At 46.0% G+C, this 71,718-nt stretch overlaps 3 long non-coding RNA genes across 4 annotated transcripts; 2 read left to right on the forward strand and 1 right to left on the reverse strand.

Moving 5' to 3' along the window:
• Window positions 1-9,322: 9,322 nt before the first annotated feature.
• Window positions 9,323-17,757, reverse strand: LOC123382834. Of its 2 annotated transcripts, XR_006591876.1 has the most exons (4): window positions 17,720-17,757; window positions 14,336-14,376; window positions 12,833-13,084; window positions 9,326-9,766 (listed from the first exon to the last, which is right to left on the reverse strand). It is a non-coding gene; the product is annotated as an uncharacterized LOC123382834 (long non-coding RNA). The 2 variants fall into 2 exon arrangements; XR_006591875.1 differs by having other exon boundaries at window positions 9,323-9,766; window positions 12,833-14,376; window positions 17,720-17,748.
• Window positions 17,758-17,790: 33 nt separating this feature from the next.
• On the forward strand, window positions 17,791-27,050 carry LOC102902603. The gene is made up of 4 exons (XR_442254.4): window positions 17,791-17,995; window positions 18,593-18,697; window positions 20,805-20,968; window positions 26,905-27,050. It is a non-coding gene; the product is annotated as an uncharacterized LOC102902603 (long non-coding RNA).
• An 817-nt stretch (window positions 27,051-27,867) lies between these two features.
• LOC123382821 lies at window positions 27,868-33,718 on the forward strand. Its single transcript, XR_006591842.1, has 3 exons — window positions 27,868-28,333; window positions 31,552-31,632; window positions 33,506-33,718. It is a non-coding gene; the product is annotated as an uncharacterized LOC123382821 (long non-coding RNA).
• Window positions 33,719-71,718: the final 38,000 nt, after the last annotated feature.

Genomic DNA, 71,718 nt, shown 5'->3' on the forward strand with positions numbered 1-71,718 from the left:
TTACCTCTCTCGGAAGGGACCTCTTGCCACTGTTGGTAATGACCCCTCGTCTCTGCCTGCTCAGCTGCCCAGCCTCCCGGCTGCTCCGCTTTGCCGGTATATTCCCCATAGCAGCCTGAGTGATGGTCTTGAACCTGAAATAATATCTTCCCACTTTCTTAAAACCTCCTGCTTGTTTCCCAAGACACTTAAAATCCAAAGTCCTAGTTCCAATTTGGCTTGTCTTTTTTTTTTATGTTTATTTTTGAGAGGGAGAGAGAAACAGAGGACACGAGCAGGGGAGGGGCAGAGAGAGAAGGAGACACAGAATCCGAGGCAGGCTCCAGGTTCTGAGCTGTCAGCACACAGCCGGACGCGGGGCTCCAACTCACGAGCTGTGAGATCATGACCTGGGCAGAAGTCAGCCGCTTAACCGACTGAGCCACCCAGGCGCCCCTAATTTGGTCTTGTCTTATGCCAGTTCCTCAGGCTTTCTCCTCCTCGGTCCCCCCAGCCACCTCTCTCTTCTCAAACACATCGCATGAGTTCCCATCGAAGGGCCTTTGCAACCGATGCTCCTGTCTTCCTGAAATGTTGTTCCTGTCAGTCTCTATATGGTTCACTTTTTCTTAGCTTGGTCTCAATTCAAATGTCTCAGTTCAAATGTCAGATCTTTCCAAACTACCCAAGATAAAGGAGTCTCACACTTGACCCCATGGCTGTTTTTACCATTACATTGCCAAGTTTTGTCGTTTTTATAGCATTTACCACTATCTGAAATAATCCTATTTATTTGGTTATCATCTGTCTCTCTTCAATTGATTTGCGTTCCATTAGAATAGGAAATATGGCAATCTTGATTTACCATGTAGCCTCAGAAGAGTGTCAGGCACGTAGTAGTTGCTTACGAAATATTGATTGAACATATTGACCACACGAAAGAATAAAATCCATGATGCGATGCGATCCCAAACTTCACCAGTACGTGTTGTAATCCAACAGCTGAGAGTTTCAACCGCCCGTATGCGAGGTTGGACGGCTGCTACGACCAATATGTCAGACTCTTTGTTAATAATTGATTTTTTTTCCATTTTTTAAGTTTAAAATTCCATCTAGCGAGCCACACCAAATAGACAGCATCTAGTAAATCTGTTGCAACACGAAAACCGCATGTCCTTTGCTCTAATGGACCTAAACTCACCATCAAATGCCACGCCTTGATGCTCTGTCAAGGTCGCATGAACTCAGCCTGGCCCCGGGGTTCGGGCAGGCACCGTTGAGCGACACCTTCCCTTATTTCCCACTTATTCTCCCTTTGAGACTTTCTTCTGTGACGATCTGTTTACGAAATAATCCCAACGTAAATCCTGAACTAGTTGAGTAGTCACAACTACTTCTGAGTATCACAAATCACTTGCTTCTTTGGTGCTATTCTGAGGAGAGATCTTCATAGCCCCGTCTTTGGGTTACCGAACCTGCCAATTCTCCCTTGTGGCTGCCAAGAATTAGCAGCATCAGCGAAAGCTCAGAAACCCGAGTTTCTACCCATTATAATTAAAAAATAAATTACGGTGGTGCTGGACAGCAACCCCTCCTAATGAGGGTGACTGCTTATGGGTTTTCTAGAACCCAGGTTTGAGGTGGCTCTTTGGTGGTGGGCAAGATGCTGGAAAGAACCTAGATCATAAAGTTGGTGGGGCCAGAGATAAGTAGACTGACCTATCTTTGGATTATGTGGCATTTCTTGAAAAATCCTTCTTTATGAGGGCCGTTTCCTAGCTGCAGAGAACCAGAAAGGAAACAAAAGAACCTTCTTCTTTTTTTTTTTTTTTGAAAACAACAACAACGACATGACGACGACAACAAACTATTCCTCACTTCTTTGTAGATGGGTGCTGTTGAGAACGCAAAGAAGACACGACCCAAACAAGGAAGCAACCCCCTCTGCCCACGGGCAGTCAGGCATTTGCGAAAAGAACCAAGCCAAAGCAAAGCCACTGAGCAAGCACAGTGGTCTGTCTTTGACCTTCCTTGAGGCACAAAGCGGAACCCGATGGCCCTGTTCTCCCCACCTCCGCCCCCACCGAACCCCTCCTCCCTGGCTGCCTGGTCTTGTTTCACCCTTCCTCCCGAGACCCGGTGCTGACCGGCAGCTTTAGAGTCTGAATTATACCTTGAACCCACCAACTAGTATTGTAGCCTCAAAGACAGGCTTGTAATCTATGAAACAGTGAGCGGGGGCTGGTGTTGGGGGGGTGGTGGGGAATGCCCTTGTTTGCAGATAATGAAATCTAAGAGCGCTGCTCCCAGGGAGAGGTGAAGGGGGACACTAGGGGATCTTAAGGAGGTGATGGTACCATCCAGTCCTGGAATCTCCTTACTCAGGGGTCTTGAAGACCCTTTAAGCTACTTCCTCATAGCCCTTGGTAGAGCACTCCTTGAGCAGTAACTTGGAAAGGTTTTATGAGGTCTTGGCTGGAACAAAGGCCCACTAGAGGTGGAAACAGAACAGTAGCACATGTGTGGACAAATAGGCAGGTGTGTAGGAGTGTGTGTGTGTGTGTTCATGCACACACACACACACACACACACACACACACAACTGGCATGAAACCATGAAGTGAAAATGGATTCTAAAAGTATTTGTTGAATAAGTGGATAAATAATATATGTTGTAGTCTCTAGTTACCAATCATAGTAGACTTCTTAGGATCATTGATCTCTAAGGCATACTCATATTTAGTTCAATAAATCCAGGCAAAATGATCATCAGTCTCTCCTAAAGTCCATATTTCTTTATCACAGCATTTCTATACCGTGGAAATTCCATTTACTCACCGCCCCCCGCTCCAACCTCCACCCCCACGGAGGCAACTATGGGCTTAAATTCCGAATTCATCGTTCAATAACTAGGAAACCTTGAAAAAATGAGTTAAACTCTCCGGGCCCTGGTTTCCTCCCCACACAAAGGAGATCGTCTGTATACCCTTACAGGGTGGGAATAACACCTCCCAAAGACAAGCCCCGTGAAAGTACTTTGCAAATTGTAGAGTGTGCTGCAGATGGGAGTTGCCAGATTGTTCCTCTTTGCTCTTTTTGGCCCTTGGACAAATACTGGAGCCGAGAATGATGGGCTTTGTGTTCAGACAAGTAGGCCCCGGATGAGTTGTTGTCCCTTCCCGTCCCCGGATGGCAATGGTCGTTCGTGGTTTCTGGGCTCCGAGGGAGAGGAGAGCATTGTCCCAGATGCTGAAGGCAGAGGCAAGGCTACTTTCTGGATGCACCTTGGAGCTGGGTTCCTGGTTCCGGCTCAAGCCAACTATTGGTTTTTAGTTGTGGGTTTACATTGGCACTTAAAATAAACACAATGTGAATTGCTCGATGTTTGTGTATATGTGTGTTTTATATAAAACGTAAACAAGCTACAGTCACAAAGCAGCACTGGCTTGGAAACCCAGAACATTGTGCAATGAGACCCGGATTGCAGGCTGGATGACAACTAGATAATCGAGTGAGCAGAACTCCATTTAGATTCAATTCCATGGAACACAGGAAGCTGAGAATTTGAAGAAAAGAGAGGTGGAAGATGCGTGGAGTGAAAAGGAGATGAGTTGGAATGGATACATGATACAGGCATCCTTTGGATGCACTTATGGGGGTGAAAGTAGCAGATGGGGGAAGGTATTTGGAAGGGCAATGGCCAGTTTTCTAAACATGGCAAAAAAAAATAATGACAGCTTACGGATCATGCGACATTTTGACGTATGGCTCCTATTTGACCCCTGGGTTTCAGGGTATCAGCGCAAAGTTAAGGCCACTCAACATCACTGACTGGCTACATGCCTAGCAGATAAAACATTTCTCTGTATAAAAAAAATTCATATGGAGCTTCACCTCAGCCTGGGTCAAGGGGCAGCAGAGTCCTTCTCTGTGGCCCAGAATATCTAGAGCCTGTGGGTTCTCCATGAATCACCAGGGGCCCAGGTTCCCTGGATGAAACACGTACACTATGAGGGTTTTAACGTTGCCTGCAGTCGTTATGACCTTGTAAGCCTAGGAGTATGTAGTTAGGAATCACAGAAATACCAAGTAAAATGCCTGGAAGGGATTTGAGGGATCGTTCGGTCCAGTGCCTTCACTTTATAGGTAAAGAGGATGAGGTCCAGGGAGGAGAAGCGACACGCTCAGCCAAGGGCTACGTCTGAGCAGTTAGAATCGAATTTGACTTCTAATCCTGTGGACTTTCTAAAATAAGGAGGGCTGTCACCCAGTTCTTTGTAGGAGAGCACAAGATTGTTATTTTCCATATTAACGTTTTACTTAGCAATCATTTTCTGTGGTCTTTCATCAGGTCTGTCTATCGGCACGTCCATCCATCCAGCAAAGACACAGATATACGCCACCAAGAGCCAAATACATCATGGAAAGTGCTAGCGTAAACGAGGCACACTTTGAGAGGCCAAACTGAGTTTTCAATTTGGACACCCCGTAGCCTACTTCCCCAATTCTGAGCTGGCTCCCACACGAACTTTCTTATAAGTGGATGCAGACATAAATTGACTGGGCCACTAATTCATCCAGTTGAGGCCATGGCACTGCCTCACAAATATGGGAGCCATGCATTTTAGGAAGGGAGAGAGGAGAAGAGGAGAGACAGAAGGAAAACAAAGGAGACAATGACAAATGTAAAAAGAAAGGAGGCACACGAACTCTCTGGTCTACCCAGAATAAAAGGATCCACTAGCCAAAAGTTTCTCAGTACCCACACCCCAGCGCCTCTCTTATATTTCAAGCTCTGGAATAAGAAGTTTTGCTTTCTCGTTTTTCCACCCAAAATAAAACTCAAACCTCTCACATCCTCATTTTTTCATGTCCAGCTCAGATCGTAGAAGCAGCATCTTCCACACCCACCCTTGTGTCATGTCTGGCCCACTCCCCTGCAGCCCGGAGAGTCACAAGAAGTTCTGAAATCCGCTCAGTTGCAAATATATTTTACCGCTTTCTTTGCAGCTCCCACACCTTCTTGAATTTTGAAAGCCACAGTAGCATGAACCAGGAGAGGAGCTGCTCCTCTCCCCAGGCAGCTGTTGTAAGGTGATGTCATAGCACCCAAGGCCTGTTGAGCAGAACGTGGCAATGAGCGACGCTTCTATTCGCCCACCATCTTACCTGTTAGGTATGCATCAGAGCGACCATTCCTGATTTCCAAGTCAGGCCCTCTTGCCTACATTATTAAGGTGCAAAGACATTATTGGAGATGAGCTGTAAGTTTATATGTATGGATTTATCTCTGTGCTTCTTATTTTTTCGGCCTCAGAGTTCCCTCATCCTCAGCTGTCCACTTGGACCCAACGTGGTGCCATCAGCCTACAATATTGTGATTTATAAGAAATGTGTGTGTATGTGTGTGTGTGTGTGTGTGTGTGTGTGTGTGTGTGTATTTGGTCACTCAGATAACCAAAATACCTTTATCAGATATATTTGGTCTTCTTCCACAGTTTCTGGATCCCAGTTCCTTGGAATTTCATGAGGAGCAATGGGGGCTGGTTGCATTATGATAGTTGGTCTCTTGTCCTCAGATCCTGAAACCACTCCATAGCCAACAAGGTGAACGGGGTGTCTTGATGTTCATACCGCGCTCCTTTCCACAAACAACCCGGTTTATGTTAATGAAGGTGACTTTTGCAAAACACCTAAGGATGGGACTGGTTGCCAGAGAACCAGCCATTAACAGAATGTTGGACATTTCAGCCCCACCCCCTGATTTCTAGGGAGGGGAGAGGGGGTGATGGTTGGATCAATCACCAATGGACAGTGAGTTCATCAATCATGCCTATAGAATTAAGCCTTTATAAAAACCCCAAAATAGGGGACTCAGAGGGCTTCCAGGTTGGTGAACACATAAAGATTTGGGGAGAATGGCATGCTTTGAGAGTATGACAGCTGCGTGCCTCCCCCACATACCTTGCCCTGTGCTGCTCTTCCATCTGGCTGTTCCTGAATAATAGCCTTTTATAATAAACAGGTCATCCAGTAAGTAAATTGTTTCTCTGAGTCCTGTGAGCCGCTCTAGAAAATTAATTGAACCTGAAGAGGAAGTCCTGGGAACCTCTGATTTATAGCCAGTTGATCAGAAGCACAGGTGACAACCTGGGCTTGTGACAGGCATCCGAAGTGAGGTGAAGGTGATGCAGTCTCAAGGGACTAAACCCTTAGCCTATGGAGTCTGCAACTCTCTCCAGGTAGCGTTTTTCAGTGTTGAGTTGAATTGTAGGATGTCCTGTTGGTGTGGAGAATTGCTTGTTGCTGTGGGAAAGCCTACACATAAGCCTAAGTGCGCGTGCACACACACACACACACACACAAACACACACACACAGTGAAATTGGGTCCAGAAACCCTTTCACAGCTCTACCCTAAGGTGCCACGTGACACGGCCTTCTTTTTATTATTTTTTTTTAATTTTATTTATTTACTTTGAGAGAAAGGGAGAGAGAAGAGAGAGCCAGCAGGGGAGGGGTTGAGAAACAAGGAGAGAATCCCAAACAGCCTCTGCACTATCAGCACGGAGCATGATGTGGGACTTGAACTCATGAACTATGAGATCATGACCTGAGCCAAAATCTAGAGTCAGACGCTTAACCAAGTGTGTCACCCAGGTGCCATTCAACATGGCTTTCTAAACATGACAAGTCCCCATGCCCTGATCTCCGAGGTTCTCAGGCCTTACGCCTCTGCTTAGATGGGTCTCCCTTTAAGTTCGTATTTCACCATTCTGCAGCTTTTCCTCCACTTATATCTCACTTCTCCCAGGTCCCTCTTCCATCCCATTTAATTTCTGGAGCATCTACTGGGGTCAGACACTGGAAAAGCACTTCGGGGGTTGCAAAAAAAAAGTATAAGACGTTGTCTCTATCCTCAGAGAGCTTCCAATCTAGCAGTAGGATGCAGATCGGCACAGAAATCATTGCAAAGCAAGAATGTGACCATTGCCTTCTATAAAAGGGTGTGAAATCAGATAGGAAGGAGAATCATACTGGTTTGCATGGAGGGAGGTGACATTTGAGGTGGGTCCGATGGAATGTGTAGGACGTGGAGTTGGTAGGGAGGCATCTACGGTGGCAAAGACAGTGAGGTAAGAGTGTGTGTGCGTGTGTGTGTGTGTGTGTGTGTGTGTGTGTGTCGGAAGTGTCCTATGGAGTGATTTCTCACACCTGCTCCGTCAAGTAGGGCTCTACAGGCTGCAAGTAACCGAAAAACCAATTAAAACTTGTCGACTAATAAGGACATTTATTATCCCCCATATCAAATAAATGGTGCCAAAGTTGGTTAATTTAGCAGCTCAGTGATGTCTGGGCTTTGTGTCAGCTTCTCTGCAATTTTCTTGGAATCCCCTCTCAGGTCTGAAAAATGGCTCCAGAAGCTCCTAGCATCATATCCTCACGCAATAAAGTTCAAAGGCTAAGGGGGCTTGTCACTGTCTGCAATTCTTTTTACAAGTGTGAAAAACATCCCCAGAAGCCACAGTAGACTTCTCATCATTGACCAGGACATCGTCCCTTATCCATACCTTCCTTGACTGACCACTAGCAGTGGAAAAGGGGATTGACTTAAACAAATCAAAATTCGCCCCTATGACCTCGGAAAGAAGTGTTAGGCTGCCAGAGACTAGAAGAAAATGAGCATTTAAAATAGCAAAAAATAGGGACTTTCTGCCCCTTTGTGTTTGTTTTCTCTCATTTTTGTAAGTCTTTACACAGATAATTCTTTTTAAAAATTTTCCTTTAATGTTTATTTATTTTTGAAAGAAGCTGAGAGAGACAGAGTGAAGTGGGGGAGGGGGAGAGAGAGACACAGACAGACAGACAGACAGAATCCAAAGCAGGCTCCAAGATCCAAGCTGTCAGCACAGAGCCCACCACGGGGCTCGAACTCAGGAACCATGAGATCACGACCTGAACAGAAGTTGGACGCTTAACCAACTGAGCCACCCAGGCACTCCTGCATCGCCCATTCTCTCTACCTAGGATGCCGTGCTGACACTTCACCTTCCTGCCAGGAGCTCCCAGAGTGTTCTATATGGCCCTAACCACATTGAATTATAACAGTTTTTTGATTGCTTGTCAACTCCACTCAACTGTGAGCATGTTGAGCGTAGGGACCGTTTCTTATCTACTTTGTATGCCTAGCAAAGAGCCCGGCCTACAGGAGATGTTCAGTGTATGTTGAACTGAATAAAAGTTTGGTGGGTAAATGAATGGATGCATGGAGTAAATGAGGCTAAGTGATTTAGGTGGAAGGAGGTACCATTTGAGGTTGGTCATGTAGGTGGTTTGGCACCTCTTCCTTCCCTTGTCTCGGCGATTAACCATTGTCCGAGCGCCACAGCAGATGATTGGGCAGCGAGTGCCTGGCCGTTCAACACTACCTTTAATAAGCTTGTGTGACAGAGACAGGTAAGCAATGTCCAGGCTGTAACTTGCTAGAATGTGAGTAAGCGAAGCCACGAGGGGGAAGTGGGGGGAAAGAGGAAGTCCTCCCTGGAGAAATTGATGGGATATTCTTGGCTATTTAATGGAATCTCAGAGGTACTATCCTATATCTTCGTCCTCACCCTTGCTTTGATAACTCACAGCTTTTAATTTCAGGTGAGAGCACATAATGAATTGATCACAGCTACAGACCTAATGAGGTTGAGTGTCTTTGTGTTGATAAAAGCTTCCTGTTCCTCTCCATAAGCCATCGCCAAGTATGTATAGCCAATAGAGCCAGTTGAAGAGTTTATCAAATTCACATTTTCATCCTAACCAGACAGATTGCAGGCAGTGGGGCTATCACGAGCCCCCCCCGGCTCCCCCCACCAAATAAGACCCCAGCTGGAGGCATCACGGGGTCTTCAGGGAGGGAGCCTCAGTAGCTTCATCCTGAGCTGTGTGGTGTGTCCTTGTCCCCATGCCCAATCGCAATTCCCTCTGTTACGAATTCTGAGGCAAAGCGTAATGTAAGGAGACCATAGGCACAACTCCCCCTCTGTCCCCTTTTGTGTTAGATGCCTTCCGTGTCCAAGGAGTAAAGCTAAGGTTATATCTGGAGGACTAGTGTCCGAAGGAGGTTAGGAGTGCAGGCTTGGGAGGCAGAAGGACTCGAGTTTGAATCCTGAGTCTGCCATTTATGAACTTATGATCTTGGGCAAGGTACTTCCTAGATCTCTCTGGGTCTGCCTTTGTTGCTTTGTATGATGAGGATAATATGAGCACTGTCCTGATAGGGCTGCTGTGATGAACAAAAGCCATTATGTGTCGAGAGCCAAACGGAAGTTGCCTGTTACAGAGTTGCGTTCAATAAATATCACCTTTTATTTATTTACTTTTGTTATTCTCATAATAAAAAAAAAAAGAAGAAGGCCTGGGTTATTTGTGGAAGCAAGGGGAATGAACAAAGAGGCTTCTTGGGAAAAAAAAAAAATGAATGATTTTATTCCACACAGAGCTACATGAATTCTGTCCTCAAGGAACGTCCTCCCAGGAAGAGGAACAAAACAAAGGTACCACCAGAGAGTGAGGCTGATTTGTTTTGAAAGAATCTTGCGATCGGAAAAGAAAACCAAATCTGCTCCATGAAATTGAGCTACAGATAATAAAAGTGTCAACGTGGGACAGTGGTCAGAATACTGGCTCCGCGGGAAAAAAAAATTCATCATAGTTCAGAAAAATATATATTCGGGCACCTTGTCAGTCCACATCTCGTCCCTCTCTGTGTCACCCTGGCAGCGGATCTGCTTCGTTTACTGATAACAGAAAGAGAAAAGAAAAGAAGAAAGTTCGTATCATCCCCAGCTGATCGCCATGGGGCCAATATCGCCCGTCCATGGAAAACCACAGCAGCGCCCTGTTCCCAGCCTGGCGTGTCATCAGCTGAATCGACGGCTGCGTGCAGACTTCATCGTCCCTTCCGGCCCCTTGCATGAGGGGCAGGGTGAGGCAGAGGGGACTCTTCCCGTTTGGAGGGGGAGCTCGCCGGTCTCCCTAAACCATCCCTCTTCCCTAGAATTACAGGCGTCCCTGTGAGCCTGGCCGCAGGAGAGGTGACAGATCTCCGGAGAGGGGCAGCATGATGGAGCAGCCCAACCAGTTGAGAGCCCATCTGGGTGAATGTGGGTTTAAAAAGTTGACCTTGGTGCTTGTGTGACCTAGCACAGGGCCTGACTTCTAGTAAGTTCTCAAGGCACCCTCAATGCACTAATGGAATAGAACCGAAGCAGAGGATAGAGGAACGAAAGGGGCAGGGTATGTTTCTTCTGGACCTTTCTGACACCTCTAAGGAAAACAGTTCTCAGTCTTCGAATATGCAAATGACCGGTAGCCATGGAGGAGAACCAGAATCTCCTATGAGTGAGGCCTAGGCATCTGTATTTTTTTAAAGCTCCACCCCTCAGCCCACCCACCCCCCAAAAAAATGTGCTGCATAGCCAGGATTGAGACCCGCAGGAGTCAGTCACTGAATTGCACTCAGCAACCAAAGGCTCATTTGGAGTTAGATAGGGACGAGGCAGACATAAGGAGGAAAATGGTATTCTTGTAATGATTAGCTGTTTTCCTTGTGGGTTTTGTTTGACTTATAAGAGCAAATGGGTCCTGAATATTTCACAGTAATCAGGAATGAACTAATCACTAACAGAGTCTTAATCCAGACACGCCGCATTGCCATTGGCCGTAGAAGCCTCTTTGACAACCTGACCTAACAGAGGAGACATGGGGTACAACCACAGTCCCGTGAATTAAAGACCCTGGACTGGGGAGGGAGAGGGTTGCATCTCTCATGCGCCCACCAACACTGCATTTCTAGAACTTATGTGCAGAAATCCCTATCCCATTTCAGGCTGATCTCCTACCCCAGGCTCCAGTGGGATTCTTATTCCTGGTTTATTGCTTTCCGAGGGCTGACCGAGCCTAGAAAAAAAGCCCGGTAGGGTTCTCCCTCCATGACCCAGAGCTCAGTTAGTTGGCTCAGGGTTGGCAAACTTTTCTCCAGAAAAGGCCAGAGAGTAAATAATTGGGGCTTTGTGAGCCATGCCATTGCTGTTGTGATTGCTTTACCCTGCCAGTGAAATTTGAATTGTATACAATTTTTTTTTTAATTTTAGAGAGATTGAGAGAGTGCGTGAGTGGGGGGAAAGGGGCAGAGAGAAAGACAGAGAGAGAGGGAAACAGGCAGCAGTCCAGACTCAGCCCAGAGACTGTAGTTTGTTGAATCCACATTAGCTAAGGGGATGTTGCCAGAGCTGGAGAAGGGCCCTGACTGGCCTGTGTCCTCGGGTGGGTAGGGACAGAAGAAATACAAAGAGAACTCATCCCAGGCGATGACACAGGCTAAGTCAGCTCAAAAAGGCACTGAGGAACGTTCAGGAGGGACTCCCCAGATCCAGTTTCCATACTAAGACTTGCATTCCCACAGACGAAGGGAGGCGTGCAGATGGGTGGAGGTTGAGGGAGATGCACAACAGCTTTAAATTTTTAACTGGTGCTCGCGAGTATGGGATTAGCATCTGGCAAACCCCAGAAAGGGCTCCCGATTACGCTGGCTGAAACCTACTCACATGGTAATGCTTTTTTAGGATATTAAAGGAGAGGCAACATGCAGGAAGGAAAAATGCTTAGGAAGAGGAGAACAATTAGTTTCTATTCTGCAATAAATTCACCATTTGAGAGACAGATGGACAGACAGAGACAGAGAGAGAGACAGAGAGAAGCATTTGCTCTCTCCCTCTCTGTCTCCAAATAAATAAACTTTTTTAGAAAAGTAAAGGACACTTCCTCCTTCACTTGTAGCCCTGGTGCCTTGTCTTGGGGCATCCTATTCTGCTCTCTTGCTTCCCGGGTTGTCATGAGGGCCGCCCCTTAGGGTTATGTCGATTGTTCCCTCCCCCAGGACACCCAACTGAGGCAGGAAGGGACGGCTGGAATCCAGCTGGCCTTCTGCTTACCAAAGAGTGCTCCGTCAGGGTTGTGTCTGATCCCCCCCACCCCCATCGTCACTCTCATGAAGGGCCACTGTTCTCTCTGCACAAACATGGTCAACAAACAGTATGGACAAGCAACTATGTCCACCTAGATGGGCACCTTTTCTGGTTGACTCAGAGATACTATATAGGCTTGTGTTGGCACAGGGGGTCCTCTCCAGGACTCTCGCCCCAAGACAGGGTAATGAAAGCAAGCTAGAGGCCTTCTCCAGAAACGAGAGAGATGTGGGAAGGCCTGAAGCCAGTGAGAAGACAAATGTGGTTGGGTGCTCATCGCTCGCCAGAGGTACCTAATGTCTAAAGACTTAATGTCGTAAGTCTTTTAGCGATAGGCTGAAACTACCTGTCCTGAAGGACACCCTAACTTCTGTCTCCGGTTCTGGTGGTCACTAGGGTTTGAAACAAGTCCATTTCGGACCACAGGCTAGCAGAGTTTGGCTTCTAGTACTGAGCCTCAGGTACCCAGCTTGCTGAGCCTGGGCATCAAAGGCGCACACAGCACTCTGACACCTGAAACGGCATGATTATTGGAGTCCGGAGCCCCTAGAGTGTGTGGTTTCTGTTCAGCTTTCCTTCCCCTGAGGTCTTGGGTTTCCTTCATTTTAATCCAATTAAAGAAAAGAAAAATCAGTAAGTTTTTAGCACTAGTGGAAAAGGGCTCCGTTGACAGCAGCTTAATCATCGCGCTAAGTGAGGTTAATTTCCACCCTTGGTCTTTAATAGGCCGGATACTGGAGATGAATTTTTCAGCTGACGCCACACTCAGGTCACCTGGCCGCCCATTTTAATCAGAAGGCTTCCCCAGCTCTGATTTTTATGTTTCTAACCACTCACCCAGTGTTCTTCTCTAGAGGCCGACATCACGTGAATTGCGGGACAGATTCCTCCTGCGTTGAGTTGGCGTAAGAAGATCCAGCCTGCTCTCAGTCTGCTTCTTCCTCACCCCCACCTCTAAACACATATCGTTTCTTCTTCGTAGACTCTGCCATCCACTTGTAGAAGATGGTGTTTGAAAAGTCATGTGTCCTTCCTTCCCTCCAGACCGTCTAGGACTGGGGGGAGGTGGTCGCTGCAGCATCCTCTAATCTGAAGATGTTGGGAGATCAAAGAAGCAAGGGGAGATCAACACAAATTAAAACCAAATTAAAAATGATACCAAAGGCCAGAGCATGTAGACGAAAATCCATTAACTGCCGATTTATGGTTTGGTGACCCATGATTGCTTGCTGGGTGATAGAAGTGAGCATGAAATCTGTTAGTTTCTAGGTATGTTTGGAGAAGCCCACACAGCTCTGAGAAGTATTTCTCATTTAGGCCAGATTAAAATCTTTCCGAGCGGCCTTTCTGGATTGAAGAACATTCTGCCAATCTTCTCCAAGGGAGGTAGCACCGTGAAAGGCAGGGCTGATGCAACCTGGCTTCTTGAAACATCATGTGCCACTCCTGGATGACGTCCCTAGGCATAGCGGGGAGACTGACCATATGTCAGGCCCACGTTTATTCTAGTGGATTCCCAAGCTGTATTACAGAACCAGGGTTTAGTCTGGTTCTGGACACTGTTAGCCTCTCTGGGTTCATTGCCGCCGTAGAGCAGCCACAGGCAGAAATTCCTGGATTTGCCCAAACTAGAGGCCATAGTTCATCCGTTCATGTTTCCGGTGCTGTCTCGGGAAGACATCACACTAGAGTGGAAGAAATATTTGGCCTGGGTCCAAATAGACAACACGGGCAATAATCTAGCCCAGAAGCCAGAAGGAATTTGGTACTCTTCCATTCTCCTGATCTTTTTCCTTCCAGTTATTTCAAAGTGGAGTAGGCTCTGGACCCAAGTGGATTTCTAGGCTGACAGACAGATACGGCAGACATTCATGCTGCCTTATCTCTGTAAGGGGCAGGCATCTCCTAGCCTCTGCTTCACGCTCCCCACCCGGATCGAAGGAGAGATTATCCTTCATATGGGGGTGTCAGAGCAAACGAGGCCACGTCTGGGGAGCCTCAGGCTTCGTTGGCACTCCTGTCACGGATTCTGCTATTTCACAGCAACAGGGACACTTGTAGGCTGCCTTCTTCCAACCCTAACTTCCTCCCAAGCTATCGTAACCTGTCTCTCATCGTCTGCCCTGCTGCGCAGGTCCTTCTTTTGATCAAATTCCACCTCCTTTCCCTCCCTACCGTCATCAAAATGGATCATTCGTTACTTTCCTCAGCTTATTTTTTCTTTGCACGGATCATAGATCTTGCTTATGTCATACATCCTTTAATTACAGATTTGTTTATAAACAGAGCTCGTCTTAAGAGCCCCATAAAGCGAGGACTGCCTCTGACGGATCCTTATACCTTTATAAACGTCGAGGCTGTGGCTTGATCGTAGGAAGAGTCTGTAAAAGTAAGTCGTGTCGAAATTAATAAATTGGATTACATTCACTTAAGGCCCTCAGACGCCTGTGTCGGAGAAGGTGTGTTATTGCCTTTAGTCAAACCACAGGCATTTATTAAGGCCTTCCCTCCTAGACCCCGTGGGAATTACAAAGAAAGGCTCCACTCATACAGCCTCTCCAGTGCTTTGACTATTTATGTATTTACAGTTTTCTCTAAACTATTTGGTGGTAACTCTCTGAAGAATGAGAAATTATATTTTGCTGAGGGCCCACTGAGTACTCATCACAGGGACTGCGTATACATCCTTTCAGTCAAGCTCACCACAATAAGATTGATGGTTTTAACCCATTTGTACAGCTGAAAAGATCAAGGTTGGGGTATGTTATGTATTTTGTGTGCAGTCAGGCAGCTAAAAAGTAGCAGATCTGGGATTCAAGCCTAGTTCTCTCCGACTCCGAGAGCTAAGCCCTTCTCACCATACTCTCCTGCCCCTCAGTGACCCTACCTTATTTATCTTTGTGTATCAAGACCCTAGCCTTACACATGGTAGGTACAAACCAAATGATTGATGAATGAATGAAAATCCAGTCCCTCAACTCAAAGAATTTATTTACAATCTAGCTGCAGAGTCAATACACAGAGGGGCTGAAAAATAAATAACAATTCAAAAGATATATAACAGTCCAGTACAACAATACAAAAACTGTCATAAGACTGTATAAGATTAATTGCCAAATGAATGACGCAGATAGTAAGTGCTGTAGGGCTAGAATGATCTGGCAAAGCCTCACGGAGAAAGATGTTTTAAGTACAACTTTAATATTTATGAAGTGCCTATTCTGGAGAAAGCCTTAGATGCAATGATCAACAAAACTCAACCCGCGATTTCCAAGTGCTTTGAGCATAGACGGGGAAGGCCAGGAGGGAGGGAAGGATAAAATACTTTCAAAATGGTTTGGAAACCAGACAGGGCCACTGATAGACGGGGAAGAAGAGGAAAGAGCTGTTCCCTTGTTTTTCTTTGCCTGTGCTCTCCTAAAAGACTGTAGTAGAGCCTTGCTACCCAATGTTTGGCTTAGGGACCAGCAGCATCAGCCTCATTTGGAAAATGCCTAGAAGTGCAAAATCTTCAGACCAAACCAGGCCTAAGGAACTAGAATCTGCATTTTAACAAGAGCCAGAGGGGGTCACGTGTTCATCGAAGTTTGAGAAGTGCTCATCTAGGGTGCAGAGCGTTTAAACAGCTGGCACAGCCATGACTCTCCCCAGCTGTGCCCCCTGCCCCACTCCACGTTTGCGCGGTTCTCCTGGAGGCGACTTAGTGCAGCATTTAAGTCTTGCTGTCTGTTCTTCCACCAGTGTTGATGGATAACTTCTCCCTCTTCACCTGCGCTAGATCCCCTCCCCCAAATCCCTGACTTTCTCACCCCTGCATTTCACTTGCTGCTCCATTCCCTTCTATTCCAGTAGCCCGATTAGAAGAATTGCCCTTGCCACTCAGTCCCCTCAAATGTCAAATTCTCTCTGGCACTGCTGGACGTGTTAAGGAGAAGGAATTATCTTTGTGGTTAAATATAGACGGTGACCCTCTCCCCCCCACACACACACCCACCCCAATCCCCTTGAGTCAGAATCAGCAGCAAGGGGAACAGAACAGAGAGAATGTTTTGCTTCTTCAGATGGGAAGGTATTGATCAGGTGGAGAAGAGAAACAAAACAAAATATAAAAACAGGAGAGAAAGCAAAGGCATTCAAGTCTCAGATGCAGCTGGTCTGGATACAAAGGGGCTGTCTCACTAGATGTGGATTTCACCTTCAAGTACAAAATGCAAAATGTGAGAGAGAAGATCTGAGAAGCCGAAGGAAGCACTGAATACTTGGCCGTTGCAATAGGAGACGTGTGAGCTGTGATGACTGAAAATCAACTCAATAGTTTTCCGAAGTAATTTTAATACAAGGAGAAAATGTTCTAGCCAGATCAGAAGTCAGAGCTGTGTACCACAGACAGCCCGATGCAAAAATGAGGCTACCTTGTGGAGAGAAAGGGGAGTGAAGGGGAAAGAGGAAGAGTCTCCCCCCTCGGTGTCTCAGAAAGTGTACCATGAGTTTTGCGGGTGCTTCCCATGTGTTATTTCACTTAATGCTCCCACTATGAGGAAGTAATATTCATCTTATTTCATAGGTCGGCTGAAAGAGATAAAGGAAATTGCCCAATATCCATATACACACATCTATTGAAGGCATATACATCCAGCTGATCCTCAATATTCACGGATTCTGTATTTGAGAATTCGCCTCCCAGATAAAATGGATCGTAACCCCAAATCGATACTCATGGGGGTTTTACAGTCATTGGAGGACATGCGTAGTGTGAGGAAAAATTAGAGTTGCCCAAAGTGCACGTTCTCAGATAAGGTTGAATGAGGTGATTTCTCCCTTCACGTCTCAACTCTTCATACTGTAACCAAGCGTTCTTTTCATGGTCTGTTTAGTGCCACATTTTTTATGTTTGTGCTTTTCTGTGGATGATTTCCCTGTGTAAAAGGGCCCCAAGCACGATGCTAAGTGCCAGGGTTTCTAAGCGCAAAAAGGCTGTGACGTACCTTCTGGAGAAAATACGTGTGTTAGTTAGATAAGCTTCGCTCAGGCATGAGTTATAGTGCTGTTGGCTGTGAGTTCAATGTGAACAAATAGCAAAATATAGTGAATTACGTGCCTTGAAACAAAAACGCACATGATAAAGGTTAGGTGTTGGCCAGTGGCTGAAGCTGTCATGGCCAGGGGCTCACAGGAACCTAACCCTGTGAGTCCCCTAGGAACAACCGTTCTGTATTCGCTAAGTCATGTTCATGGCAACACTAGAGGACATAAAAGCTGCGAATAAGGAGAGTCAACTGTATTTTTTTTCCACTCCCAAGTAAAATTACACCCACGCGCACACACACGTATACCTTTATCTTTAAGGAGACTCCTGGAACAGAAGACTTTGAAAAACCCTTTGTGATGGGAGGCAAGACCTCTAAAGAACCTGCTCAATGACCTTTAAGAAGAAAAACTCTGAGTAAATGTCAGCTTTTGTTTCGCTGGATGAGGCTATAAATGTGGGGCCAGAGTTGAGCCATAGGCTCTGGTGGTGCTCCTTCTCTGCCCTCTCCTTCGTCAGGTTCTCCCCTGAATATGTGTTGGGCATATGTTTTGAAAATTTTAGATTCAAGACGGGCTAAATCATGAGTCTGCCCTATATGCCCGCAGGTCCCTGTCCCACACTGTCCCCGTGACTGTGGTTGGAAACTCAAATGGGTCACACTCTGACCCCATACTCTTTCCCCTATGTCTGCTTACCTCCGCCTTGTCGGGGAGCATTCTTCACCTTGGATTCTAGAATGCTGAGGAATAATTGGAAAGATCTTGTCACCCTTCTGTTGAACACAAGTCACTTTCTTCTGGTTCCACGAGCGCTGTCTTCTCACCAGGTCATCCTGAAACAAAAATGGAAACATTTGGAAATTCCATGTTTCACACAGTAACAGTGGACGTTTTCCTAAGGACTGAAAAGTATCCTACAAGCTACAAGTAGCATATGGCTACTTCTTTGGCGTTTCCACATCTTATGATGAGGTATGTTTAATATCTGGATTGTTTCTCTTTTCCCTAATTTCACCGCACTCATCATATCTCTGGCTACTGTTCTTTTTCTCCCATACAACGATCTTCACTTCTTTCCATTCAGTCCCCAGCTCAGTGTGTTCTTCCACCCCAACAAAGTTTCAAAAGCACAACGTTTCAAAATCCGTGAACACCTTTGATGCTTTATTTTCCACCAACTCTCTGTAGCCTTTGACGTCATTCACTATGTCCTCATTTTCTGAGCACTTGTGGAATGAGAAAATAAAACTTAGGGTAATAGAATGCTAGGGCAAAAGGGCTCCTAGAGGCCATAGACCAAACCGCTCAGTTTGCAGGGGAAGAAGTGAGTAACTTGCCAGAAATCATGGCTCCAGATGGCGGAAGGGTTCCAGTACCGACTCCCCAGTAGCATCCGGTCTTTCAGGCTGCAGCTTCTGCTATTCCAACATGGTCTCCTATCCAAACGTTATACAGGTCTGACTCCGGCCAACTCCATGATTGGCTGGGCTGGAGTACGTTCAAGGTGATAGATCTATCCTTTCTGTCATTTTACTCTCCTCTGCCTCCCCGGGGGCCTCTACCCCTCAGGCTGGCCTTTTGCTGATCATGACACCAGAGAATCAATACCAAGCAGAGAAGCAGATGGAAAGTGCCAGGCAGAATCCTTGAAAATGCCACGGCGCATTGATAAAGGTAAACTGATTAGAACTTTGCAGAGTTGAAGACCTTTGGACCTTTATTCTGTAGAGCAAAACAGTGGCTGTGCTGTAAAGGGAGGTGCATGTGGGGGTATCTCCTACTTAAGCTGTGCGCTACCATTTGCCCAGATACCCCGGCCAACTTCCTGTGTCTGCTTCTAATAAGTACCGCGGGTCCTTGCACGTAGAAAGGCACACAGTAAAGGTAAAAAGGCAAGACTTTTAGAACGACTAGGAAGGAAGGAAGGGAGGAAAGAAGGGGGAGGGAAAGAAGTGTCAGCTTAAGTAATCCCCACAGGTATGGCTGCCGCAGGGGTGGGGCATTCAATTCAGGGAAAACTCCCGCTCCTCATGAACAACAACTAAGAGTCCTGGACTCCAGCTTCTACGTTTAAAGCTGCTTCTTTGTCCTGAGCCTTTGGGAGGACTCCTCATACTGATGGAAAACTGGGAGGAATCCATCATATCACATACAGTGCCCCAGGAGATTTAATTCCTATAATAAGCAGCTCACTGCTCACACCATGGCTGTCTCTCTCTCTCAAAAATAAAGAAACACTGAAAAAAAAAAAAAAGAATTTCTGCAAAAGGGGGCATCTGGGTGGCTCAGTTGGTTGAGCGAACAATTTCGGTTCAGGTTGTGACCTCGCAGCTCCTGGGTTCTAGCCCCACGCTGGGCTCTCTGCTGACAGCTCAGAGCCTAGAGCCTGGAGCCTGCTTCAGATTCTGTGTCTCCCCCTCTCTCTCTCTGCCCCTCCCCTGCTCACTCTGTCTCTCCCTCTCAAAAATAAATAAGCATTAAAAAAAGAATTAATAATAAATAGCCCAAAGCTCTGGCAGGGCACAGATATAACAGAGTCAAAAGACATATCTTTGTTTCTATACACCCCTACAGTGCCCTCAGAATTTGAAAGGAGAAACCGTGTTGAAGGGTGTTTCCTTTTTTTCTAACTCGCCAATCTTTTACTAATGGACTTTAAATATCATAACAGCCTAATCCCTGTTGTCCTTAAACTTTTTATTTCTTTTTGATTTCATTTTTAGAGGGCAGCCGAAAGCTAGCTTTTCTTTATTAAATTGAAGGGCAGAATGCAATGGGAAAATGTTTTGCTAGATGTAAAACACCCTACGAATGTTAGTCATTAATATTGTCATTTATTAACTAATGCGGATTCTCATTAGGAAGAGTTTGGTGAGTCTGTCTCCCACTTAGCCACCCTCAGCATCATGTGCTGTTAGTTTATGATGTGGGATAAGCTGGGAAGAGAGAGGAAGAAATAAACCTTCCATATGCCACACACTATCAGATTAAAACAAAAAAAAAAGGATCTCTATTTAAAGATTTCTTCATTCAGCAAATATTTATCTATTTTTTAAAAGTGTATTTATTTATTTTGAGAGAGGGAGAGAGAGAATGCAAATGGGGGCAGGGCAGAGAGAGAGGGAGGGAGAGAGACAGAATCCCAAGCAGGCTCCGTACTGAGCCGGAGTCGGACGCTTAACTGACTGAGCCGCCCAGGCGTCCCAGCAAACGTTTATTGAATAGCTATTTCTGGAAGCAACACAGAGGTGAGTTAACTAGTCTACCCTCAAAGACTTTAGTGCATTCAAAGAAGAAGACATTTTTAAAAAAATTAAACAACAAATTTGTCGTAAAAAAAAAATTGTGTTCAGCGCAATGAGGAAAAAGAGCAGGTGCCGGGGAGAATGTAACAGGAGGCCTTAGTTACACAGGGAGGGAGGTTCAAGGACGAGTAGAGTGCCTAGCGCTAGAGCGGGTGCTAGATTGATATTTATTGAGTGAATGGACAAGCAGTAAATGAATTAATTAAGGGTCTCTCTGCATAAGTGATATTTAAGCTGGGAACTGAAAGTAGCATAGGAAGGAGCCAAGAAAAGAGCTTGGGACTTTTAAAGAACGGAAAAAAAAAAGCCAGGAAGATGATGAGCCGGGAAGGTGATGTGAAGGACAGAGGCAGGGGGATGGTGGATCACACAGAGCTCCGCGGGCCACTGGCAGGATTTTGTTTTCTCTTGTTGGCATGGCTGGCCCGTGAAGCTTTCTCCCAGGCGTTAACCTAATCTGATTCGATCTCTCAAAGGATCGCTCTGGCTGTCGCTTGAAGAATGAAGGGAGGGTTGGGACCTGGGGGCCCACGTACGGAGACCACTGAACCAGCTGTTGTAGGAGTCTCGACTAATGACCCCCGTGGCGTGGCCCAGCGTGGAGGCAGCATCGGTGGAAGTGAGCAGACAGACTCATGAGGTCCGTTGAATTTAGAATTAAGAGACCTTCGGTAATTGCTCGGGAGGTGATGGAGAGATCAGGCTGCTTGGAGAATTCTGGCTGGGGCGACTGAGTGGATGAACTGGTGGGGAACACGGAAATGGTTTGGGGTGGGTGGTGGTCATAATTTCAATCTGAGAAGAAAGGAAACATGGCGGTCAGATGAGAGCAGCATGTTGGGTCCAGGGAGTGGATGGGTGAGCACAGTAGCGCTCACCTCCTTTTTCCTCTGCAATCGGTGTTTCTCAATACGTCTTTCAAAAGCACTTGTGTGGAATGCAGTTCTACCAGCTCTGACTGGACAGTGCAGCACGGCACATGTCTCTTCTCTGGGATCAAGGACACCTGAAAGGAGGAAGCACTCTTTTCACTTGCAGGGGTTTCGAGACTCCCCCGAAGGCCTGCGCTGTGAAATTCACTAAGCTAGGATCGGTTGTTAGCTCTTCCTTAAGCTGACCCTACTATCTCTGCACGGCATCCTCCTTTCCACGATTCTTTCACTTCTCATAACGTTTCAGAGAACCTCTCGATTAGGTGATAATAGTCATTTTTTTAAGTGTGTTAAAATACACATAACGTCCAATTAACCAGCTTAACCATTGTCAAATGTACATACAGCTCAATACAGCTAGTATCAAGGGCATTCACTGTGGCACAACCGTCACCAGGGTCCGTCCCCTGAACACTTTCTGACTTGCAACACAGAATCTCTGTCCCCGTTAAACAATAGCTCCCCATCGCCGCCCCCCCCCCCCCCGCACCACACACACTAATAGCGTTTTTTCACTTAGCTGTAACAATTTTAATCGCCCTGCAAAGGGAGATCTCCTGCCTTGGCTGGGACAGATTAGGCCATAGGCAGAGGAGTGGCGAGCCAGCCAGCTAGGGCTTTGTCCTGGTTGAGCATCAGAAGTTCCTGAATATGCCAGGTGGAAAAGAACAACGGAACTCCAAATGGGAACCAAAACGAGGAGGAGTCAGAGCCCACCATCAGGGGGCGCCTTTCTGTGCCTTCCCAGGTAAAGCTTCGGCATTGCTGTGTTTTCCTGTGACCAGCTTTATCGAGATACAATTCACATAGCATACAATTCACCGGTTTAAATTGTACAATTCGATGGTTTCGGTGTATTTACGGAGTTTGCAGCCGCCACGCCCCGTCAATTTTGGGACACTTTTATCACCCCCAGAAAGAAACCCTAAACCTATGAGCAGTCACACCCGACCCTCCCATCACCCACAGCCTGACTGCCTGGCCGGAGGCAACTATTAGGCTACTCTCTTTGTTTATGAACTTTACGATTTGCCTATTCGGGACACTTCGTGTCAAGGGAAGCCCACAATATGTGGCCTTTTATGACAGGCGTTTTGTTTTAACAGAGGAACGCATCGCTCTTTGGCGAGCATTTCCCTTAGTAAGCGGTGGAAAACTATAGCCCTGACCCCACATCACAGCCAGGCAAGCTGGCAGAATCGCAGTGTTGAAGGGGCTGACTGAAACGCCCCCTCCCTTGGGGTCCCCCGGGGCAGAGGATCAGGGTTTCCAAGCTCCCTATCTCATCATCCTGTCAAAAAGCATAAATGCCATCCCTTCTGTCCCTGGGGGAGTCCCTGGAGCTCAACGCTCCAGGTGATGGGAAAGCCTCGGGCCTCCAAGCATTTCAGGTCCCAATTCTCTGCCCTTTATCATCGGGGGTTATCCTGGAGGGAAGAGAGACTCAGGTTGACGCCGTGAAACAGGCCTTCCAGCAGGGCCAAGGGACCAAACGGCCCCCCAAAGTCTCACACGGGAACCACCAGGAAGATTCTGCCCTAAAAATATTCTTGGCCTGGCACAGGAATTCCTCGGATAGCAATTCGTTTCTTTGGGCAAATCATAAACTCGCCCTCCACGTGTTTAGCGCTTCAGTTTACCAAGCACTTGGGTACATATTGCCTTTGCAATATCTTTCATTCTATTAGTTTTGATAGAGCACTATCCATCTGTTTCCTTGTAACGAGATTGTTGAAGACGAGGGGCTTGGCCTCATTGGCGCTCCCAGAACACTTTCCGCTTGCCTCTGTTACAGCACTTAGCACCTTTTATTATAGCTATTTGTTTACACAGTTTACTTGCCCCGTTGGGCTGTGAGCTACCACAGGGTGGAAGCTTCCAGACCCGGCACACTGCAGGGCACATAGTGGGCGGACAGTAACAAATGGCGGCGCTCCCAGCCCCCTCTCACGGGGAGAAACCCAGGCCTTACGCCTGTAAAGACATCAAGGGATTGACCGAAGAACTTGTTAGCTTCGGACTCAGGGCTTTCCGCTTTGCAGAAGTGCTTATAACGGGCCTATGTTTGCAATTTACAAAGGGCATTCACATACATTGTCTCAAGTGACCTTCATAATAGCCTTGTAACAGAGGTACACCATCTTGGAGCGTTAACAAATAAGGAAACGGTCTCGGGGATGTCAGGCAATTTACTGGGCAAACCAGCCTGAAGCGAGGGCTTGGCAGAACTGGATTTAAATGCTAGTTCCGTCCCTTCTTGCTGGTGATTTAACCGAGCCGTGGTGACTTCATGTCTAAAATGGGAATTGTAAACCCTGCCTTGTTGAAGTTTCTGAGATTTATAGATAATGTAAATACATCGCTTGGCTTATAGTGAGCCCTGAGTGAACAGCGACTACTATTGTGGCTAGTTGGAAGTTGGAAGCTAAAAGTTACAGCTGCATTTTTTAAAGCAGCCCTCTGGGGGCGCAGTACCTTCTTTTAAGGTAGAAATACCCAGGGATGGGTAACAGTTTAAGACTGGAGCATCAGAGCAGAAGGTATCAGTCCAGTATTGGGGAGACGATACCAGTGTTACAGAAGGGAACCTTGGAGCTGCAGGGGGACAAAGGCAAACGTTACTGACCTCACCACTCTCTTTTCAACGAGGTTTTAGGGCGCAGGGAGCGGGGAGGCGGGCCAGCCAGAGTACCCTGACGCTGTACTGCACAGCCTACGACCCCCTATAAATCCTTTAGGAGAGCGACCTCGAACCTTGACACATGGCCTCGGCCATCGTCGTGCCCCAACGCCTTCCTTTCTCTGTTCCCCTCTGTTCCTCGGGGGGAGAACATTTGGCAAATTCCCACACTCCCTGGAGGCCGGGTGAGCGGCTTTCCAGATTGGTTATGAATCAGAGAAGCATGTGCATTTGTTTGACTTTGATGTGTCAACACTTGTCTGCATATGTCTCCTTTTGCAACGTTTGGAAAGCGAGGGTCTAGAAGATGAAGTGTTACCTCTTGCCTTGGCCACACTTGGATTGAATAGCCTAGTCACTCTGAATTCATTTGGTGTTTATGGGAATATCATATGTAGTTCTGTCGACATTCCCTAACCATTATAATGCAGTTACCGTAGATAATGCTCTCCTAGTGCAATATGTTATCGCCATTTTAACAACCTGACATACGATCGGCTCCTATTATCACTTAAATGAATCCATTAAGCAGCTAGAGGCTTCCAGGAGTCGGATATGAGAGCGTCAAATGGGCAAACCTGTGCCACTTCCAACAGGGCCGACCTCATCAGCTGGAGGAAAGACTCGTGCCACCCGAGGGTCACCCAGCCAGCTCGCCCAAGGACTTGGGAAACCGTGCCCTTCAGAAGCTGAGTTAGTCCCCAGGCCCCGAGCTAGGAGAGAAACTCCCACCTTATTACACCCTTCTTTAATGTACAAAAGAAATGTTGGTGCCTAACAGCAAGGCAATGAGATGTAATCAAATTCACAATTCTGACTACAGAGCCGAGGAGTTTAGGTCTGAGGGAGGCAGCAAATTATACAGAGACATGAAATTGTGCCTGAAATTACCACTTGCCTGCGGGGTTTGATTTGAAGGATAATAATAGTGTCGACTAACATTTGTAAAATGTATGAGGTTTACAAACCCTTATCACATACGCTGTGGTTTATTTGCTCCTCAAAAGCACCCAATCATGTAAAAACTGTTATTCCCATTTTACAGATGAGGAAAGGGAGTTTTCCCTCAAGTCAGCGTCACAGGATTATATGAGGAGTAAACAAAATAAGGGATGTAAAGTGTGCTTCGGTAAGCACTCTCCATACATTCCCTTATGCCGAGATAGTCCTCAATGGAAAGGGTCCTCCATCCAAAATTCTCTCTCCGCCTACCCTGAACTTGATCCCAAACCCCCACCATTCAGTCAACGGTCCGATTGGTATTGGATCCCTGTGACAGGTGCATCATAGGACTCTGGCACCTTGAGTCCGTTTTTATAAACTGACCCGTGATGGGAAGAGTCAGGCACTTGGGGACCAAAAGTATTCGATATGATTAAACAATTAAATGTCACGATGAATGGAGTTTCGGTTACTATGATGAACCACCAAATTAATTTTACAGGAAGTGCCCCTTAGACCACAAAACAGTGAGAAATCCCAGCACTCTAAGAGGTTTGGGTCAGGAGAGAGTCTGAATTTCAAAATTAAACAAGGGAGGGGCGCCTGGGTGGCTCAGTTGGTTGAGCGTCCGACTTCGGCTCAGGTCATGATCTCACGGTCTGTGAGTTCCAGCCCCGCGTTGGGCTCTGTGCTGACGGCTCGGAGCCTGAAGCCTGCTTCCGATTCTGTGTCTCCCTCTCTCTCTCTGCCCCTCCCCCGCTCATGCTCTGTCTCTCTCTCTCTCTGTCAAAAATAAATAAACATTAAAAAAATAAAATTAAACAAGGGAAAGTCTGTCCTCAGTGGGGATAGCATAGACTTTTTTTTTTTGAAAGACTATTTTTTTAGAATAGTTTGAGGCCCACAGCAAAACTGGGAGGCAGGTTCAGATATTTCCCCTATACCCTCTGCCCCACCCCCCCCCCAACACACACACAGCATGGACTTTAAGTGCCAGCTTCCAGGACTCAGGGTAAGATAGAGCATGAAGCTGTCATGGGTAAGAAGGGAGGAAGAGAAGAAGGAACCCAAAGACACAGAGGTGGTTCTGCCTGGCCAAAGCCTAGAGCAGATAATCCCAAGACAGGGGAGCCATAGAGCCCGGAGGAGAGTGGGGCTCCTGGGGGAGCAGGGACCCACTCTCTGTACACTGTGTAAGCCTTTCCGATGCCAGCTGGGGCTCCAGCCTCCTCAAAGCTTTGGGTGATTGTGCCTCGAACCATTCAGTTCCAAGGTTGAATGCCTCCCTCTAGCCCTCTGCATTCTGGACAGCCATTCTTGGTTTTGTCTCTTGCTTGGAGTTCAATATCATCCTATTCACTTGTTTTTCTTTTCTTTTCTTTTCTTTTTTTTACTTTCTTTGAGGATCTGTGGGATCATACAGGGGGTGGAGGTGGGGTCACGGTTCAGAGTGGTTCCTGCTCTACTTTCTCTCCTTATCTCATTGCTGAACCCCTCATGCCCTTTACCCCACTGCCCTTAGAAACTCATGGGTGCCTTGGGTGGCTCAGTCAGTTAAGTGTCCAACTCTTGATCTCAGCTCAGGTCATGATCTCATGGTCCTGAGATCGAGCCCTGAGTTGGGCTCCATGCTGACAGTGTGGAACTTGCTTAGGATTCTCTCTCTCCCTCTCTCTCTCTCTCTGCCCTTCTCCTGCTCTCTATCTCTCGAAAGAAAGAAAGAAAGAAAGAAAGAAAGAAAGAAAGAAAGAAAGAAAGAAAGGAAAGGAAAGGAAAGGAAAAAAAAAAAAAAAAGAAACACGGAATCAATGTGTGACCCTTCCCACAGCACACAGACCCCTCTGCTTCCCTCCTGGGACCAGCCCTGTCAAGTCAGTTTCCCTTTTGTAGTCCCGAACTAACTGTTCCCAACCTTGGCCGCCCCTGTCTTGGGGAATCCTCGTGGATTTATATTCTCCATCTCATTTTGGCCATTTTTATGTGCTTTTTAATTTTCCTTCTGTAACTCTGTATTTCTTGCAGGGCCAGAGGGGAGAAAAGACGATGGTCAAAGGAAGTTAAAGGGCACTGCAGCAAACGATATCTACTTCACAATCGTGTCCTGACACTAACAAGCTGTAAATGGCATTCACCTGCAGACAAATAAACGGGCGACTCTGGTCACACTGCCTTAGCTTCCAGGGGAAACAATATGCAAAATACCTAAGCATCTAGGCAGAAAGGAGCTGGCCAGCCATAGGACCCTGCAGGTCCTGGGGTGCAAGCTCTCTCTCCAGACGCTTCCATGCTATGTTCATTTGACAGCACGTCTGAATGAAGGAGTACGGGGGCATGAGCGGAGGAAAGCAAATTCAGTGCCCAGCCCTGGATTTGGTGGAGATGGAGGGAGGTGCAGTGGTGACCCCTGACAAAGGGGGACCTCTTGTGCAAAGGGAACATTCCCTGCCCAGGGGAGCAGGTCTATCACAAAGAAGCCTGGCAAGGATGTTGTCCCCTCTGCGGTTAATGGGGTAAAAAAGGGTACTTCCTCAGCTCTGCAACCTGTACCATCACATAAATTGAAACAGACAGAATTACCATTGATACAAATTAAAAACAAATAAAAAGGGTACACAGAGCTGATTCTGAGAGTTCAAACTCCATTACCCGCTGATTTACTGAGCAGTGACCTGTGATTGTGGGGGGGGGGGTGCAGGAGGAGTGAGGAGTCTCTGCGAATCCCATCAACCCCATTGCCATGTGGCACACCAGTCAATAAGCTATTTAATTTAATGGGAAGCAGTATTGACGAGCCGGAGAAAGCAAGTCACAGAAGATGCAGCTGCACAGAGCAGATAAAGTCTTCAACCTGGCCTCACTCTCGGGGTACCCTCCTCCCCCTCAGCATCTCCTCCGGCAGAATCAGAGGAGGGATCCATGGGATTTGGGGGGCGTCGGGGCCCCAAGGGGACGGTGCGTAGGAGGGATTACCAGCACCGAGAGACGGAGTCCGCGAGAGGTGGGTTGCAGGGAAGATTGGGAAGAAAATGGGAAACAGATCTTTGGAACTGAGGACAATACTATAAACGAGCTTTCAGAGTGAAGGCAGCCAGGAAGGGGGGAGGCCAGCAATTCTAGAGGGAAACCCAACAGCTGCCTCCCAGGAGAATGAGCCCATCTGTTTGTTTTACTCTCTCTTATGGGGTCAGATCAGGAGAGAAACGCTCCCAGAACCAGAAGCACCCTTTGCCCTCCCACAAAATGGAAGCTGAGAAGCCAAGTAGGTCACAGTCGCGTCTGGGGCTGCGGTGGGGAAGGCGAGGGAGATTTTTAGAAAGTGATGGGACAAGTAGAAAATCAAAACTGGAAAGGGCCCGGGAAAGGCGCTAGTTCGGTGTCGCCCCTCCCATCCCTCCCCGGCCCACGCACTTGGGGACAGCAAGGCCCGGAGAAGGGGAGCGAGACCCAGCAGGTAAGGAAGGCGAATGTGAGGGAGCTGGATCCTTTCGGTCCCAGGTCGGTGCGCTGCCCACCGCTTTGCAGAGTGTAAGGGACCCAGGCGAACACGCGGGGCTTGGACCACTCCCAGCCTTCGCACGTGGGGGGGCTTTAAGACAGGCGTTTAGAGAAATAAACAGAAAAGAGCTAGTTGGTAGAGTTGTCCTATAGACTGATATTTATTTTTTAAACAAGCGTGGAAAGAGTGCGTATTTGTGAAACAGGTATTGTTCTGAGTGTTCTGTGAACGTCAGTTCCTTTCGTCTTCAAAATGACCCTGCAAGAGAGGTACTATTTTTATCTGTATTGTGACAGATGAAGGAGTTGGGGTACAGAGGCGTAGCTTTCTCAAGGCTCATCCAGCTGGGGTCTGAAGGCAGGCAGCCAGACTCTGGAGTCCACACAAAGGGCTGTGCTATTTCCAGTAATAATAATAATAATAATAATAACCACCAGTGGTTGATTGCTTACCAAGTGCCTAGTGTGCTGTGAAACGTTGTATTCTGTAAATATCAAAACACTTGCATGCCGCAGGTGTCATTACTCCCGTTTGACAAATGAGTAAACTGAGGCTCAGACTGGTGAAGAAAATCACATAAATCTCACAGCTAGGAAGTGCCAGAGCCAGGCCTCAGAGCCAGGTCTGTTCTACTACAAAGCCCGTTCGTTCTCTTACCACTCGTGGAGCTCGCCCCCTCCAGGTCCCGAGCAGAAGAAGGAGGTGCTACCTGCGGCTCTCACACGACCCCCTGGCGTAACCTCATACGTCAGCTTCTCGTACCTGAGTAAATTATTCCCCTCGACGTGCCTCCAGACCCTTGTTTGTTGAACGGAGGCACTACCTCTTAGGACTGTTACGAAGATTGAATGATATAAAGGTATTCGTGATTAACGCTTAGCGTGATCATGGTGATGAATGCATCATCACGTACAACCAGTATGTACAAGGCACGGTTCCGGGCACCGGGGGCGTAGCAGCAGAGATGGCTTCGGGGTTTACAACCTGTGTGGCTGCGTAGAGTCCTGTGTTAAGAAAGGCCTCCCACAGGGGCGCCTGGGTGGCGCAGTCGGTTGAGCATCCGACTTCAGCCAGGTCAGGATCTCGCGGTCCGGGAGTTCGAGCCCCGCGTCGGGCTCTGGGCTGATGGCTCGGAGCCTGGAGCCTGTTTCCGATTCTGTGTCTCCCTCTCTCTCTGCCCCTCCCCCGTTCATGCTCTGTTTCTCTCTGTCCCAAAAATAAATAAAAAAAAAAAAAAGAAAAGAAAGGCCTCCCACGTGGGGTTCAGGGCTCTGGTGGTGCTGACTTAAAATTCTCAGTAATTGTATCTTTGAATTTGTATGTTGCAAGCAAAGTCTGCTGGGACAACGGAGCATGCCCGAGGGCTTCGAGCCTCAGCCTCAAGTGCAGTCCTGTCTCCCAGAAACAGATGAGGGCCCACTGCTCCTCCCTGCTCTCTGGGGCTCTGAACCCACCTGGTCTCCCCCTCCCAACCGCCATCCAGCAACCAGCGCTGCCCTTGCCCCCCAGCGGGGGTCTGAGTGCATAGCTGGAGAGAGCCAGGCGTGCCCGCTGAGCATGCGGGCTGAGAGCATGACTGAGCATTCATGCTCTGGTGTCGCAGTGCCAACATGGAACTTGGCAGGTGGCCTTCGTCCATCCCCGATCCGGGTAAAGAGAGCGTCCCGGCACAAAGACTGCAATACCCTTGGGGGTTGCCTGTCCATGATGAATTAGAGTAGTGGGCCTGTGGGAAGGGGAGATGACCCGGTTCGACATTTCTGCCTCTGTGTGGCACATTGCCTCAGTCCTGCAGATGGAACCTGGCAGTCCACGGACCTCAAGTGCCTTGAGTCGCAAAGTGGTCATGTGGGCACCAGTGAGGGTCCGCACTGGCTCAGCATCTATGCCTGTGCCTGACAGAGAGCAACTTAATCAGCAAAGAAACACCACCATGAGAGTCCAAGAGAGACTGGAAAAAAAGGGAAAAAAAAGCTTTATATTTGACCTTGAACAACACTTTTTTCCTGCTTTTTTTTTTTTTTAAATTTGAGAGAGAGAGAGAAAACAATCTAGGGAGAGGTGCAGAGGGAGAGGGGAGGAGAAGGGGGGAGAGGGGAGACAACGTTAAGGAGGCTCCATGTTCAATGTGGAGCTCAAAGTGGGGCTCGATCCCACGACCCTAGGATCATGACCTGAGCTGATATCAAGAGTCAGACATTCAACCGACTGAGCCACCCAGGTGCCCCATCTCCTGCTTTTTGAATAAAGGGCTTGCATTTTCATTTCGTACTGGGCCCCTGTATTAATTTGCTAAGGCTTCATAACACAATATTATAAAGTTAATGTTTTAGATGACAGAAATTATTTTTACAGCCCTAGAGGCCACGAGTCCAAGATCAAGGTGCTGGCAAGATTGGTTTCTTCTGAAGCTTCTCTCCTGGATGTGGAGATGACCACCTTCTCGCTGTGCCCTCGCATGGGCACATTTCTCTGTGTGTGCACACTCCTGGTGTCTCTATGTACGTCCAAATTTTCTCTTCTTATAAGGACACCGGTCTGATTGGGTTATGGCTCATCCTAACGGCCTCATTTTAACTTAATTACTATTTTAAAGGCCCTATCTCCAAATCCAGTCATATTCTGAAGCACTAAAGGTTAGGGCTTCAGCATATGAATTTTGAGGCCCGTAATAGCCCCTCAAATTATGTTCCTAGTGTGGTACAGAAGTGGAGAAAATATTCCATTCTCCTAGAGCTTACTTTCAGGAGTGAGGAGATCGGTAATTAAGGGGTAAGTATGCAGTGCGTCAGATGGTGATAGGTGCTCTGAGGGACAATAACACAGGGTAAAAGGGACAGAGACTAATAGGGAAGGCACTTGCTGTTTTGCATAAAATGACCAGGGAGAGCTTCTCCGATAACCTTTCAACAGAGACCGGAAGGAAGTCAGGAAATGAACTGGACATACACCAAGATGGCAGGAAAAAAGGACACAGTTATTAGAATAGAGTCTGGCACACCGTCTTATATAAATATTTATCATCATCACTATCATCATCCCCATCACCATAATACTTGTTATTACTTTCCCCGAGTCTATTCTGCTGCAGGTAATAGAGACCTAACTGCCCTCCTCAGTCTTGAATCATTCTGACCACAACTGACCAAGTTCAAGCACTCTCTATCCTGCAGCAGGTGAAGTCTGGGATTCATCTTGCTGTTGTGAGCTCCGGACCTAGTGCGCCCAGAGCGACTGAGCCCTACGAGTCCCAGGTACCAGCTGTGCCCCAACCAAGTGTCCCATTAATCCCTACTGAATGGGTTCTATACTTGTGACTAAGCTTCCAGGGCCCCAAGACTCCTCTTTGACCCTTCATTTCTCATTCCCATTCTATTTCTTCACAACACCCCTGATGTCCTTTTCTCCAGAGTACTGGTTCTTAACTTGCTGTGGGGGGGAGGTAATGTTTCCTCCCAGGGAAGCTTTGGCAATGTCTGGGGACGGTTTGGGATTGACACGATTAGGGGGGCTGCTACTGGCACTTGGTGTGTAAACCCCGCCCCCGATGGAGACAACAGCTCCCCCAGCAAAGACTCCCCCAGCCCAAGATAGCTGTAGCACCGTGGTTGAACACGCTGCCCTAGGGTTGATACGGAATGAAAATCCCTGCACTAACTGCCAAAAACAAGACAGAACAGGGGAAACAGGAGGAGAAATACAATATGAAAGATTCCCTTATTGGAATCCCTATTCACCTCCATTTCTTTCCCAGTGACCCCAAACAGTGCCTGGAGGGCTCTCGTTAACACATGGTCACCCAAGGACCGGCAACCCAGACTCTGATCTTGCTCACTATCTATGGTTTTAAAGCCCTGCATACCCACTTGGCTGGTCACCCTTCAGTTGGCCCCAAATGGGCTTCGCGGACGTCTTTGGAGACTGATTTTGCGGGACTTGCTACACCCCATGGGGGAACTGACAGCTGGGAATCTCACCACGCGAAATCAGCCCCAGCTCCTTATCCCTCCCCAGGATGGCTTCCTGCTGAGTCCGCCCCAGGGATGATACTGAGGTTGTCATACCAAGAAGGTCGGCCATGACAGATCGTAGTCAGATCGTATCGGTCTGTCACATACACTCCCCTTCCATTCTACACCTGCTTGGGAATTGTCCCTTGAGCACCTTACGTCATAGAGCCCCCACAGATGTTCTTTAAATTGAATGGCACTTCCTCCTTACATGTGGCATGTCTTCCCCTCACGCTGCCTTTGGGCAGTGGGTTGTGGGTGGTGTGGTGGAGGCATAGAGCATTTTCCACTCATAGGTCAGGGGACAATGGCACAGGGGCCAGCCAGTCGCAACAGTGTCTGACAGCTTTTGTGATCCCCACAAGGCACATCCCAGCAACCTGAAGACTCTCTTCAGACAAACTTCTAGAGCAAACAGACAACATCTAAGAGCTGAAAGGCGTCTTCCGAAAGTCACCAGCATCTTGGGGAACTGATGAAGTAGGGTCGCTTAAAGGTGGGGTTGGGGGGTGCAGAGAGGGAAAGAGGGCATCAGAGTAGGGACAATGTGTGGTGAGTTTGAAGCCAGGTTATTATACACAAAGCCTGTCGAGTGTCTCCCCAAAGGGCAGAGGTAAACGAGAAGAAGAGAGCATACCCACTGCTAAATATAAAGCAAAAGCGAGGGAGGGGCACCTGGGTGACTCGGTAAGTTAAACATCTGACTCTTGGTATCAGCTCAAGTCCTGATCTCGTGTTCGTGAGCTCGAGCCCCGCATCTGGCTCCACACTGACAGTGCTTAGGATTCTCTCTCTCTCTCTCTCTCTCTCTCTCTCTCTCTCTCTCTCTTTTTCTCTGTCCCCCCCCCCCATTCACAGGCTCTCTCTCAAAATAAATAAACATTAAAACGTGTTTTTTAAAAAGTGAGGGAGAGGAGGAGACAGGCAGTGTGAGGCAGGTGTTCTGGGCATCGGCTTGTTCCCCACCCTTTGCTTTGTCCTTCTCCCCCTCACCCAGAGATGGATGGGCCGCTTCTCAGAAAGTTACAGAATTGCCTTGAATTGGGGCGCGGTAGCAAGGAAAGTGGGAGGAAGAGATTATGTAACATTTTGCTTATCTTGAGAAATTTACTCGCAGGCAAGAAACACTGGACCAAGAGTCAAGAGGGCGTAGACCGGAGCTTTCTCACCGCTGTTTTTGGCTACCCGATCCTGGCCGGGGATGAGACCTCTATAAACGGTGGTTTATCCACAGTAAAACCATAATAACCACTCTGCCTCCACCAGAGCCTGTTTCGAGAACCAAATGAGATAATAACGGCGAATATGTTTTGTAAACGGAAAAACATTAAACTAGCATTTCCCATAATGTTCTCTGTAGAACATTAATTCCATGGGATGTTAGTGAGATTCTCAAGTCAAAACAAAACACAACAAAACACACCAAAACACAACAATAAAGTGAAAGGGTTGTGGTGGTTGTTTTAAGCGTGGGATTTGTGAATATCTTTCCAATACTAAATTGACCGTGGAATCTTTTATTGCGGAATATCTTGCATGACTAAAGTTTCAGAGCACACTTTGGGAAATGTTTCCCTAAAGAAAGATAAGACATTATTCATACTACCCTTGGCTGTTGTATGAACGATAGCAATGTGCACAAGAGAAAAGGGTTAGGTTGCCCTGGCAGCAGGAGGAAGGGGTCCCAGATTTGTTGCTCCTCAAGTAAGGCTAACGCGCAAGAAAAGCGAAATCTGAGAACCCTGCGCTTTCCAAGAAAGTGAAGTGGGTGGAGCTGTATCCCCACAAAAGCATGTTGAATCCCTAACTCCCGGCACTTCAAATGTGTCCTCGTTTGGAAAGAGGGGCCTTCACAGACATAATCAGGTCAACAATGAGGTCACTGGGGTGCGCCCTAATCCAATAAGACTGGTTCCTTATAAAAGGGGGAAATTTGGACACAGGGAGGGACATGCCATGGGAAGATGGAGACAGAGATCAAAGGGATAGGGCCACAAACCAAAGATGGCCAGCAAATGAGTGGAAGTTAGGGCAGAGCCGCGGACAAGATTCTCCTAACAGCCCTCAGGAGGAGCCAAGCCTGCCCCCCACCTAGATCTGGGACTTCTGGCATCCAGAAATCTGAGCCACAATAAATTTCTGATGTTTAAGGCACCCAGTTTGAGGTGCGTTGTGATAGCAGCCTTGGATATGTAAAGTGATGAAGGGGACGGCATATGTAAGTGATATTTAAAGGATGTATAGAGGATAAAGGGGACGGCATACATCTGCAGTGGTTGAGATATTTGAATCTCTTCCAAAAATGCACCCAACCAAGCCATGACAGAGATACGGGCTGGGTGTTTCCTCAGCAGGAGCACCCTACTGGGTCTAGACTTCCAATGCGATTACGGTATCCAGTACCTGGGACGAAGAGATGTCTGAAGACGGGGAGAAGAACACGAGAACTGTTAGTGGCTTGACAAAGGGTGCCGGGTCAACTCCAATCAGCTTTCAGCCATCAATCTTTTGAGAGCCACAAGGGTTATTCCAAGGCATTTTTAAGAAATCGCTTTTTTTTTTTTCTAAAATCTCCAACTCTTACAAATATTTAAACAACATATTGATACGTTTCTCTATGGCTTCTGACAGGGTCAAATATTTGTTCTCTGCCGGGAAGTGTTTTCAGCGCGGCAGCGTGAATGCAGAGTCCTTAAATTGCATTTTCCAGCCTTTCATTTCAGGGGACTGTCATCAGCACGCTGCAGTTTCCCCCAATTTTCCGATACATTATATTGGGCAAACTCACTTTTTCCATAAAGTCTGACAAATAGAAACATAACGTGGACAGCATATCCGCTTCCATTTTGTTCAGACTTCCAGGAAGCTCCAAACTAAATTAAATCCTCAACCTCGGTAATTATTAGAATTTTCACTTCCTCTGTTTTTTATGATTTCTGTTTTCTACTTCTGCTTTAAAACCTTATTTGATCGTTACGTTTCTGAAGCATGTCTTAGATTATCCTTCCTGAGCTCCACACTCCAAATATCCAGCTGTCTACTATCTATATGTCTCTGCCTGGATATTCCACAGAAACTCAAGCCCAGGAGGACGTTCAAAATCATGCTTTTACTCTTCCTTCTAAAACAGACAAAGCCTCCTACATTTCTGTCTTGGTGACATCGCTGCCGTTCACTCACTTCCCCAAGCCACATATTTGCGACAACTTGCGTGTGTTTCTTCTTAACCACCCACACTCAAGGCATTATCGTTCTGTTGACCTCGACTACTATTTCCCAGATAAGTTTCCCTGACAGCACGCTGTCTCTGTGCTGCATCTACCTTTATTAAGATCTTCCTGGATTCCCGCAACATCGCCTAATAGTAAATTTCCCTTCTTCCAACCTAGTCTTTCAAAGAAATCCAATGATGGCACTTGGCTTTTAAAATCTTTCCCAAGCCTGTTCTCATTGTGGGGATGGCTTCAAGTCCCCTTGGCGTGGAACACACGGTCGCCTCTCCAGTTTTAAGTCCCTTGGTGTGTTGTTCAAGTTCACACTCAGGCCATAGCGTAATATATGTCCGTGCTTACCTGTAGCAGACTCAGGACCTTCTGTGCAGGCCACACACTCACGTCCTCAGACTCAGGACTCTTGGCACAAAACCAGCGCTCAGCTTTCCAGCCTCAGGTTCCAACATGGCATTCATACACACCTCCACAGTTTCAGTAATTTATGCTGCAGACGTTTTGAGTTGCCTTCATTTTCACGATGAGAATCAATTCTAAACATATACAGCCTCTGAGCCTCCTTCTTCTGGGTCAGTTGCACTACCATTAAATATCTCAACAGCTCTTATTCAACCAGAAATAACAGTTGTCTCCCCAAGATAGAGCGTCAGCGGAAAAATAAATGCCAAACCGTTGAACCTGCTGTTTTCTTTTCCTTGAATGGCATTTTCAAATCCAATTCACCTGGATAATTCCTCGTCATTCTGAGGCTCCTCTCAAGCCTCCCTTCTTCGTCTGGAAAGGTTTTCTGGCTTCTCTTTAAGACTTACAGAGCGATCTTGCCTCTGTGCTTCTAACGTGTCCTATGCATAGTTCTGCTATCTTATCACACTGCATCGTAATCGCCTGTCACCTTTGTCTGTGCCCACCACTACCATGACCACTAAATTCCTTGAAATTTAGTGGTCCCTTGAAAGCAAGAACTGTTTCGCACCACTTCCATCCCCGGGAGCTAGAATAGTGACTATCACCTAATGTGAATTCAGTAGAAAGTTTGGGCAGGAAATGAGCAAATGAGAGTCTTCCTGGAGTTATATGAATTCTAACAGGTAAATAAAAAATAATGACCTTTAAGATTTAAAGCAATACCAAATACAGCCAGTCGCAATTACTACTGATCTACTTCACGGCAAAGTAGTTCGTGTCTATGAATATGTCTACTGCCAGTGCGATGATGTTCCCTAGGTAAATCACATGTAATTAACTGAAATTTACATTTTCTTACTTTTTGTACAGCAAAGGCTTAGGATAAATCACGGGCAAGGAAGACATGGTCTCTGCCTGTAAGAAGCTTATTTCTAGATACAAGATAAGGCTGTATATACAGATAATGAAAACGAGGCACCAAGAGAGTAAGGAACTTATAAAGGGCCACTCAGGGAATAAGTGAGAGGATGAAAATTCACAGTTGGGCACCCTGCCTCCAGATTGAGACTGCTTTGCATTTCCACTGACTGTGAGATACTAAAGAGAAATCTAAAACTCAGCACCCTTTTTAGCTCAAAATTTTATGACAACAGCAGTAAGAGGTCAGAGAAGTAGATGGAAAAGACGCAAAAGAAGGGCTAGGGTTTGAGCCAACTCAAGAGAGTTGTCCACAAACACAAAGGAAAAAGAAAGGTATTCCCAGAGAGGAGCGTATCATAAACTAAGTCTCGTGTTTCGACAAGTCATGATAAACGTAACAAGGGGAGAAGGAAGAAAAGTATTCGTTATTTGGAGACAATAGTTGTTAAAATAGATTTAATCTATTTTCTCCCAAGGTTTTTTTTCCCTTCTAGTGCAAAGGTGCTTGTTTTTCAAAATCGAGACCATATTGTAAGCACAGTTTTGAGTCCTACCTTTTGAAACTTGTATACTAACATAAGCATTTTCTTGTTATTATAAACTCTGCACCAACATCACTTTTAATGGCCCCCTGATCATGACACAGATGTATGATGGTTTAATTAAACATCTTCCTATTGTTGAACCCTTAAAGTATAATTTTTTTAGATTAGAAATAATGCTGCTAAGAACATCTTTGTCCATAAAACTTACATATTTCCTCTTATTTCTTTGTGACAAAATTATACAAGTAGAACTTCTAGGTCTAAAGTTACTATTTTATTCCACTGTTTCCCCCCCCCCAGATAATTAAACTACTACTTGCTAGAACAAGGACCTTAGTGATAATAATAAGTTAAAGTCTCTGTCCCCAGGAGTTCACTTGCTAGAGCAAAACAAAGTATGTACAGACAAGTAACAAAATATAGTGGAGAAAGTGTTTTAACTGAATGGCATCTGAGCAAAACCATAGGCCCACGTGCAGAAAACACACTTCTCTGCTGGGAGAGTGAGGGACATTGCAGAGAAACTGACTTCTGAAATACGTTTTTATTAGTTTGATTTGACACTTTGTCTTGGAGAGACAACTGTTATGTCCGATCGAGTCGGAGCTGTTGAGATAGTTAAAGCTAGTTCTCCTAACACAGAAGAAAGAGCCCAGGGGTTATGTGTGTTTTAAGATGTACTTGCCTGTACTATTAGCTAATTTAATAATCGTTATTAGCACGTACAACCCAAATGACCAAATGCAGAAGGACTGAGCCATTTGGCCCCAATTTGAACAAGCAGCTCCGTGCCTTGCAGGCATCGCTCAACTTTGTAGCACTTTGAAGTGGGACAGAAGCTGTTTCTATTCTGGAAGATTCAGGTAGCAGCACCTTGTCCTAAACCATTGAGGAGAGAGTAGAGAAAGCCCCAGGGTTTCTAAGACGGCCTCCTTCACACTCATGCTCTGAGCCAGAAGTCTCCAGACTTTCCTAGTTCGTGGCACTCTTAGAGTCCCGTAATTGTTTTCTTGGTGTCTCCAGGTCGAAGAAAAAGACCTGTTTCTTGTCAAGTAGTTAGGTTAAATACATACCTAAAGTTAGGTTATTACATACCTAAAGTTAGGTCAAATACGCAATAATATTTATGTCCTGGGGCACCTGTGTGGCCTAGTCGGTTGAGCGTCCAAATCCTGATATCAGCTCAGGTTGTGATCTCACAGTCATGGGATCGAGCCCCGCAGCCGGGCTCTGCACTGAGCATACAGCCTGCTTGGGATTCTCTCTCTCTCGGCTCCCCTCCCCCACTCACTCTCATTCTCTCTCTCTCTCTCAAAATAAATAAATAAACATCAAAACAATAATATTCATGTACCAATCAAAGGCAGCCATTTAAAAATAATGCACATCAACTGACAGAAAAAAAAAATATTTGCATTTTATTCTTAAATAACCACCCTTACTTACAGATGGGACGTGTGCAGAACTCTCAGACCTTGAAGTCGGATTAAATAACTGCTACTCTTGTTGCCTGTTTCACATTGACTTTAATGCAATGCTTGCTTATGATCGTGGTCGCTGTTATAAACACAGTTTCACAATGGTGTGACAGTGCATGGGTGGTGGGAACATAAAATGAGACAGCTGCTGCAGAAAACGGCACGGTGCTTCCTCAGCAAGTTATATATAGAATGATATGATCCAACAGTTCCATTTCTGGGAACATACTTGGAAGAATTGAAAGAGGGATTTGGACAGATTTGTACACCAGCGGGCATAGCAGTGTTATTCACAGTAGCCAAGAGATGGAACCAAGCCAACTGTCCCTCTACGGATGAGTGGATAAACAAAATGTGGCATCGACATAGCATGGAATATTATTCACCCTTAAAAAGGAAGGAAATTCTGGGGTGCCTGGGTGGCTCAGTCGGTTGAGCGTCCGACTTCGGCTCAGGTCGTGATCTCGCGGTCTGTGAGTTCCAGCCCCACGTAGGGCTCTGTGCTGACAGCTCAGAGCCTGGAGCCTGCTTCGGATTCTGTGTCCCCTTATCTCTCTGCCCCTCCCCTGCTCATGCTCTGTCTCTCTCTCTCTGTCAAAAATAAATAAAACATTTAAAAACAATTTACAAAAATAGGAAGGAAATTCCAACAGGAGCTGCTACGTGGATGAACCTTGAAGACATTATGCTAAATAAACCAGACACAAAAAGACAACTATTGCGTAATTCCACTTCCATGAGGCACCTAGGGTAGTCAAATCCATGGAGACACAAAGCAGAACCGTAGTTAGCAGGGGCTGAAGGGAGGGGAGAATGGGAGTCGTTAACAGACACGCTCGACCTAAAATTGTCAGGAGGCAGTAATGAAGCCAAAGCATTTGTTTGGGATCAAAGAATTGCAATTTGGGGTACCCAGATCCGGGCAGCCACTTAAATGGTGCCCTAGTTGGAAGCAAAAGTCAGGGGTGTTTAAAGACAAAGAAGGCATGCTTGCATACATCGTTTACAAAGAATTTTGATTGGGGTTGGTGGCAGGAAATTACACTTGGCTGAACATCATTTATTGCCAAAGCTATCACAAAGCAAAAATCAGTTACTGTAGCAAATTACAGGTATTCTTGCAAAGTCCTTGGGGCATTTGCCAGTCAAAGTGTCAGGGCTGCACTCAGTGAGGACTCTGCCTAAAGCACGTCTCCCAGCTGCATTTCAGACCCCTTGATCAAAGTGACTCCATTTTATTTCACCTTCCCCAGTACAGAGTTTCAATTTGGGTTGATGAGAATGTTCTCAAGATGCATAGTGGGGATGGCTGCACAAAAACATGAATATACTTAATTCCACTGAACTATACTCTTAAAAATGGTTTAAAAAAATAGCAACTTCTGTTACCACAATAAATAAAAAAAAGATGCAGTGTTGGGGCACCTGGGTGGCTCATTCGGTTAAGCGTCCGACTTCAGCTCAGGTCATGATCTCGCGGTCCTTGAGATCGAGCCCTGCGTTGGGCTCTGTGCTGACAGCTCAGAGCCTGGAGCCTGCTTGGGATTCTGCGTCTCCCTCTCTTTCTCTCTGCCCCTCCCCCACTCACACCCTGTCTGTCTCTGTCTCTCAAAGATGAATAAATGTTAAATTTTTTTTTAAAAAAAGATGCAGCGTCATCAAAGGACACGTAACACAATCTGATGTTGAAGCATAAGCCACCTTGAGCTCATGGTTTGTATGGTATCTGACAGATGTTGAGTCACACTATATTTCCCTTCAAAAGCTGAAATCTTCTCCCCAAATGCAAACAACTCTGCCTCTTCTCTGTTAAAAAGACTTTCAAATACACTTGGGGAGGGGCGGGGGGGGGCAGTCTCCTCTTTGATTTCCACTGGTGATGAGGAAATGCAAGGATCGGATAAATGCCTTTGCTCTCTGGCTGTCTACTTCTCGTAAATTAACAAGAGTCCTGAAACAAACATATCATTATTCCCGTGTTACTGAAAGGGAAGTTGACTCTCCGAGAGGGTAAATGGCATTCCTGCAGCTACACAGTTGTCTTTGTCCACAATGTAGCAGGCCGTCTCTTCTTGTTCTGTCTTCCCTGTCCCCACCCTATGCCCACTCCATTTCACCTTCTGGAAGAAGAAACGTTACCAAGATTTTCCCCTAGGAACCCACTCATTTTCTTGGGCGCTGGGGCTTATGGAGAGCCGAGAGTGCCTCTGATTTTGTCTGCCACTTAACTGAGATTAGCTGGAAGCAATCTGCTGAAAGTTTAAGCATCAACTTATCACTTTGTTAACTGTGCATTCATTTTCAAGGGGATGGTTAAGTTTAATGGGAACGGGGGATTGAATCATGTGGCAACAGGTTCTGTGACATGTGGGAACCAGAAGGGAAGTGGGAGGCCTTCCCTGTCAGATGCTGTATGGAGGGTGATCTGGTTTAAAGATCTGGATTAATTTTCTGCCTGCAATTTCCTGCAGGGGGTGGGCAGGACGATTGTGACTGACGTCAAGAATTCACTCTGCTCGCAAGCCAGGACAGTGCCTGGTGACCGAAAGAATGACGGAAGGGAGGAGCCAAGGTCAGAAGGTTTCCCAGCCGCAAGAAACACAGGTGCTCGCGCTCTCAAAACCGCCCAATGAAGGGACCCTCGTGCCCATTGGATCCCCACCACTTTACAGAGGAGGAAACCGGGGCCTAAGCAGGAACTCTGGCTTGCCCTACAGTACAAGGCAGGTCACAGCTCAACCAGAATACAGCAGACCTCTTTCCCCATCTCTCACCTTCCAGGAGTCTCTTGACTTCTCCATGGCAGCAAAATACAGCTTGCTTAATTCCATTAACCACAAGCCAACTTTTCTGAACTTTTAACAGAAAGCATTCATTGATTCATACCCATGGGTTTTCATGTTTTCTCCAGAAGAAGCAAAACTTTTCTTTGAGAAAGCTAACAGGGTCACAACTTCTTGACTTTCTAAGAGTTTTTTTTTTTTCTCCCAACCATCTTTTGTAGTAAAAACCTCCTTTTTGTCATATATCCTCATTTGATAGGGAAAGCCTAGGAATTTTAACTTAGTTACTAATGAATAAATCAACCAGAAGGGAAAGGCAGTTATGAGAGAGCCTACAAAATCCAGAGAAGTCAGTCTGATTAAGAATCTGGTAAGATTCAGTGGTATCTGGGTGGTTCATTCGATTAAGTGCCTGACTCTTGATTTTGGCTCAGGTCATGATCTCACAGTCATGAGTCCCCCGTTGGGCTCTGCGCTGAGTGTGGGGCCTACTTAAGATTCTCTTTCTCCCTCTGCTCACGTGAATGCACGTGCGTGCACTATCTCTCTCTCTCTTTCAAGAAAGAAAGAAAGAAAGAAAGAAAAGAAAGAAGAAAGAATGAAAGAAAGAAAGAAAGAAAGAAGAAAGAATGAAAGAAAGAAAGAAAGAAGAAAGAAAGAAAGAAAGAAGAATGAAAGAAAGAAAGAAAGAAAGAAAAGAAAAGAAAGAAAGGAAAGAAGGATGGAAGAAAGAAAGAAAGAAAGAATGAAAGAAAGAAAGAAAAGAAAGAAAGGAAAGAAAGAAAGGAAAGAAGGATGGAAGGAAGGAAGGAAGGAAGGAAGGAAGAAAGAAAGAAAGAAAGAAAGAAAGAAAGAAAGAGAAAGAAAGAAAAAGAATCTGGTAGATCCAGTCTTCATCCTGCCAACTGAATTAATGATATTACCTTGCTTGGCATTTTACAGGTGCCATAATCTGGTTCCGCTTCAATAAGCCAACTTTATCTTGCAGAGTTGGGCAAGTTTCTCTTCTGGCACCTCTAACTTCTAATGCCATTCATAAGATATATGAGCACCTACTATGCTTATGACATTGTCCAATATTCTGAAAACTAAAAAAAAAAAAGAAAAGAAAAGAAAAGAAAGAAAGAAAGAAAGAAAAAAAGAAAAAAAGAAAAAAAAGAAAAAAGAAAGAAAGAAAGAAGAAAAATCCCACTGAATAGCTTGTAAAGGGTCTAGTATAAAATAGGATCTTTCAGTCTAGAGGCAGTGATCCATTTGTAAGTCATGAGATCAATTTACTAGGTCATGACCAGCATTTTCTCTTAACGAAACTGTGGTAGATTTCTAGAGTCATGGCCCACAATTCTTTTCTTGCCTCCACGAGATTCGTTGGCCAATGGAACAATACAAGGACGATACAGGCAAGGACTTCAAAATGTTTGGGCATTGGAACTTGTCCTTTTCTGAAGCTGTTGAAAGGTCTCAGACCATCACTATGTGAATAAGCCTGGACAAGCTGATAGAAGAAGAAAGACACATGCCTCAGTCATCTGTGCCCTGGACTACAAACTGACCACCTGTTATGTGACTGAAGTCCATCCAGAACCAGCCAACCTCCTACCCCCCTAGCCAACCACCAGCTGACCGCAGATTCATGAGCGAGCCCAGCTAAGGTCAGCGGATCCGAGCCCAGTCAAGAATAGGGTTATTCAGTGTTGGCATCGTGGACCTCGGAGCCCAGTAATTCTTTGGGTGCAGGCTGCTCTGTACATGTTTCACAGCACGTCCAGTCTCTCCCAGCTAGATGTCAATAACACCACTGCCCCAGTTACAAAAAGGAAGATATCTTCAGACATGGCCACGTGTCCCCCAAGGGTCAAATCACTCCTAGTTGAGTACTACTGGTGTAGAAAAAAATCACCCAACAAAATCATGAGCAAATTACATAGTCGTTGGTTTACGCCATTAATTTTTGTGGTGGTCTTGACGCAGCCCAAACTATCTGACGTAGCGACAGTCTAGAACAGGGTAGATCAGGAACCGGGTCACTCGGTCAAGGCAAAAAGCACTAGGATACGAAGCGATAACGTGTGTGTACCAGGTCATGATGAAAAATGTATTTCTAGCTCTGGGTTGTAGTAAAAAACAAAAAGAAAAGAAAAAAAGCTGGAACGTCTTCTGGATTATTATAGGAAAAGGCACGGAACTGGATTTTCCCCCCCAGCTCTGATACCTATCAACTGAGTAATATTAAGTATGTTTTTCTACACTTCCCAAGCCTTAGACTTCTCATCTACTCAAAGCAGCCTATCTCAAATGTAGCTACGAGGGCTGAATACGTAAAAGTGCACCGTACACGATGAAAAGACGTCGAAATATTTACTACTGTCATCATCGGACCAGCTTCCGTTCGTCTTCTTATCGTTGTCTTCCTGTCTCCTGCAGGCCCCCCACCTGTCTGCGTCTGGTCGACCCTCATCCACGATTCAAGGTGGACAGTGTGGGCTATATCTCGCCAGGAGGCATGCCTTCCCTGTCCGTTCATCGAATCTTTTCCGCCTTTACTAAATATGCCAAATGTCCGCGTCTTCAATATCATGTTGGCACTTACCACAAATCCGGTTCAGTGCTCGGTGGCATTTGTGTTTTGTTTACATATGGCCCATATTTCAGTTTCTCCCCCTACCTAGTCTTCTAGCTCCCTGAGGGCAAGGGCCACGCTTCGTGTTTATTTGCCCCCCCCCCCCCCCAGCGTATAGCACATTTTCCTGGACACGTGGTAGGTCTTTGCAAAGGCTTCAGTTACTGATTCTCATTCAAAAGAGGCAGCGTTTACTTTCCACTTTATGGATTCTGCCTTCCGAAGACCACAGTCTCCTCCGTAAATTAGCCTGCCTCCCTCTCGGACCCCCCGCAAGTCCCTTCTGGGGTTTGGGCCATCACCGAGCTCCCCTGCCTGATTAATATTGGAGACCAGAAGTGGAAGAACGGCGCCCCGCGGACTGTGTGGGGTATCACCTGATAAGCCGTTTCCTAAAAGGAATCTCACCCACCGGGAAAGCAGCAGCCGCTCGCGATAACTGTGCTTTTCAACTCAAGAAGGCCCCGGGCACCTGACCTCCTCCTTGGCCACAAGCCCTGAGTCAGGCAATTACGGTGCATCAGCTTCACACCCGGCAGAGCTGGGACGGAGCCTCCGCTCCGCGCCTGGTTAATTCGTGCTCTTCCCGCAGGAAGCACCCCAGGCTGGAGGGGGCACCACTGACGGGGAGGCATCCCCTTGGCCTTGGCTCCTCTGAGGCTGTGCCCGGCTTTCTTCTCAGCCACACTACTCCCTGTCTCTCCATTCCCCCAGCCCCCCCGCCGAGGAAATGACCCTGCTGGGCCAGCATGGTGAGTCTAGGCTGCAAGCAGGATTTACTGTTTGTTGTTAGACTATTAGCAAGCACAGTCTGTTAATGGTCTCTGATTGATTTCTGGATGCTTGTCTCCTTCTGGACTGTTGGAACTCGGCTGCAGAGGCTGGTGCGAGGAGACAAAACGTTTGCTTGTTTCTGTATCCCGAGGGCGGCTAGAAAAATGCAGAGGTATGTTTTTAGGTGAGCGCCCAGGTAGGAAATGGAGAGCTGATTCCACCCTCCCTGGAAATCCCGTGCCCCGGAAGAGGCAGTGCGGAAAGAAAGCGCCCTGGAGTCCGGGCCTGAATGTCTGAGTTGGAAGCCTGCTTCTTTCCAGTGGCTGGCTCTGTTTCCAGTTGCCAAGGTTCTGGGATCTTGGGCAGCCCACTTAAGCCCTCCAAGTCGGCTTCCTTCCCTAGTAAATAAGGAGGAGAATAGTGCCTCTCTTTGGGCTGCTGAGGAGTAAATAGGATCCCTGGTAATATACAAATGGAATTAGACCATTTCCGTGATTCGCAATTCTGGGAATGTTGGGGGAAATATGGCTCCCTTCTCCCTCCCTCGTCCTGAGAAGCAAGTTATCAAACATGCCAGCGGTCATAAGAAAATGGGAGTTTGCTCTTATTGTCTTTGAAGGAGGAGGCTAACTGCCACTTGAGTGTTCCCTTATGAAAAAAAAAAACCAAATTTTTTTTGGACTGGAATACTTTAAAGGTAAAGACGAATACTCTTCGATGTCAAGAGCTTAAAACCGGAGACAAATACGTTAGTGATAATATACATCTATGTGGCACGTTACAGTTTAGAAAGGCAGGTTCTTTTTCTCTGGAGGCTTCCAAAAAGGGAGCTGACAGCAATAACTCTTGAATTCAGTCATTCAACAAATCTTTACTGAGCACCCACCGTGTGCAAATCACCATGAGGTCCTCGGGGTATTGTGCGGAGGAAGACAAAGAAACCCTCTCTTCATGGAGCTTATGTAGAGATGATCCAGAAAGAATTCAAAAATGTGAACCAGAATGGGATGTTAGGTACTAAGAAGAAAATCAAACAAGGTGTTAGAATAACCACTACAAGATAGAGAGTAAGTCACTCGGGGTGCCATTTTAGGAAAGAGGGTTAGGGAAAAACCTTCCGGGGCATTGACATTTGAACAGAAAGTTTAATGAAGGAAGGGAGAAATACATATGACTTTCTGGGAGGGCGGGGGGTGGGCGTTCTGTAAAAAAGCAAAGTGCAAAGGCCTGAGGCAAGAATACGCTTGATGTATTTGAAGACCAGCACGGCAGCGTATACCCATCCCTGTTCAGATGAAATGGTTTCTCAGGATCCTTTTCAGTATTTTTTTGTTTGTTTTTGGTGTCCCTAAAAGAGATTTGGTCTTTTAATTATTATTTATTCACTCTTTATGAGTAATATAGCAGCAGCATAAACTTGGCATTCAAGCGGAGCTCAGGGTGTCAGGTGTCTTAAATAAGGGTCCCGTACCCCTGAAGGAGCGTTTGGGCCTGAGGTCTCAACTCCAGGTTTATCTTCAGGGTTCAGGGAGGAGTGGTAGTTTCTGGAAACACCGTCGGGAAAGGAGCCGCAGGAAGGCGCGTCAACACATCGCAGGACTCCTGACAAATTCCCAGTGGAGAGGGTTGGCTATGGGACTGAGAAAGGTAGAAGGGGACAAAATGGATCACCTCTGCTGGATGGGGGGGGGGGGGGTGGGGATCACACACACTTGCTTTATCGTCGTTTTTGTAGGCAGCCCCCGATCTAAACCAGACGACGGAAACTCAACTTACACCACTCACTCCTCTCCGCATATGGGGTCAAGAGCGTCATAAATAGCCAGTCCTGCCTCCCAGAACAAATGTACGTGAGGCTCAAACTCTCCTTGCTTTTCTCTGTCACCTGAGTCACCAGCTTGGGGCCACTTGGCATTGCAGCGCATAGAACAGTGTCCTTGGGGGGGCGCCTGGGTGGCTCAGGTGGTTAAGCGTCCAACTCTTGATTTTGGCTCAGGTCATGATCTCCCAGTTGATGAGTTAAAGCCCTGCCTCGGGCTCTGCGCTGACAGCATGGAACCTGCTTAGGATTCTCTTTTTCCTTCTCTCTCTGCCCCCTCCCCTCCCCTGCTCACATGTGCTCTCTCTCTCTCTCTCAAAATAAATAAAAAATAAACTTAAAAAAGAAAAGAACAGTCTCCTTGCGACTCTGTCAGTGTTAAACTAGTTAATGGTGACCTTCCTATTGTCTTCGCGTTCCCTCTTAGAGGGAAAATTTTCATGCATGAGATTCTACTCAGATTTCCTCCTGGGAACCCAGAAGGCAACTATCTGAATGTGCTGACTCAGGATCCCTGGGTTTGCCATGACTCCAAGGGGTAGCGGGAGGGAGAAAACAGACCAGAGCGAGAAAAGGAGATAGATCAACAGAACTTTGCCCCTTGACTGTCTTCTGTTGAATTGCTCTGGTACTTAGCCTTTTTGCCACTCCTAACCAATCAGCCCAATTACCTACATTCCCACATAGGAAGACGTGAAAAGCAGACCAACTTGTCATTTTCCTTTCGTCAGAATCTGTCCGGTGTCCAATTTGTGTCAGTTATGACTATGTGCTTGTTCCGTGCCTGATGGACCTCCGGCTTCCTGGGCTATGCCTCAGCCTGCCAACCCCTCTTCATTCTTCCGTTTAGTTACACCCTTTTACCGCAGTCTCTGTCTATCTAGACGTCCGAGTCATAGGCAGCCTGGACCTACTCTTGAAACCGAGTGAATTCCCACGCCAAGCCACTTGAGAAAGCCTTCAGAAATTCGAGCCCTCACCGCCCTCTTTCTTCCATCCATTAAGTGTGAAAAACACAGATTTTCCCACAAGAGTGATGAGTAGGTGCATTTTCTCTTGGAAGGTACCTTCGCCCACCGTAACTGTTCTCCTGGGAGTGGTCGGTTATCTGTTAGATGTAATAGATCCTCTGGGAAATAGGGAAATGGGTCATATCTACCTGTGGGTTCTTGGCTGTCTTATTTGTAGGATGAGGGCGTTTGGAGCAAACCATGGTCCCCAGAGTCACAGGGCTCTGCTGGGAAGTCCTTGGCCTTCTGCTTTCCCTCCGACCAATGCAGACCGGTCTATCGCTCTCAGCAAGGACCTCCACGCGGGATCTTATGTGTGATGAGCTTCAGTAAAAGAGTCTGAGAATCACTGGGCTCAATGAGCTCTAAGCTGAAAAGTCGGAGCCTGCCTAGCACCCGAAAGCACGCTGGGGGCACCCCGGTTTGGTGCCCAGTGCCCGTCTTCGTTCACGCTGGTCCTGTCCTCAAGTGTGGCCCCTGAAGACACAGCGTCACCATCACCTGGGAACTTGTGAGAAATGAGGATTCCTGAACCCAGCCGCAGCCGTTCTTTTTTTTTTTTTTTTTTTTTTTTTTAACATTTGTTTATTTTGAGAGAGTGAGCGTGAGACGGGGAGGGGCAAAAAGAGAAGGAAAGAGAGAATCCCACGCAGGCTCCGCCCTGTCAGTGTAGACCCTGACCCAGGGCTCAATCTCATGAATCGCAAGATCGTACCCTGAACCGAAATCAAGAGTCAGATGCTTCCCTGACCGAGCCACCCAGGTGCCCCAGCCTCAGTTCTTCTACATCGGGACCCTAGAGGCGGCCCCGTCCATCTGTGTTTTCCCAAGTCCTCCAGGTTACTGAGCCGAGACTAATGCCTGGAAACTGCTGCAGAGGAATGGACTCAGCCCAGTTTTGCCAGATCCCTTGCCATCCCCATCCCGTCACGTCACCCTTGTGTTTTCAAGGCCACGAAAGACACGTACTTCCAACTCCTGGAAGCATGCCCACTCAGCTTCCAAAGGTGAAATGGTAGCATCCGGAGCACTGACCTACGGGGATTATAAGGCTCCGGGAACGACTGTAATTGCCTCAGACCAAAGGGCTGGCTCGTCTCTGCAGCTGCCTTCAGGACACCAGCGCTCTCCCGGAGGAGGAGCCTCACTTATTAACATCATAACTCAAGCAAGTAGCTTGGCGTCGCCGCACATGGAATATTGCATTCTGCAAAGTGTTGAAGCTGCAAAGTCACCGGCGGAGTCGATAGACTTTTATTTTAACGATGTTTGTGATCAATATTTAAACAGGATTGACCCAGTCTGCTCCTCGCGCGCCTCTCTCCTTCCAGCTGCTTGTGAAAGATAAAATATTTGCGGGGGGGGGGGGGGGGGGGAGGGGGAGGGAGGGGTTACAATGGTTTGAGGCCAAACGGGGAGATGGATGGGGGGGGCATAGGGCAAGCGTGCTATAGGATACATCAGCATCAAGCTCTAATGGGCCTGGGGTCTCTCGGGGCTCTGTTCAGACGTTCTGGGGGGATTATGAGAGAATGAGAAGAGAATTTATGGAAAGATTTGGTCACTACTCGTATCAACGGTAGAGTATTAAAGAGATCTTCTGGAAAATAGTCACAGCATACTGAAGCTTGCTTTCACGGAAACCCAACAATAGTTAGTAGCTGAGAGTGTGGTTCTGGGTTCACACGGCTCACGCGTGACCCGACCCTCCGCGTTTCGGCAGGCATGTTATTTCGTATCTTGGAGACACATTTCCCCCATCAGTAACACGGTTCCTCGTAAAGTCGTAGAAGTATAAATGAGGCCCAATATAAAGCAGTTGAAATCCTGGCCCTTCCTAGTAAGGAAGAGTTCAGTACGTGTCAGGGAATTACTGGTCAATCCGGGGCTTGAAACTCGGTTCTATTTGTCTCTAACACCATTGTTTCAAAGAAATGTACAAAATTAAATAACATTTCAGGATGCGGTATGATTGAGGGCTAGGGTGCAGAGTGCAGTCTCTGTTAAAGGGAGTTTAAGTAAAAAGACACCAGAAATGGCTTGAGAAATCAGGCGAAACTGTATGGAACAGGTCACACTGAAGTTAGCCCCCAGAAGATCAATAGGGCTATTGAGAACGACTTTGGGAGAAGAGCATACATGAAACTGTCACACGCAGATGGGACCCTGAGAGGCACCTGACGAACCTGAGGTCCTCCTGAGCTCACCAGTGCAGAGGAAGAGTTCAATGCCCCGTGAACAAGATACACCAGAAAATGTGCTGTCTGAGGGGAGGTTAGAAGATAAGCCCAGATGGGGCACCTGGGTGGCTCAGTTGGCTGAGCGTCCAGCTTCGGCTCAGGTCATGATCTCACAGCTCCTCAGTTCAAGCCCCGCGTCAGGCTCTGTGCTGACAGCTCAGAGCCTGGAGACCACTTTGGATTCTGTCTCTGCCTCTCTCTGCCCCTCCCTTGCTCGTGCACTCTCTCTGTGTCAAATCAGTCGCTCTCTTCAGCAGGGGAATGACTGGATGAAAGCCATCTCTTAAGAACCTGATTCGTCTTAGGACACTTTCAGAGCACAAGAAAAATGACGCCATCCCCGACTAAGCACACAGTCCCCGAAGCACAGCGTGTGGAGCCCGCTCGTTTGGCATTCTTTACCTCTGGTGCCCCGTCCGAGGAGTTCAATACGCTGGCCTCTGGTGTTCGGTTCTTAATGATTCTGATGTTACATGGATGGCCAAATGACTGACTTTCTCATTGATCGTGGGAGCCTGAGATGTGAATGATGGATTGAGCCACCCGAGCGGCCGCCTGTGGGAAGTCTGATTTTGTTCAGATGAGCTACTCCAGACAACCTCTCCTCACCATTCCCCCATGACCCCCTGTCTCAGGCTCTCTGTTTCTCTCTGTCTCTTTCATGAAATCCCTTACCTTCCTGACTTCCTACTCTCCCTCCCTCCCTCCCTCCTTTTTGTCTTTCCTTCTTTCCACCCCACAGTTCTTCCCCTTCCTGTCTTTCTCCTTTTGGTCACACGTCTCCCTTACCTGTTTTTCTTTCTCTGGTGTATTTCTGAGGGTCCGTTTTTATTTAGTTGGGACTTGGCAGGAAGGGGGCCCAGAAAACATTATGATCCTTTCTTTTAAAGCATGGGATGAAATCCAAAAGTCCTCTTAGCCTATCCCAGCATCTCCAAATCATATCTACTTGGGCTTTGGCCCAGGGAATTATCAAAATCAATGGAAAGCAATGCCTCCCCTTAACCGGACTCCTTGCGACAGGTCACGCTGCAGGAGATAGGCAACTCGACCCCTTTCGAACTGGATCATTTTTTTCCAAGGTGCAGGAAACTGTACCTAATAACTTCAGCTTCACAGACCCTTCTATTGTAGGAGACTGAAGGACTCTATTTCAGGGACGCAAAACAAATGCATATTATGGAAGATGGGCTGACTTTAGTTACTATTTGAAGGGTTGAACTGAAGCCAGCACGGATTATTTTAAAAGCACAGATATATATATTTTTAAAGTCAGATCAGTCTGGATCTTATTAAACGTGACTGTCTCCATGTGTGTATGAGAAGGCAGTCGATGTGGATGTGTGTCTAGATGTTTTTATCCTTCGAAAATTCTGTGAAGTCATCCCTCCATTAATATAGAGGATCAGCTTCTATGCCTTAGATCTCCTACCTCAGAAACCACGGTGCTAACTTTGAGGGTCTAAGCTCAGACCGACCGTGCTGTTCCTTAGAAGTCTCAGTGGGTGTCTTGGGGTGTGTTTGAATAGGGATCGCGGGTTTCTCGGTGTGTTTCTTGCGAGATCAGAGCAAAGAAAACTGAAACAAAAATTTGATTTGGTTTGCAACACACATTGTGCCACCGATGGCAACAAGCCACACATGCTGTCATTATGCAGAGTGATTCTGTCTGGATTGCTTTTATAGCATCCTTTTCCCTCTGCTCACCGCACAGACTATTTAGACACCCTCCTAATGCATTTGTGTCCGTGTCTATACGTGGCTACAAACTATAAAATTTTAAGCGCGTATATATATATACGATGGTCGGGGGAAATGAATTTCAAAGGCAGTGTTCTGCCCAATCAAACTGCTTTGGGTTTCCTTTTTTGGCCCGTGTAAATCCTTTCCCTCCCGTATGTGTGGCCCCTTTCCCAAGAAAAGCATTTTTCACAGTAAGTTAACAGATCTCACTTGCCCTCTTTCTCTCGCTTGTATACATCCCTTTGGTGTGTAATTACAGTCTGCTTTATCTTGACAAACCCTTCACCGCAGCTTTTAGAAATTCTGCAATACTTAATCTTCCTTCCCCGAGACTCCAAAGCTGGCTACCATTTCCTTTCTCCTTCTCAGTGCTGCCTGTGTGAGCTTCAAGGCTCACTCGGGGCTCCTCTCTGCTTGTCGTCGTGCCCTTAGAGAATTTTCCCATTTGGGGACTTTGGCCAAAGACATCAGGACAGTGATCCTTGGATCTCCATTCTAATTTTCAGCCTTACCTTTCACCTGTAGATCCACAGATCCAGCGGTAGATAGGAATTTTTAACTGAAATTTGCCACCAGATAACATCTTTTTATTTATTTTTGTTTATTTTTAATGTTTATTTATTTTTGAGACAGAGAAAGACAGCATGAACGGGGGAGGGTCAGAGAGAGAGGGAGACACAGAAACTGAAACAGGGCTCTAGGCTCCGAGCTGGCAGCACAGAGCCCGACGCGGGGCTCGAACTCACGGACCGTGAGATCATGACCCGAGCCGAAGTCGGGCACTCAACTGACTGAGCCACCCAGGCGCCCCATATAACATCTTAAATCAAGCCTGATATGTTTTCCTTTCAGGCAGATCTTTCATCCCTTATTTTTCGTATCGCAAAGTTATTAAAACCTTGACATTGCCATTTTATTGCCCTCGTCCAGTGTTTCTGGTCAGTCCCCAAGGAATCGTCAGGCTTGCTCAAAAGTCTTACATTCTCTCTTGCTCACCGATCCCTCAGCCAACACATCTTTATCAATACATCCCTAGATCTGTGCAACACATCCCCTGTTTTGTCCTCTGCCCAGCTGTCTGTCATCTTCGTCTCCAAAGTCTGCGTTACCGACACAAGGCTCTGCAAAATATCACTCTGGCGTCGGAATTCTTGCTTGTGAGACCACAGCATTCTCAGCACCAACTGGGTCACATCCAAATTCAAGACTTCCCCGCTTCTACACCCAACCTTATCCTTTTTCTCTCCAATCGTATTCATTGCCATACAAAGCTTTCACCACTCACCATACCCCCCCATGTCTTGGATATCTGCCAATACTGTTCCCTTCTTGTGAGTGTTCTTCTCTTACCCCTACAAATCCAATCTGCCTATTTCCTTGTGGGTCTAATTCAGATCTCCAACCCAAGTGGAGCTTTCCCAGATCACGTGTACTCTTCAGTGGGTTTTGAGTTGGAGTTCTCTCAACACATTTCTTGGGACACTTATTCATTCATCTATACGTGGTTTTTTTTAACGTACATATTCCAATTTTCTTCTATCTTATTTCCCTAAATGCATATTAAATGACTTAACAAACCGGCGCTTGTTAAAATGCCCAAATAGTCAAGTATAATAAGAGATACAAAAGTGAATACTTGTTGGGGCGTCCGGGTGGTTCAGTCAGTTAAATGACTGAGTTTTGATCTCGGCTCAGGTCGTGATCTCATGGTTTGTGGGATCGAGCCACACAGCCTCCTTGGGATTCTCTCTCTTCCTCTCTCTCTCTGCCCCTTCCCGACTTGCTCTCTCTCTCTCTCTCTCTCTCTCTCTCTCAAAATAAATAAATAAATATTTTTTTAAGTGAATCCTTGTTGAATGGACTAATCATGTTTTGGAAGCAATGGTAGCATTGATAACTGCACATGGCTAACTTCTCAGGAAGGTCCAGAGGTAAAATCGGTCCATGACATGGCTGGACTAGGGGCTCAAGTCCTAACTCTTAAGTCTCAACTCTGCTCTTCTTCACGGTGGCCTCACTCCGAAGCAGAGCTTCTCTGTGAGTGGCCTCCATCCGCTCCAGGCATATGACTTTCCAGCTCTAAGCCTACCCGAAAGGAAATCCCCTTTCAAATGATCACCCTGGGATTGATTTTTATTGGACTAACCTAGGTGTGTGCGCATCCTTAAACTCTTCATCATGGCCTACAAAATGGGGATGGTGTTGCCTGGCTGGGGCTGGATCGCACATCCGTCCCCGGGTCCATCAATGAGGTGAGGGCATCGGATGCTCCGGCCGAGCTAGCCCAGGTCATTTGTCTACTCCCGAAGCCACCGCTCGAATGACAGGGACTGAGGGTGAGGAAGGGGTTTTCGTCAAGTGAATTAGGTGTTTGTTGTCAGGAGAGGAGAGGGAATGCTGCACAGGTGAAAGCAACAAGGCCCCAACGAGGATGCAATTCTCCGCTTGTCACGATCCGGTAAGACGGAGTGCTCTGGCCAGGGGAAGGAGATCCAAGGTTGGACAATTCTGAGCGGAATTCCTTGCTCTGCGGGTCTTCTGCTTCCCTGTCAGATCTATCTTTGTTCATTGCCCGTGGTAAAAAACAAAAAACCAAACAAGACAAAACAAAAACCCCCCCAAAGCCCCCAATTCAGTTAGATATTAAAACATAGTCCAATTTTGTCATAACCTCAGAATTAGAAAGAAAACACGAAACAGATAGAATGCCAAGTCATGCTACAGGAGTTCTTACAAAAGAAAAAAATAGTCCTTTCTTTGCAGACTTAAAAAGGTCTCAGACATGGCGCACCTGAGTAGTTCAGTTGGTTAAGCATCTGGCTCTTGATCTCAGCGCAGGTCTTGATCTCGGGGCCATGCGTTCAAGGCCCCCGTGGGGGTCTGCGATAGGTGTGAGGCCTACTTTAAAAAAAAGAAAAAGGTTTAGGTGTGTTAGCTCTGTAAAAGGAAATGGGGCAAGACTTAACATGTAATTAATATTTATTAAGTTTTTAAGACAACACACAGCGCTGGGGTGAAAGCCTGATTATTTCGTCAAATTTTCTTACATAAAACTTGACCTATTCCTGCTGGGACACTTTCCAGCTTTCTGAACAAAAGACAGTGCTATGTAATTCTCACGCCTAGGAGGTGGAGGAATTGATTTTGAAAGACAGAAACAAAAACTACCCCTTTTCCCTTTTCTCCTTAAGAGAATGAGCAAATGCGTGGACTTACTCTTCCCGCCATGCCCTGCAAGACTTTTCCTGATCTGTTTCTGTATCATACAAATTCAAGAGAGCTTGGCAGGAGGCAAAATGTCTGGGCTCCCAAACGGGTCACCAAATTGGCCCATTAACCACATTTCAGGTTTCTTTTCTCCCGTTGTTGGTGGCCTTCGCTCTCTAAGCGAAAACTAATATCGTTCCTTCACATGGGGCTCCTTAATGACACCAGGAAGCAGAGTGGTGGTGACTTCTCAGATTAGAGCAATTTGTTCAAAGCCCAAAGGAACGCCGCAGCAACTTCATGAAGCCGGTTCCTTCTTTCCAGCCAAATAGCGTGGCCCTGAGATTTGGACCAGCTGCCCAGGTTAGCCATGCAGTTAGCCAAGCTTCAAAACACGGGCGATTAAAAAATCATAAGGAAAAGGCTTTTCAAGGGGCCCAGTGGGAGGGAAAGCACTGGAAAACACATGTAAATGAGAGAAGAGTTTACCCCTGATTTTGACAATCTACCCCCGAAATAAAGTAGCGACAGCCTGTCTCTGTGTAGCCACGGAACAGAGTAAAGAGAAACAGAATCATGACTCTATTCCGAGCAATAATCCCAGCTCAGACAAGCAGGGCTTGTCAAGTCTCAACCAGCAGACTTGAGATAAATGTACTCCTCTCTTATGTTTTGTTTTTCTTCCCCCTGAGCTCACTAGGAGCATAGCCTCAGAATCATCCCAACGAGTGGCTGCAAGATTTCATTCCATCCACTGACTTTCTTGAGTATCACGGTTCCATGTAAGTGGTTAGTATCGAGCGCCGTGACGTAGCAACCACCTCTGGGCCTGCTTGTCAGTGTTGGGACCCGCGGTGTTCTCCCAAGGCTCCACCTGCTCGTTGTGGGGCTTCATCCATCGCTGTGTTGGGTGGTCTGAACATCCATTGCATAGATGAGACGTGGGACTCTTGGCCCCATGACTTCTGGGTGCGATGTTTCTTTTCTCTATCTTTGGCGCCTCTGGGGGCTCTCACTCGTGGGTAACATCTTAGGTCCCTTTATAACTCCAGCCCTCTGCAATCCTTACCATTATGACTACTTCTTGCGACCTCACCTGGGATTAATCATGGGTCCCTTCTGGACCCAAGAGACACGAATGAACAGAAGTGAGCTCCGGGGCGTCCACGCTTCCTAATGCCAGAATATTAACATTTCTTCAGCGGCGACTCCCTAACTCATAGGACTGGTTTGAAGACGAAGGGAATAGAAACACATAGAGTGCCCAGGAAGCGGGTGGCCAACGAGTGAACGCCCGATAAATTTTAAATATTTTTGCTGTCATCACCGCACCATCCCAACCCAAGTTCCTCTGAATGCTCCTCTCTGTCAGCTGTTAGAGAAAAACCAAAGCCAACGAATTATTTAGAAAAATAAATAAAAGGCAAACTTTGTCGCTTCTGGAAAGGCACCAAAATGGGCCAACTGGCCAACAAATTAGTGGGCTCTTCTCAGCCAAATTAAGTCCCAACTGTGTGCTGCCACCATCGTGGACAGAGGTTGTCTTTTTAACGAAAATCAAGTCTATGTTTATCCCTAAGGTACCTCCACAGTTTTCCTTTCTTCTCCCTTCCAATAATTTGATCTCAACCAAAACAGGAGATTAAAAGGCTCTATTTGGCACGTGTCTCTCCAGAGCAACCCTTGAGGAAAGGAAGCAGAAGGGGGCCGCTGCCATATTTTAATTAGCCGTGTGTGCCCTCTAGCTTCTGGTCATTCTAGCAAGGCCTGGAAGATCAACAGGCTTCTCTTTCTCCACCCCCTTTGATTTCTCCCTCAATTACCCCTCCCTCCCCAAACGACCCTTCTACTGCCTAACACCCAACAGAATGTGATTATTTGCATGAAATCAATACCATGATTCACACACAAAAGCCCAGAAAAACCTGCTATGCCATTGTGTGAGTAATTTTTCATGAACCCGACTCCTAAGTGCTTGCCAACAAGCTAAATTATCCTCTTGTTAAGTGTTATATATTTTCTTCTTCCCTCTTTCTTCTCGTCCCTGTACTTCTTAATATTGATAAGCTTCTCTTAGTTGAAGGGAACATTTGAATTTTTCCTTAGTTCTCTGTGTAGCGAGCACATCAAAGGGCCTAACTCCCCCTGCCTTTTCTTTTTTCCTTCCCAGTACCTGAACTGTGTTTAGCCGAACTCTTTGAAAAGGATAGAGCGATTTTAGAGAGAGAGGGGAAAGTTGATGTGTCATAGTCTGGATTTTAGATCTAATACCGAAAGCTAGGTTTAACCTCTTACAATGTGATCAACTAATCAATTCGCCACTAGGTAGTTGCCACCTGGGTCCCCAGCCCTCTACTAAGTACTTTGGTGACTGTAAGAATAAAAGTCATTTAAAAAGTAGTCTCTTAGGTGCAGATAAAATTAAAGCGTTCTGTATACACTAGGAAAATTGTAAAATTATGTGCCGGGGGCAGGAAAGCTGCAGATAGAAGCAGGGAGCGGGGTCATGAGGGCAGTATACAGAAAGAAAAAGTTCACAGAGGAGGAGCAGGGGTATATAGGTTGGGGAATTGGGTAGAACTCGGATGCAGTAGACGAGGAAAGTCATAACCAAGTAGGGAGACCCATCAATTATTAATCGTGGTTGTAGAAGACAAGGGGGACTTGATTTCACATGGCCTGACTCTCTCCCGTGTCTACCACGTGCACTGTGGCCCTCTGACATCCACGGAGGCATCACGCCCTCCCAGGCTCCAGGTGAGTTAGGCTGGGTGGCCGGGGAGGTAATCCACTAGAGAAGGTCAGAGAGGGAATCCGGTTGAAAGTGGATGCCCTCTCAGGTAGGAGATGATGCGGCAGACTTAGGAAGATAAAGAAAAGTGACATTTCTTACGCTCAACTGTTGTGTAATACAAAAGCGTGGCGAGGCGCCTGGGTGGCGCAGTCGGTTAAGCGTCCGACTTCAGCCAGGTCATGATCTCGCGGTCCGTGGGTTCGAGCCCCGCGTCAGGCTCAGGGCTGATGGCTCGGAGCCTGGAGCCTGTTTCCGATTCTGTGTCTCCCTCTCTCTCTGCCCCTCCCCCGTTCATGCTCTGTCTCTCTCTGTCCCCCAAAAATAAATAAACGTTGAAAATAAAAAAAATTCAAAAGCCTGGCGTACCAGCTGTACATTCACGTGCACGTAATTAGAACCGTAATGTACACAGAACTTTCTGGTTTTATTTCCTTAATAAATCATGAGCTGCTTTGGCTATGCTGATAATTAAATATTATTTTAAAATATAATTTAATGGCTGAATGATCTATCGTATTGCTTTGCTACAATATATTAAAACCCTCTCCTATTATTGCCCATTTATATTATTTCCAATTTTTCTCCGTTACAAAAAATGCGGTGATAAATACCCTTGTATTAATCTTTGATAGCATTTCTAATGATTTTTGAGACATATTCCTACAAGTAGTATTATTGAATTACCAAGTAGGAATGGTTTAAGGCTCTTTATAAATAGTTCTAATCACTTTCCAGAAGCATGGTACCAGAAGAAGAAGGTAAAAAAAAAAAAAAAAAATATATATATATATATATATATATATATATATATATAGGTTTTACTAAAACCATCTGAAACATGGAATACTGCGTGCACTTTTTTCCATTTAAAATTTCAAACTATATGATACATGCAAAGAAATACATTATTCTTTGCAGGTATCAAATGTGTATACAATTTAAAATAATTTATGAGAGCTTTAAGGCATGAAGAAATATGTGAAACCTGCCAGACAAGTTACGAGAATATAATGAAGTGTTGAAGTTCCTTACGTGCTGCTCCCCTACACTCCCGCAGCCTCCCCACCTCCAGGAAGTCAACATGACATTGAAGTTTTTGTCAGCTGCTTCCTATTTTTATAGTTTTGCCGTACACGCATATCACCTAAATGCTACACAACATAATTTAGCTTGGTTTTGAACTTTACAAACATGTATGTATTTTTCAGCAAGTTTCCTTTTATTTTTATTTTTTTTTACTCATTTATTTCACTGCTGTAAAGTATTTCACTGTGTAAATGCATCGTGGTTGATCCTTTCTCCTGTTAATAGATATTTGGGTTGTCTCTCGTTTGGGTCTATTTTTGGATAATGCTGCTGCGAAGATTCTTGAAGGAGAGTTTCTCCCTGGCTGTGATTTACAACCAGGAATGTGTGTGGCTCTGAGGAGACATGGGGCTTTCCAAAGGCACAGGAGCACAGACAGCTTTCAGGGAATCAATTTACAAATCACCAATTTCTGTTCATACATTTCCCTTTAACTAACCCTTTCTAGGCTCTCATATTTGATAGCTCTTTTCCCACTTTACAAAAGAAAAGCATACCTCTCACTCATCCAGATTCTTAATACACCGCGTTAAACTGGAGTCTGAAAAACTCCAGAATGACAAACAAAGGGATATTTTAAATTTTTATGATGATGTTGAGAAAGTGAATGACTTCAATGAGTGGATAACAAATCATTTTGCAAGGCAGGTGCATTCCAGTCCTTTGTTGTCCACAGAACCCAGCTTTCAGCTGCTAGGTTATTAAAAGTAATTTCCAATGATAAAATCGTCAATCATAAATCACTAGGTGATATTTAGCTTATAGTTGGGAATGAATTCAAAGAATTGAGTGACATTGCTAAACAAAACTCCTTCTATTCCTCTGTTTATTTACAAGAACGGAAATTCTCAGCACCTATGTCCATAAAAACAATAAATAGGAATAAAATTAATGCTGTAATCTGTCTCATGCTAGCCATAAATAATATTTATCCTTAGATACATGAAACCAATGGAAAAAATTTCTATCCACTTCAATATGTTTTCAATAAAATTTTAGTTTCATAATTATTTAAAACAATTTTATTCATATTGTTTTAATCAACCATGTACTATCAATAACTGTAATGATAACTCACTTTTTGATATTTAGGTATCTTGATACTTAGATACTTTAATACCAGAAGAAATGTTTGATACTTAGAACCTCATGGTCATACAGCATACCTTTGAAAAACTGAACTTGTACATATATTTTTGCTCTAAAGATGTGTGGCAGGGTAACCAATTAAAGATTTTCAAGCGAAGAAAATTATTCAACTTGGATAAAATTATGTAGGGAGACATAGAATAAAAAATACAGGCCTAAGGAATAAAAGACGTGATTACAAAATCTTAAACCATTTAAGAACTTGACCCTGAGTTTTTTTAAGTAACCTCTACACCCAACATGGGGCTCAAACTCATGACCCCGAGATCGAGTCACGTGGGCCACCAACTGAGCCAGCCAGGTGTTCCTGTTTGTTTTCCTTTAAAGTCAATAGGCAGGAAATTATATTTGTGGCCTACATTAAAATATCCAATGAAAACCTGAGATAACAATGTAAAATCGTGCCAGTGCCGCAGAGTTCTTCAGAATTCTTTTAGGGGTGTGTATGCAGGTGAAAATACTGACAACCACTATTTGAGGGAATACACCCCCATGTGGAAGGATATCAAATGGTGTGCATACCTCCAATATTTCTAGATAATATTACATTGCTTTTCAAGTTGTCCAACCCCCTCGGAACCGCAGAGCTCCTAATTGCCGAACATCCTTCCAAACGTTGAGTATTGCCAGAGTTTTCCATTTTTGCCAAGCTAGTGGGTGTAAAATGGCATTTCATTGTGGTTTCAATTTGCATTTTCCTGCTTTAATGAGGTTGAGCGTATTTTCATATGTTTATTGGCATTCGTGTTACTATTATTTATTTTTAAGCTTTGCTAATTTGATTTACAAAAAGTGATGCCTCATTTACATTTCTTTGATAACGAACAGGGTTAATACTTTTTCATATGCTTATTAGCCATTTTTATTTTTTTATGTGAATTGTCCATTCATATCCTGCCCATTTTTCTATTGGGATTTTAGGAGCTTTCTTATGAATTCAAATGAGTTCTATTAAGGCTAAGCCCTTTACTTTGTCATATTTATTGTGTTGCAATCCTGGGATAAACTGTACTTTTTTTATATGATACCACAGTTCTTTTAATGTACTTATGAATGTGATTTGCTGATCTTTTGTTTTGCATTTCGGCATCAATATTTATAACTCAGATTGTCCTGCCTGTGTTCTGCTCTGTTTGGTTTTGTTTCATTTTGTGGAGGTGGCACTCTGTCAAGTTTTAGTATCATGTTAATGCTTGCTTCTTAAAATGAATTAGAAGGTTTTTTATTTTTTTTTTTTCTAGGCAGACTAATCAATTGTACTTTTTGGAGATTGTTGTTTGAAAAATTGACAGAGGGGCGCCTGGGTGGCGCAGTCGGTTAAGCGTCCGACTTCAGCCAGGTCACGATCTCGCGGTCCGTGAGTTCGAGCCCCGCGTCAGGCTCTGGGCTGATGGCTCGGAGCCTGGAGCCTGTTTCCGATTCTGTGTCTCCCTCTCTCTCTGCCCCTCCCCCGTTCATGCTCTGTCTCTCTCTGTCCCAAAAATAAATAAATGTTGAGGGGCGCCTGGGTGGCGCAGTCAGTTAAGCGTCCGACTTCAGCCAGGTCACGATCCCGCGGTCCGTGAGTTCGAGCCCCGCGTCAGGCTCTGGGCTGATGGCTCGGAGCCTGGAGCCTGTTTCCGATTCTGTGTCTCCCTCTCTCTCTGCTCCTCCCCCGTTCATGCTCTGTCTCTCTCTGTCCCAAATAAATAAATAAACGTTGAAAAAAAAATATTAAAATAAATAAATAAATAAATAAATAAATAAATGTTGAAAAAAAATTTTAAAAAAAATAAAAAAAAAAGAAAGAAAAATTGACAGAAAGCAACTATAAAATAATCTACAGCTGAGTTTTGTGGGAGAAGAGTGATTCTTAAGGCAAGTTATTAGGTTTTCTTAAAAAAAATAAATTTAGTATATAGACTTTGTCCAGCATATCATCAATTTCATTAAGAACTTAAAACTTATCACTGTTGATAAGCACAGTCTGGCTTATGAATTTTTTTAATATTTATTTATTTTTGACAGACACACAGAGAGAGAGAGGGGGGTGGGGGTGAGCAGAATGAAAGAGAGACAGAGGATCCAAAGCAGGCTCCAGGCTCTGAGCGGACAGCACAGAGCCCAACGCGGGGCTTGAACTCACAAACTGTGAGATCATGACCTGAGCAGAAGTCGGACGCTGCACCGACTGAGCCAGCCAGGTGCCCCATGGCTTACGAATTTTTAAAATGTCCTTTATACCGATCATATATCCCTCTTCCGGTTACAAATTTTATATACTTGTACTTTTTATTTCTTACTTGGAGATGTCAAAAGATGAAAAACCTTTCTTCTCACAGAACCATCTCCTAAAAACATTTATAAATTTGCTGTTCATCTTACTGATTTCTTGATTTCTCCTTTTATCTTTCATTTTTGCCCTTACTTTGGTTTGTCTCTAATCTGTTGAGTTGACTGCTTGACTTATTTATTCTTTTTTTTGTTGACTTTCTATTTAATAATGAAAACACTTAAAGCCGTGTCTCGCTCTTATTATCTCTTTAGTCAAGGAGCGATTTTCAAAAGTCAGCCAGATTCTGTCTCATCTTGTGGTTAATCCTCCAAAGATGCAACTGTCATCTTTCGTCTCCTTAAAATACCTTAGCTGGTTTCTCACCAGGTACTGAAATAAGTTTCAAGCTCTTGCCTTCCATTCAAGGTCCTCCATATTGTGGCCATTATACACACTTCTGAAGTCCACCCCTAGGATTTCCTGTACTTATATCCTATTCTAGAGATCAACTGGACGCTAGTTTTTCCAAATGTTCTAACCACCATGCATGTCCCTATACTTTTCCCACAGGGAATGCCTTCCTTCTCACTCTTCACCCACTAGAAGCATCAACATCTTGGCAGTCCCATTCAGACTTTCAGGTAGCTGTGGCTTCCTGAATAGGGGAAGTCACACGGAGTTGGAGCCATCAGGTTATCTCCTTTTGGTCAGTTGGGTTCACCTTGGACCAGTGCTGCACACAGGCTTGACAGGGTCCCGTGTGCTCAACGGTATCCTTTTTTGCTAATGTACGGGGCCTTCCCACACGAGCACACCCCGTAACCATACTATCAGCTCAGTCGAGAATAACCGTATATCATCCGAATCTGGACACTTCTTTTGCTGTAAGGAGTCACTCGATAATAATACCAAGACAATGGATATAAACCAGACCTTTCCTGGAAAACCAGGACATATGATCATCACCCAACCAGATCTCATGATCTATGTCTGTACGTACTTAATATACGCATACTTTTCTTACTTCTCTGTAGGAAAGGGTTGCAGGGCATATAAGAGCACGTTGTATAAAAGTATAAAAACAAAGTATGTATTGATATGGATGTCCCCGCCTAGGGTTCCTCAGTGTGCCTCTTTTTTGGGTTTTGTAGATAACAAAACCCTCGCCAATATTTTGGCCCTCGCCAATAACAAGTATCAGGATCCCTTGCCCTAACTGTAACCTCTTAGGGTCCAAGCTAACTACAGGGAGGCAGAGAGCCATCTGGTTCGAAGAATCCTAGGATGCTTTATTGACCTCATAACGTCTGAGGCATGTCACGGGAGAGAGCGATGTGATGTCCCAAGCTCATCACAAGATACACACTGTCACAAAAATGTTATAGCTCCCGGTGTCACAATATTTTCTCAAGTCTTCTCCCAATTCCATTCGCTCTCCTATCACCATGACAACGCACACCTCATTAATAATGGAGACCTGGGGGAAAGCTTCTGGTGTCACTCCCCTCCCAGGACTCCCCTCTTGCTTTGGCATTCCGTGAAACCATTCTGATCCTAGACATCCTGCTTTGAAGGCTCCAAGTTATCTCCATTTTGCATATCAGAGAAGAGGCTGGCGAAATACTCAGGATGGTGAGAATGCAGGGTTTTGCCAAGATTTCCTAAAGCAATTAGCTGGCACAACAAACGAAACAGAGAAAGCCATTATTTAAAAAAAAAAAAATTAGAGGGGCGCCTGGGTGGCGCAGTCGGTTAAGCGTCCAACTTCAGCCAGGTCACGATCTCGCAGTCGGTGAGTTCGAGCCCCGCGTCGGGCTCTGGGCTGATGGCTCAGAGCCTGGAGCCTGTTACAATTCTGTGTCTCCCTCTCTCTCTGCCCCTCGCCCGTTCATGCTCTGTCTCTCTCTGTCCCAAAAATAAATAAACGTTGAAAAAAAAATTAAAAATAAATAAATAAATAAATAAATAAATAAATTAGATTTGAAGATCAATGGCTGAGTCCTGGTTCCGACCCCGAGAAAAGGGGAGAGGCAGATTCTAGAGTTTTCCACCTGTTTTCCTAGTGCCTCTCCATTCCAGGCCTTAGGAATCGGGCAGCAAAGAACAGACTTTGAGAGAGGGATTGGTTACAGCTGTCTAGCTAAGTTTCTGACACCCTGGTGGTCCCTGGTACTTTTCCCTGTGTAGACTTGGTCAACTCTAAAAAGCCTAATAATGCAGTTGAAAAGAAGAAGAAGAAGGAAGAGAAGGAGAAGAGAATCCCAGCTCCAACACTTCCCAGTTGGGGGACCTCGGATAAACATATATCACTCCCCTGAATCACTGTGCTCTTTCACTAAAATGGAGACAGTAGTACTGACATTGAAGACGGAAATTAATGCATACGAGCCTGTAATGTAAAGTGATCTCAGTGAAAGAAATAATAATACTAAAATCGTCACCATCGTCATCGTCACCAAGGGGCTCAGGGAGGAACAGGTCTGAGCCCTTCCTCTGGATGTGCTGCTGTCATATCAGCTCTACATCAGCCACAGTCCCGGTTCGGGGGCACCGGACCTCCTGTTGACCAATGGGAGCGATCCGAAGTGATTCCAGGGCCTTGGAGACCAAAAGGAGGTAAGGTCAGGAACGTGCGCAGTCAGAGTCAACAACAACGAAAGTTGAGTTTTGACTTTCTGTCCTAGGAAGGGCAGACAGGCGGGTCAGAATAAGCGTGTGTGCCTGCGGATTTTAAATATCTGGCTGTCCCCGCAAGAGTCTCTTTCCTGAGCACCTAACGCTGGTTTGCACGGCCCTTCCACCTTCTCCCTCACTGGCTCATGGAGCTCTCTAGACGCATGGGAATCCGTGCAGCAGCAAGGGGAGGCAAAGGAACGAGTCTTCTCATCTTTCCAAACACAAGGGCTCTGGCCCGTATGCTCAACACAGTGGAGCCCATTTTAAGTTTTCTTTCCTTCACTTCCCATTACCTAATCGGTCCTTTGCACACTGAGCCTTCTCTTCTGCTAAAATGTTTCCCTTGCCTTCCCTTTCTATTTCGGTTTCACGGTTACCACTCTACATCCAGCCCTTGTCAGCTCATGCCTGATTTAATTCAGCACCTTCCACGCAGATGTCCCTGTCTCCAGGGTCTGCCGACTCCAATATATCTAGCACAGCTGCCAGAAAAATCCTCCTTAGGCAACGTTTGCGTCACATCATCCCCCATCTCAAGGGCCCGCGGGGTCTCTGGTTCCCTCCTGCCTCCCACCTCTCTGGTCCCCGTCCTCATTGCTCCTCACGCTCCCCTCCACTGCGGCCAAGCCCAGTGGCTTCTCAAAGCCTACAGATGATTTTCTTTCATAACCTTTACATATCATTCCCCTGATCTGAAATATTCTCCCCTTCCTCTCTGGTAACCATGTCCCTGATTGCCCTTCAAGGTTAACTGAAAAGCACACGTTCCTGTTCATAGCCACTGCAGCTGGATATTATACCTCAGCTTGTGCCGGACCTGGATATCTGTGGGATAAACAGTGATCCCTAAAATCCTTCCTGGATGCCCAAGTTAGCCACTAAGTTTGATCTTGATCCTTCCCCAGGTGCCAGCTTTATAATACGGCTCCACTGCCCCGCAATTCTCACTTGATGATATGTTATTTTATAAATGTTGTGGCTTCATTTCAGTCTCTCTCCAGAACGGGAGGAAAAGTCCCCAAAGGCGGTGATTCTGTTTTCTATTTGCACCCCTTCCGATCACATATGCATAACTGTGTGCATGGAACCAGCTCAAGAAATGGGTGTGGCTGCCTGAAGTAGGACGCTCCGATGGCCCTGGGAACATGACCTTTCCGTAAGAAAAATAAAATGGAAATAGCCTTGGTAGTCAACCCTATAAATACATTATGGGATATCCTTGTGATGTAATATTACTCATACCTTAAAAACATTTTTGGGGCGCCTGGGTGGCGCAGTCGGTTAAGCGTCCGACTTCAGCCAGGTCACAATCTTGCGGTCCGGGAGTTCGAGCCCCGCGTCGGGCTCTGGGCTGATGGCTCAGAGCCTGGAGCCTGTTTCCGATTCTGTGTCTCCCTCTCTCTCTGCCCCTCCCCCGTTCATGCTCTGTCTCTCTCTGTCTCAAAAATAAATAAATGTTGGGGCGCCTGGGTGGCGCAGTTGGTTAAGCGTCCGACTTCAGCCAGGTCACGATCTCGCGGTCCGTGAGTTCGAGCCCCGCGTCGGGCTCTGGGCTGATGGCTCAGAGCCTGGAGCCTGTTTCCGATTCTGTGTCTCCCTCTCTCTCTGCCCCTCCCCCGTTCATGCTCTCTCTCTGTCCCAAAAATAAATAAAAACGTTGAAAAAAAATTAAAAAATAAATAAATAAATAAATAAATAAATAAATGTTAAAAAAAACATTTTTGAAGATATGTTTAATGACATGAGAAAATATCACTACATAAACTTGCTTTATATATATATATATATACACACACATATATGTATATATATATATAATTTTAACATAAATATAATATGTGATGTCAATGTTAGTGTATAAAGATAAAAGATGGTGAGAAACAATGAAGGAAGGAAGGAAAGGAGGAAGGAAGGAAGGAAGGAAGGAAGGAAGGAAGGAAGGAAGGAGGAAGGAAGGAAGGAAGGAAGGAAGAAGGAAAGAAGGAAGGAAGGAAGGAAGGAAGGAAGGAAGGAAGGAGGAAGGGAAGAAGGATAGAAGGAAGGAAGGAAGGACAGAAAGGGGGAGGAAGGAAGGAAGGGAGGAAGGAAGGAAACAGAAAGGAAGGAAGGGAGGGAGGAAGGGAGAAGGAAGGAGGGAAGGAGGGAGGGAAGGAGGGAAGAAGGAAGGAAGGAGGGAGGGAAGGAGGGAGGAAGGAAAGGAAGAAGGAAGGAAGGAAGGAAGGAAGAGGAAGGAAGGAAAGAAGGGAGAGGTGAGCTAATGGGAAAAAAACAATGGAGCAACATGTAAATGGGGGTGATCCTGAGTACTTCTGGGTATTTTTAAACTTGTTTTTAAATTTATTTTCTGGGACGCCCAGGTGACTCAGCCGATTAAGCAACCTACTCTTGATTTTGGTTCAGGTCATGATCTCACGGTTCCTGATTCTGTGTCTTCCTCTCTCGCTGCCCCTCCCCTGTTCGTGGTCTCTCTCTCTCTCTCTCTCTCTCTCTCTCTCTCTCTCAAAAATAAACATGAAAAACATTCAAAAAATAAAATTTTGAGATTTAAGATACTTCTAGCTGATATAAAAGAGGGAGCTAGTTTTCAGTGGGTAACATCCTACTCCTCAGACCAGGTAGGAGAACATTTTTGGTGTTTCCATTTCGAAATGCTGCCAATCCCATCCCTTAAAAGACAAAATTGTCATGTATATCTCCCCCCACCTCCACCACCATCAACCTAAAAGAGCAGACAAGTCTTCTACGGAACATTGGATTGGAGAGAGTATAGAAATACAGAAAATTAGAACACATTCTCCAGAGTCCTATACTTTCAGTGTTAAAAATAAGCAGAACTTTCTAATTGAGTCCCCACACCCATGGCTCAGAAGAGAAGGGATTTGGGGCTAGCTGGCCAATAAAATGGGAAGAAATCCTCTTGTCTTAATCCCTTGGGGCCACTATAACAAGATGACGCAGACTGGGTAGCTCATAAACGATAAAATTTATTTCTCGTGGTTCTAGAGACTTGGAAGTCCAAGATCACAGCATCAGCATGGTTGGGTGAGGGCTGATCTCCAAGTTCGACTTTCTAAGAACTGGACTCCTCCATGACTCCCGTGTCATATCGTCCGACATCTCATGGAATGTCTGCTGAAAAATCTATTTACTGACAGGCGATAGAGGACAAAGAAAATGTGGTAGGTAGGGGTGAGCACAGCTGAGGTTGAGGAGGGTTGAGCAGGTGCGTGTGTTTCCGTGTGGGCGTGCCTGAGCATGCGTGCACGTACCAATACTTCTACATTGACTGGAGCACATGTGAGAATATTGAACGTCATGATGCCTGGCACACCATTTGGTTCCGCTCAGGCTATTACATAGTTTCATATCCAAATTGAATAATCGTCACTTTTGCCCAGCAGCATGAAAGCATGTACTGTTTCCAATTAACCTTGTCTCTAAGGGAAAACCTGTGTGTGTGACACAGAAAGGTGGGACGTGGCTTCTATCTGTGATACCTGTTATAACTCAACAAAACCTGCTGAAAGGTCTTCAGGAGCACAGGGGGGCAGAGAAGGGGAGGAAGTCTGGTCAGGACAGGGTCTAGAGTGGTGGATGGAGAAGATATCTGTGGGGATGGCCCCTGCAGGGACAAGAGACCGCAGTCTTTTGTTTGCATGCCCATATCCAAAGGGGAATGTGGAGGTAGGAGTGCTTATCATCCATCCATCCATCCATCCATCCATCCATGTAACAGACATTCATCGAGCACTTACTATGCACCAGTCATGGTTCTGGGCATTGCAAATAGAGCATGCTGTGAACCAAATCAAAACATTTCTCTTCTTTTTTTTTTTTTTTTAATTTTTTTTCAACGTTTATTTATTTTTGGGACAGAGAGAGACAGAGCATGAACGGGGGAGGGGCAGAGAGAGAGGGAGACACAGAATCGGAAACAGGCTCCAGGCTCTGAGCCATCAGCCCAGAGCCTGACGCGGGGCTCGAACTCACGGACCGCGAGATCGTGACCTGGCTGAAGTCGGATGCTTAACCGACTGCGCCACCCAGGCCCCCCCAAACATTTCTCTTCTTTATAGAGCTTATATTCTAAAATGGGAGATAGATGATGAACAAATAAGGAACTTGTAATGCCAGGAATAGTAAACGGTATGAGGGGGCATGGTGAAGAGAAAGGGTGTAACCACAGTGATGGGAGGGGGGCGGGCAGCGGTTAGGGAGTGCCTGTCTGAGGGGGTGATACTTGAGCAGAACCTCGAACAAAGGGAGGGGAAAGCCATGAACACATCTGAGGAAAGAAAGTTCTAAGCCGAGGCAATCAAAAGTGCAAAGGCACTGAGGCCAAAGCATGCTTAGGGAGACCAGATCAAGATCATGCAGAGACATGGCCGCCAAGTTCAGGGACTTTGAATTTTATTCTAATTTGATGTAAAGCAATGGGAAAGTTTCTCATACAGGACACAATTATCATGTGCCTGAGAGAGCTTAAATGTATAGGTATAGATGTATCTAGATTTATACTTGGAGAGAGAGAGAGAGAGAGAGAGAGAGAGAGAGAGGTCTCTAGGCTTCACCTCTTACTTCAGCCACCTCTAAAGGTCCAGGGCTCCCACCAGCTTTGCTCAGACACAATCCAACAGCACCATATCTTAGCCTCATCATTCACTGCTCGCTTCCTGCCTCAGAGCTTCTGTCATTTCCAACTCGGACTCACAAGTCTGATCTGGAAGGGCCAGCAGTTAATGCCCAGTCGGGCTCTCCCTTGACCAAAGGGGACCAGACAGTGATGGAGGCACACTTCCCCTTACGTTCCCCTGGAAGCCAGCTCTCATTCGGATTTCATACTCCCCTTAGAAATCCCAGTAGGATCGAGCATCCGTCTCTTGCTCAGGGTCCACCTCCACGACGCCTCCTTGTATCACCCTGCCTGTCCCCTCCTCCCTGCTTTCACTCTCTGTCTCTCGCGTTCCTTCTGTCTGGGATCGGATTCCTAAATAAACTTCCTGTATATTTAGCAGGCGTGGCGTGTAGGTGTCTCCAAGCATAAGACAATATCACCAGCCCCAGTTTACAGATGAGGAAGTAAGGCTGCATTTTCCAAGGTCACGCTGGATTCAGGAATGAAATTAAGGTTTATCTGGCTCCGGCAACCATGCCCTTAAACACTCTATGATGCTGCCTCCTACTCAGAATTTGACAGGTAGGAGTTTTTCTTGTCTGGATGGTCCTTCCTGCTGGGAGCAGACAAAACTCTGGGTCAATGATAAAGTTACAGCAGGTTGGCAAGAATGAGAAGGGGTTCAAGTGTGGTCCACCTGATGGAGATTTGGGGGACGGTCCAGGTATAGAAGAAAGGATCAGACCCAACTAGGGACTGAATAAGAAGCCTGAACCCACAGCTCAGGAAACATACGGTTGGCTGCATTCAAGGGGCAGTTGGTCCAGAGTCCTTATTCCCACTACCCTGGATCCCCGGTGTCTGATGGCACAACAGATGTCCAAGATGACTCTGCAACAGGCACGTGAAGGATCTCACGCGGAGGCACCTAAGTGTAGAGGGATCCGTGTCAGCCATTTTTTTTTAAAGATAGTTATAGACAGATTGATAAGAAACCAAAAACACCATAATTTTTAGTAATAATAGCTCCCTCATTCAGCACTTACTGTGCCAGGCACTGTGCTGAGGGCTTTGCATAAATTACCTTTTTTAGAACACCGTGATGTAGATACAACTATTATTCGTATTTTAACGATCAGGATTAAAGTGGGTAACTCAGCAAATGTCACACAGGTAATAAGTGATAGAATCGGGGCTCAGACTAAGTCTGCGTGATGCCAAGGGTCTTTGTTCTTAAGCGCTTCTCTGGAATGGCTGAGTGAAGAACTTTCTGGGGAGACGGTGAGAAGCTGTTGGAGACACTGGGGGCAGGACATGGTGAGTAAAACTACTCCGACGCCAGTGCGTATGTTGAAATACTTCTAAGAAGAAACAAGTAGAATATTTTAGTGGTCCAGAAGAAGGTGACATGAGATGAAATTAAGGGAGTTAAGACAGAATTTGACCCAAGTGAGACTGAAGAAATCTGTGAGGCCACAGTTCCAATTAACCAGAGCACAAAGGAAAGAATAGAATCTTGGAAGAGTCAGAAACGTTGATTCTGATTGGATAGTGATGGCGTCATTAATAGCTACCGGGGCGTCAGCAGGAGTGGGAAGGAAATGGTAGGGTCGGAATTGGGGGACAGAATTTGAAGGCTTCTATGAAATGCATATCCCAAAGGCTGATTGAAATGCATGCGGGGCTCCGAAACGAGAAGGTCTGCAGATGTAGATTTAGAAATCATCCCTTAGACGGTCCCAGTCTTGTACCCTTTAGGCGGGGTCAGCTGGAAGAAAATGCTGGGGCACCCCCGCCCACTTACCCAGAGGAGCCTGGATTCCCTCATTCCTCTTGCCCATCTGCCTTTTTGCCCCTTACGAACGCTACGTGACTTTCGACTCTGCCATTTCCAACAAGAGAGTCACCCACGACCTGCGTTACTGGTTTAGATTCCAAGCTATTTGATGGTAGGGACCATGCCTTAAACTTGTCTTTCTTC

Source organism: Felis catus, chromosome F1 (assembly GCF_018350175.1).
Source record: "Felis catus isolate Fca126 chromosome F1, F.catus_Fca126_mat1.0, whole genome shotgun sequence".
In the NCBI taxonomy this organism is placed as follows: domain Eukaryota; kingdom Metazoa; phylum Chordata; class Mammalia; order Carnivora; family Felidae; genus Felis; species Felis catus.